This window comes from Asparagus officinalis, chromosome 10 (assembly GCF_001876935.1).
Source record: "Asparagus officinalis chromosome 10, Aspof.V1, whole genome shotgun sequence".
Taxonomy (NCBI): domain Eukaryota; kingdom Viridiplantae; phylum Streptophyta; class Magnoliopsida; order Asparagales; family Asparagaceae; genus Asparagus; species Asparagus officinalis.
In genome coordinates this window covers 6,219,988-6,287,881 of record NC_033803.1, presented here as the reverse complement: position 1 = coordinate 6,287,881, position 67,894 = coordinate 6,219,988, and the positions used below count along the sequence as shown (strand labels likewise).

Here is a 67,894-nt window from a genome sequence, read left to right as displayed (position 1 = left end):
TAGTGAGGAAAAGGTTTAGGGAAGTTTTGTGTGAACCTCCCAAAGTTCAGCGTGGTTTTGTAAGCCTGCCCTGAGCATTATGGCTGTTAGGCTTCTATAGTGAGAATAAGTTTAATAAAGTATTCTTAATATAATTTACTTTCTGATATTCACAGAATACGCAAATAACATTAAATTTTCTTAATGATACATTCTACAGCGGGGAAGTTCGAGTATATCCATCACTATACATACTATCTATTTGAAGGCAAATTCCTCTGAAAGATTATCGAATGTAAAATTTTCAAAATCTTATAATGACATATTAGCCATTCAGCGTGTTCTTTTTCTCTTTGTGACAGGAGTTTCAGTGCTTTTGCAATCATTGACTGACTAAAATTCTTCATATCAACTACCCCTTTCAGTTGGGATTTATTCCTCTCCAACTGCTAAATAGTGTCATATATGATTCACTTTTAAATAAACATAATACAGTTTATGAACTTATGTTAGTCATTTATGATCTGCATCAATTATTGGGTCTATTTGTACATAATTTTATCACCGTACTGTGTAGAAAGAGAGTAATATCACATTTATATATGACAAGTAATATTATATGTTATACACACATACTGTTGTTTGGGCATGCACTACTGGCTTGCTTGCTTATATGTGTGCATGGCTGCTTGCTGCTAAGTGCTAACTAGCTAGTTATGGATTTATTGTGGCAGGTTGGATTGGATGTTGTTGTTTAATCCTAACTGGGAGTGTTCCCATATCCTCTAATCCAAAGTAGACCTGAGCTGACCTTGTATGACATTTCTCCAACCTAAGCCCAGCCTGATAGAGCTGGACTAGGTTGAGTTTGTTTGAATATTTATCAGTATTGTTACATAGATATTTCTTCAATGGTTGATGAGTGCTAATATTTTCCAACTCGTTTATACTTTGAGAGTGACTGATGAGTGATGACAGTGAGTTTGTTGCGAAAAGGAGCCTGAAGTCTATAATGGGACAATAATTTGGAGTTTGACGTCAAGAATAGCAGTGATGTTTGTGAAAAGTGAAAACTGATAATAACTCGAGTTTAAAGAAGATAAAACAGATTGATGGTAAGGAAGAGAGATCTTTTAATTGTTAATTGGGACCATGATATAAGACTAGAGAAAAATGCAAAAGCATCCAGAACTATGGATATAGATACCTTCTACCTTCTCAATGCCTATGCATGTCACTTCTTGGTGTACAATATATTGATCTGGCTCTTTACGAAAAAGGATACAGTTATAACTTCAGATTGCATGAGTTCAGGATGCAATAAGAAAGGTTTGCTTTTAGTGACCTGGGCTGACCCCAGACTGCCAGACCCTTGTTCAAAAGCACATGGCGTGCTTCAACCAACATTTGTTTTAGGCGTAGTACACACCAAGCATGTATGTGCTATGTATTTATGATGTGCGTACAACCTACGTTCCTACTATTTCCAAGCATTTTGGCCTGTGATTTCGTTGACACAATTAGCTCCGATACCATTTGTTGAGGAATAACCGGCTTTTATACCAATTGTTGATAATCGGTGACCAACGCGCTAAAATATGTTCTTGTCAACTTCAATATTAAACCGGCAATGGGAAGAAATCTATATAATTTACGTTCTTACTATTTCCCAGCATTTGGATCTGTGATTTCGTTGACACAATTGGCTCTGGTACCATTTGTTGAGGAATAATCGGTTCTGATATCAATTGTTGATAATCGGTGACCGACGTGTTAATATATGTTCTTGTCAACTTCAATACTAAACCGGCAATGGGAATAAATATAAATAATTTAGGTAGTAAATAATATCAGGCTGTACATATTAGATTATATGCTGGAAATAGTTTACATTTCGCTTGTAGCTTCACTTTTATCCCTTACAGGCAGATAAGTCCTGCTTGTAACCTTGACCAGAGGAAAGGAAGAAACCATAAAAACGCTAAGGTTAATACCGCATTGGTCTTTTAATCTCAGTTGATCACAATTTTAATAGTTCTTTTTTAAGTTTTGATCTATGCTATTTAGTGGGAAACAAGTATATTTTTATGCCTTAAAAATGTGCTAGATGCTTGCTCTTTCATTTCTGCATTAAAGACGCAGCAGTTATGTTATATCTAGTATAATTTGTGCTGCTAGGTTTATGAGTGTGTATTTTCATTGTTATGGTCAAAACAATCTATACTAACTTTCTTTATCTTAATTTCCTCCAGGCGCTTGTGCGGTGTTCGAGCAGGAGAACAGCAGCCTCTGCATCAATGGAAAGGCCACCATTGTTTCACTCAAATTTTAAGGTTCCAAAGCTGAAGAACTCTCCTCCTCTAGTACTGTAATGTATAACCATCAGCTGTATTATTTGTTGTATCTATACGTCTTATTGTCTCATTATTGCTTACCGGTGCTAAGCTCTGTAATTTATGTATAATTAACTCACTAAATATCCTTTCAGCTAAAGGCGACACTGTCATTGTAGTGTATAAGCACGGCAACTATCTTCATACTGTCATTCTAGTGTATAGGCGCTGTATGTCATAAGCCACATTATGTACTTTTTTGTTACAAAATTATTTGGAATTTTATCAACAATTCCTTCCTCTTCCTTCCACTAAACAACTTACAGAAAACCTGTAAACAGAGTACTGATTGGCGCTGAGAGATCCTTTAATAGTTGTGAAGTTGGGTCTGGACAGCACAACTGTAGTCCTTTCTTTGTCTGGTTTTGTATACACAAGGGAAAAATAACCTGACTACTAATTTTATGACAATTTTATCTGTACAAAATGAGTTATGCACAAATGATTTTATTAGATTGGGAGTTGTTTGTCAAGTATATTCAAATAGCATCCTAGTTCTTGAGGTAAAACCAAACCATCGACATCTCCATCGCAAAAATGACTTTTACATGGAGTTTTATTTGTTTTCTTTGGTCGAAAACTGTTGGATCACTCAAAACGTTGTCAAATCGAGTTAGCTTGGTCAAAAGTTATTACACCACAATCTACTTCACTTTCCATATGGCAAATTTATGCTATATGTTAATATATGAAGTATTGAAGAAAAAACTAGCATGTAGCACCTGAAATAAGTCAACATTGAATCTCTTCACGTCCCTGCCACTACATTAAAGCTCCAGAGTTTTAGAGAGAGTTTAAGGGTGATAGTTCTATATATTCTAATATGGCCTTGTCTTTTTTCCAGAATGAAACCTGGACAAGTATAGCGTTCTAATATGGCCTTGCATGTTGAGTGTCTTTTTTTCAGAATGAAACCTGGACAAGTATAGCGATATTAATAATTTTTATAAAATTCACATTAAATTTGTGGCCAGAGAAATTTGAACCTGGGTTGCTCTCATGCCATCTTAAAGTCTCTACCGCTATACTAAAACTCCAAAGTTTTGGAGAGGATGAGGGGTATAATAGTTTTATACTCTAACAGAATCTATTAATGAACCGGGGTAGTTTGTAAGAGTTAATGGTATTTGTTATTAGATTACAATACTGCTATAGAAGCAAGTTATTGTGTAAAAATTGCCCAGAAATGCACACTTCTAGTGTTATATCCCCTTGGCATAGATTATAGCTAGTAGGCTGTATACTTGGATCCTTGGGGCACAGAGATTGTGAGGATGTCACACTCACTCCAGCTTTTTTACTGTTCACTTGATTTTATCTCTTTAGCGAATAGTTTTGTGATTAAGATGACAAAGTTATCTCATCTTTATTCCTATGCATCACATGAGTGTCACGTGAACGGGAGATAATTCTTTTTGGATATCAGGAGTCTCGCTGCTAAATTAAAAAAGCTTATAAGCCTAGGGATGTGTTTGGCAACTCCTCAAAATGATACCAGAAGTAAACCTGGTCCCATGTTGACAAAGTTTGTGTTTACGCGTGGTCCAGCATTGGCCTAGCTAGTTTTCATAAGGCCAAATTTGGCTCTTAAAAATTGGTTTTGTTCTGGACCATCTCACTCGGGACCAAAATATAACCGGTTCAGAAGAAATTATGGTTAAAACTAAGGGCATCTCCAACCATGCCCCATTTCCCGCGTCATTTTGGTGCAACGACACTATTCCTTCTCCAACCATGCCCTATTTCCTGCGCCATTTTGGTGAAAATGAACAGTGTGACACCATATTTGGCGTCGCACTGTTCATCGCTCTATTACTGTTCATCAAGTTATTTTTTACCGTATTTTATTTTCTGTTGTGTTCTTAAATGTAATATTTTGGTAATATCAATAATAAAAATAATAAAATAATATTTTATAATTTTATCCTAATAATATTAATTAATAAAATAATATTTTATTGTAATATTTTATAATATTTTACCCCAATAATATTTTATCCCAATAATATCTTAATTATTTGTTGAAATAGTTAAAAATATAGGGAATAAAAAATAATAATATAAAAGTAGATAAAAAGGAATATACTGAGAATATTCTTTTTTTTGTGCAAAAAATGGTGCAGTGGGTTGGAGATGAATTACTGTTTGATGTGACTTTTGTACCATTTTAGTATAAAATTTGCACCATTTTGGTGCGATGGGTTGGAGATGGTCTAATCATGGCCCGGTTTTAGGGTGGTTGTAGAACACAAACGTTTGTTTTCCATTTCCATGTGCTGACGACGCCCATGAAAACCATCCGTAGAGATCAGGAGAAATCCTACGGACCACTTCAGCACAAAGTATGACCCATTGTCCACATTAAACCCATCTCATTCCCTTAGTGTGCACTTATTAGTCTTGTTGAAACTTAATGTCCGTTCCCTTAACGTGCACTCATTATTTAGTTGAAAACTAGTGTCGGCTGTTTACATTTAACACACTCTCTCTCTCTCTCTCTCTCTCTCTCTCTCTCTTTGTACACATATTAACCTCTTTCATTGCTCTCTAGCCTACTAATTCTCTCTTAATTTCTCTCTCTAAAAAATGGCATATGGAAGAAGAGACCCCTCAATCTTTGATGCTTTCACCCTGTCTCCTCTCCCATACCCAGTCATCCTCATCCTCCTCATGGTCCTCCTCCTCCTCGGCATCTCGTGGTCCTTCAGCTACGAAGACCTCATCGAGAGCACCGAAGAGCAACTCAACTGGCTCCTCCTCGCCACTCCGATCGCCCTCCTCCTCTTGATCCGCTGGATTTCCTCGGTCGAGAGCTTCGACGGCGGGATCTTCGGGTTTTATCCCGGTGACCGGAGGAGGAGGGGTTATGCCTACGTAGGGGAGGCGTCGGAGGGGAGCTCGCCGTGGGGGGTGGCTGCGGTGGTGGTTTTGTTGTTGGTGTTGGTTTCTTTCCAGTCTAGCTTTCAAGATATGTGGAGGCCTTGATTGGTGATGTGTGTCTTCCTCTTGGCGAGAGGTTTTTGTGTGCATAGTGTTTACACAGTGAGAGCTGCTAATATTTACAGAGGAAAAATAGTGGTAATCTGTTTGCTAAATTTTGCTGTGTTAAGCGACAGACGATCAAGTCATGATTATCTTTTTAAGGTATTGTGTAAAGTTGTATATGATACTATTGTTGGATGTGAATTATAGAGAGTCTTTGTATGAAAGATGTGTGGAGAGAAAGAGAGAGAGAGAGAGAGTTTTGAGATTATTTAGAGAGGAAAGCATGTGGTGATCATGTTTAATGATGGTTTGATGCAAGAGAATAATTCTGATGGATTTTGAATTTTTGAATGATTAGCTTGTAAGAAAAGTTGAAGGGTTGGGAGTAGAGTAAAACGTACTCATTGGTCTTAGATGCAGGATTTATGTCTTTATCTAATTAAGTATTGCATAAATGATTGTTTACTTTGGATCAGTGCAAAACAGAGGGTTTTTTTAGAGATATTTCCACTGATTGAGTGGACTTATCTCATTGAATAATTATTGCAGGAGAGTTTTTAAAATATGGGTCATAGCCTACCTAAAATACAATATAGGAACTTTTTGTAAAGTGAAGTCTACTCGTTGAGCCTTGGATGCTGGGTGTGTGGCCCGTTCCATTAGTTTTCACATTATAACGAGCGGATGAATCATTAATGTGGAGATATAATTTTATTGTTCTCTCTATTGATCGGAAAAGTATTCATTTGACCTAGTTTATGACATTAAACGTGCAAGTATCCAATAGACCTAGTTTATGACGTTAGAGGTGCATGAAAGGGATGCCAACCATTAAATTTTTTCCTAAATCTTAAAGCAAAGACCTACAAGTAGGGGGTGCTAAATCGTATTCGTATCCGAGGAAATATCCGTAACCGTTTTCTAACATCCGTTAGGATGCGAATATGGTTACTCAAATCTATAACCGATAGGATATGGTTACAGATATGATATTGTAGTGAAATATCTATATCCGTATCCAAAATATCCGAATACATATTAGTCATACTCTTACGATAGTTTCGATTCTTAAATTATGGATTTGTGGTTAATTTTGATGATCAAGATGTCTAATCTTAGCTTTTTAGTAATAGTGAACATATTAACGATCTCTTTTGTATCACATTAATTATGTTTTTCTCAATACTATCTAGTTTTCTCATATCCGTTTTGTATTCGCATGCATATCCGCTTATATATCAGCATCTATATCCGTAACCTTATCCGATTTTAGCGGATATGGACATAACTTTTTCCTTACCGAGATATATCCGTATCCGTATCCGTATCCGAGAAGGGTAAGCGGATGTGGATATGGTAAGCATCATATCCGAACCGTATCCGGACCGAATGCACCCCTACCTACTACAAGCCAACCCCCAAAGCCTAATTCTTAAGCACAAGCACATGAATCAATTCCCGAAACACAAATGCTATGGCGTTCTGGCCCCGCCGAAGTTTGAATTCTTACTAATGGCGCGGGTTCCAATGGACGATATCTTTATGATGCACATTTAACGTGACGGATCCGAATCCACCGGATACTTTCCCGTGCTCATCCATTTAGAAAACCACCCCTGAATTCAACACAAGTGTTATTTATTTGATAACTTTTTTTTTTTCGTTGCGGTATCATATGCGGGATGAAGTCCTCACCCTTTAAAATTAGCAAATTTTTTAAGCAGTGGTGGTGCAGATGGATATTGACATGCCACTCATGTTCTCATAGAAAATTTTAGGAAGAAAGCTCGGAAGGTCACCCGTTAACTTATAATAATCTAAAACTCCATGATTAGTAACGCCTTTAATCGCGGCGACCTCAAAGCGCCTCAATCAATTATTATCTGAAAGACTCTTTAACACAAACATATTTTTCATGAAAATAGAGCAAGCGCGCAAGGGTTCAAATTTGACACGCAATTTCTAAGGTGACTCGTTTTGGAAAGCAACGTCTCTGAATTATTGCGGATTGCCACGTTGATCATTGATATCAATGGTTGAAAGTTAAGGGGCTGTTTGGTTCCTTTTTTTTGGTGGTAAAAGTGGGGAAAGCTGTCAAAAATATCAGCTTTTTGACAGCTTTCCCCCAAAATCACCCCTTAAAAAGGTGATTTTGGGGGAAAGCTGCCAAAAAGCTGACATTTTTGACAGTTTTCTCCTCTTTTACCACCCAAAAAAACCTATCCAAACAGCCCCTAAAGCTATCAATAGTGATCACATAGTTTCATGAGACGTAACTGTCGTCGGCCAAATTTTTCTCCAATTTTGTCACTTTTTTGGATTCGATAGTGACTAAATCTAGCTAGTTTAAATCCAACCCTGATAAAAACCCAAATAAACTACAATACGTGAAGAATTTTTGGAAGTGCGTGTTTCAAAATTTGGCCTTCTTATCGAGCAGGTCAGATTGGTCAAAAATATAGGCCAAACTCAATGCAAAATATGAACGAGATAACAAAGAAGAATAATGTATGCGTCTACACGATTATATATGTGAAAAAAATTTCTCCCTCAAAAAAACTTTATATATCCTGTCTCTAACCAAATAGAAAGCAAAGCTATAAATAACACAACACTTGTTATCCAAAAAAATGCTCTCATCTTATGGCTCGAGCATATTTGAATGATATAAACACAGTTCAACAGTATCAGATTGTAAACATAGTAACTTATATCGATGCATGATTCAGGATTCAATAGGTATGCAAATCAAGTAAAAATACAGTATCATTACGATGTAAGAAGTGATCCCGCTTATAGTAGAGGTGGTAGATGGGGATTTGTCTCCTTTGGATTCCCTTCATTTGTTTCCTCATGATAAGAATAGCTATGAACGCATAAAAGATGAATCAAACACAAAATATTGAACAGCTTTCTTTTCCTTACCTATAGAACACACAAATAAGAGAATAAAAGTGCAAAAAAGCTAAAACACACTCATTAACTTAAAAAAATAATCAAGGACCACTATCTTGATGACAAAGAATTTCATCAATTCGCTTGTCGATCCACTCAAGCCTCCGCTCGAGACTAAGCACACATCGATGCATAGTCTGAGCATCAACTTCAACAAGCTTAGCACAAGCCCGAAGCAATACATAGTAAGCAGCATGACAAACACAAACAAGCTTACCGTCTATTTTCTGCCTCCTATAGTGAATATACCCAATCTTTGGGTGAGCTTTAGGAGGAAGGTACTCAAATCCATTCTCTTCCATTTCGAGTTTTATCTTCTCTATAGTATGATCCAAAGGTTTAGTTGGATTATTCTTTGTTGTGATATCTTCATCCATTTGTGTCTCTGTGCCTGGGTTATTTTCCTCATGCTTCTCTATATTATGATTCAAAGGTTTTGTTGGATTATTCTCTATTGTGATATCTTCATCCATTTGTGTCTCTGTGCATGTGTTATTTTCCTCGTGTTTCTTGGGATGCCATGAACCGTTCGTTGATGCCCCGTGTCTTGGTCTCTTTGCCTCTTCACCATCGTCCTAAAATGGGATGCCATGAACCGTTCGTTGATGCCCCGTGTCTTGGTCTCTTTGCCTCTTCACCATCGTCCTAAAATAAGATTGGAGTACATAAAGATTAGTGACCAACTCGTACAGAGAAAGACTGGAATAAAAGACATGTTTAAAAATAGGGTTAATCGCACAGACTCCCTGCAAGATCGTTGTTTTGAACTTACTACCCATGTAGTTTCATTGTTGCAAATGGAACCCATCATTTAATTTTGTTGACTCTTTTACCCTGGGTCACATTACTATAAATATTGCCTTAATGTGACATTTAAGAGTCTATCTTCGGCTAAAAGAGTAAAAAAAAGATCTTTTTTTAGGTTTTTTTTTGGGTGGGGGCCAATGAAAACGCAGGAACAATAAGTTCAAAACAGTGATGTTACGGGGGTGACTGTACTATGCACCAAAAAGGATGATCATTCTCTCAATTATATATCATCTATTTTGAATCAGAAAAATATCCTATAGAGAGTCCTCTATAAAGAATCATGTCGGGAGGAGGGGGGTTTTGACGTGTCTTAGTTAGAAAATCCAGAACGCGCCCCAATAAAAACTAGAAGTTGGATGATCATTATTTTAAGGCTCATGCTGGTTGCTCTGTAGGTTTTTGTTCCTAATCTAACTTAACCAGATTAACCTAGACCTAATTAACCTCGGTTGTGTCTGTGCCAACCTTCTCCAGTCATGAAAGTGAATATAAGTTAATATCCACATACGAACAACCTTTAAACATTAGAATGTCCAAGACTGATCTCTATTGAAACAAAAATCTGTCTGTTACTTACAGTCAATTTTCTCACTATCAGAAGTAGATAGAATTAAAGCCTTGAATTTGGTTTTAACCTTTACTCTTGTATTTGTGTCTCATTTTTTCTTTACCCTACAGATTCATCTCAAGTGTGATACTGCACTACCCTCCATACTCTTCCTCCATATCGTGCCTTGTGCTTTTCCAAGACTTAACATAAAAATAAAAGGAAAGGATGGATCATACTAACAACAATAGACAGGAAATTACTACTTTTCGTAACTAATACAAATATAAACAAGCATAATAGAAGTCGGGTCCCTAAAACTTCCAGATAAGGGGTGTTCGTTCTCTTTTGACAAGCAAAATAGCACAGGCAACAATAACAACCATTTATTGTCAAGACAAGATTCTACTTTCAGTTTCTTTTGATTGAATCTTACTCGTCCTCCGCTACTCAAAAAAGATAAACTCCAGCCAAGTAAGCACACAAAAAGCGTGCAACAACTCATTTCTCTCATGAAAACAGCCTAACAAGGTAGAGGTTAAAAAATGGTGTCTGGGAGATAACTGCTAAATTACACCTAAAAATGAAGATCATGGGAAGTTTCTCAAAAACATTTGTCTTCTAGTAACTTTTGAACATTTATATTGTTTCTAACCATGGCTGAATTTTGGGTAGAGCCGTAACTCATATGCATAAATAAACTAGAAAATTTCATTGATATTCAACACTACCTAAAGGTTACAAACTTACAACTCAACATTTAACACTTTGTATATCTACACCAATAACTAAGTTATAGAAAATAATTGATAAACACTAAAACAAAACTAAGCAAAAACTAGTTACCACGAGTTGTGTTGATCTTATCATATGTGGTTTCAAGAATGCTAAATAACTCCTGACAACTGTAGTCCGAAGCTTGAACATGTAACAATTTCTTTTCGGGTTTCTGATCATCTGGAGGAGAATTTCTAACTTTAGAGTGACTCATCTCCCACATACCTTGGCCTTGTATATTATATAACAATCTCATGGCCACAATTAAAATTGACATTACACAAGCACGAGTTGGAAATCCTGAGACCTTACTCAACAACCACAAGTCCGCAGGGAGTGACCATTCATAAATACGACATGCATGAGGAAGAATCTTCTCTACCGGAAGGGAAAGCTCATTGAGATACCGATGAGCAATTGCATAGAAATTCACAGAAGGAAGGCGTAAACCAATAGCTTGAGCTATAGAAGCAGCTGTTGCTTCTAGTTGTTCTGCTCCAATAAATTGTATAGGTCTGAACAAAGCCCTTGAACTCAAGGGGCAAGGACTTGAAGGCTTTTCAAGGCGTCGATCCATTTCAGTGAAGGCAGCAAGAAAAGGGAGTTTTCCCTCTGACGCCCATTTCAAGATGTCCGTCGGTAGGATTGGCTCTCTTGCAATGTGGCAAACTAAAAAAGAAATAGCCAATGTAGAATACAAAGGCACCGTTCTTCGCAAAGAATGGAGCCATATAAATATGGCTCTCTGACCATATGCATTGTGGGGTTCTGATCTATACTTGGGTCGAATGCGCTTAAACTTTTTGGGTTTTTCTGCAGCCAAAGGACTAGGAATTTTAGTAAATCATATATAGATAAAGAAGCAGGCAAAGATGTTATTTACCATATAGTAAACAGTACGCAAAATCATACGAAATAATGGTTGACACATCAAAATTGTTTGCCAACAATACACTAAATGAGGAAATAATATAAGCTAACAAGTTGTTCAAGATTATAGTAAAGGCAGGTAATGAATTTCAGTTAAAATGAGCTCAACAACACCCATAACTTCTCCTGTATATGATATATCTAAAACAAGATGAGTAACAGAATATAGCACATACAATTGAATTACAGTCTATTTTTATGCTTAACATTATGATCTTATAGAACTGAGTATCAGAAATGATGAACGGAAACAAGAAACACTAATATTCATGTATCTCAATAAGGGCTTGTTTTGGCTGTGGATTGCATTTCCAAGGATATTCAAGCAAGTATTGGATTTTGAAAAGGTCATGGTCGAAACATTGTTCGGAGCTAGACATTAAAGAGGATTTGGATGAAAAACAAAACCCAACCAAGTTTTTGTTTGGTTGCACATGCATTTTGCAAGAGGATATCTAACTAAAATCATAAATCCGATTATACCCAGTGCAATTTTCGGGCACTAAACTTGACGCATTAATCCCACTCCCACGTGGTAACGCCACATCCCCGGCATGAAACATATATCAACTAAACAGTGTATTTGTCATTTTAAACTTATCGACCCCATTTCTAAATCTAAAGTTGCAAAAATCCTCAACAAGTGCCCTAACCTAACCATAACCCCTAACCCTCACCCTTTCCCCTAAGTTTTGCGATCACATTTTATAATTAGATGACATTCTTCAGTTTAAGCCATGCCTTTTTGCTAAAAATCAAGCAGCACAACATGAAATTGGATTGAACTAGCAGCAATCTTATGCTTCCAAATTCAATATTCAATCAACCCACAACCATCACATAACATAAAACAGTACTATCAATAATAAAAATGGCTTTTCTCAGCATTACCTTCTTCACCAACCCGAGTCAACCCGGCAGCCTCAGCCGTGACCTCCGACTCCTCAATCGCCTTCTCGGCCAATCATCCGCAAGCACCCTCCTCGCCGCCACATACCTTCAACCAAACGGGCCCCACATCCCAACAACAAAGCACTCACCCCAAACCTCTCCACCAAAACCTCGCACTGCCTCTGCACCATCACCTGCAACCCCTCACATACCTAAACCTTATCACATCCACGAGCTCCTCCTATCCGAAACAAACCCGACCCGAAATCCCTCGCGCCTCCGACAACCCATCATCCCCGACCCTGAAGCAATCCTCATTTTCTTGCTTTGCCGCCGGGCGCCCGCCAAGTGTTCGATCAATTCCTGCGAGAGGAGGGTGCGGGTGGCGTATGTTGTAGAGGGCGCCGTCGGCGAGGAGGTCCTCGTCGGCGGTCTGGGTGTGGATGAGGTCTTGGGACTGGGGACCCGCACTGGGTGCCAGTTAGTAGTAGCCGTCGTCGTCGGAGGTAGAAGTCGCGGCCGCCGCAGCCGTCGCAGTAGAGACTGCGGTTGGCGGAGGGGGAGCTGGGTCGGGCCGAGTGCTGGTTCCAGCCGCCGCGCCATCGTCGTTCCCGCTCCAAATGGTGTTATTGGGTGAGGGTCTTAACTGAGATTGAATCCGAATACTTTATTGGGTCGTGTTTGGGTTTGGTGGCGGATCGGAGGAGGACCAGGAGGAGAGCTTTTTCGGGCCCGCCGGCGGCGGGGGGTGGGATCCGAAGAGGGCCTTAGGAGATGAATTTTGGTATAAGAAGCAATAAGGTTGAAGGGAGAGAAAAGAAAAGGAAAAAGAAAGTAAAAGGAAAGGAAAAGAAAAAGAAAAGAAAATGATATCCCTTTTATTGTTTAGTTAGAAAGAATATTATAATGAAAGTTGAAGAAGATTCATAAGAAAGTCATTTTCTCTCATTTGGGTACATTTCTAAGAAAAAGAGGAAGAAAATTATCGCAACATAATTTTAAGTCATACTTTTTAGAATTAGGTTTTGATTTTAAATAATTTACAAAAAACAATTAAATTAAATTGCGATTCTGTTCTATCATATTTTCAAAAAGTTTATAAGTTACTGAACATGTTTGCACAATCTTAACTCAAGAAAATTGAGTCAAATTTACGACGACTCTAATTTGCATATAATCTTACATGGTTTTGAACTTGCTAGTTATTCAAAACGATACAGTTCAAACATTATTATCCTAAAACATGTCAACAAAGATGCTTCAATTAATTTTTCTCAAGCGCTCAATGGTGAAACAACTACAAGAGTTATGAAAGCAAAAAATTAAAAAAAAAACATTTAAAATTTTCATTTGCTGGACAAATATCAGCTTGGAGTTACACTTCATGCTATGTAGAGTCATGTAAAGGTAAAAATCCCAGATGAACTTGCTACATCAACTATATGAACACAGAATGATTCGAATGTGATTGATTCTGATTACATCTCTTCTTGTATCAAATTCTCATGCTTTCGACTTGCTCTGGGTACAAGTAAATTTTAGGTATACACATTGATTTTTCTTCTTCTTGTATATGTTTTTTATGTTTGTAGTGTATATGGTCACGACAGAACCAAAATAACATATGCAACAAAGTCAAGCGAATGACAATTATCTTAAATATCTCCGGCCTCGTCAAGAATAACTATATAAAGTATAAAACCTGAAACCAAAAATATATTGACAGTCTAAGCAACTTTCAATATAACAAAGCAAAATCTTGATCCAAACAAGAAAAATATGTACTCATCTAGCATCGAACTGAATAGATATAACAACAGGAAGAAGAATAAATGTTCCGGTGAAAACATAAAACACTAGAGCAATCAAAGCGAAGTTACCCAAAACTGAATACTGAAGACTGAACAAGTTCCAAATAATTTCCCTACCCAACTACCCAAAGAAGAAAGGATCCTCATAACAATTAGTCTTTGCTCCCAGCACAAAAACCACTTAAGCTCCAATCTCAGCCTTAGAAGCAGTAGCAGCAGCCTGTCCCCTGAGCCGCCCGGTCCTCCTCGCAGCAATGAGACCAACCTTCTGTCCAGGTGGAGCATCACGTCGAACCGTGGAGGCATGCCCAATATGCTGGTGGTTACCACCACCGTGGGGATGCTCGACTGGGTTCATGGCCACACCACGGACCTTTGGCCAGCAGTTCCTCTTGACGCGGAATTAACTTATGGTAGGCATTACCGGCCTTGAGAATTGCTCGGCAGCCACTCGGGACGATCGTTTTAGAACCCGAGGGGAGCTTGATCCTGTTAAGCATATAGGATCATAGTATTTATGACAGATAACTTTCAAGCATGAATAAAACTATAGAAACAACTCATCCCTGTAGAACTATACTAGCATGCTGTTTAGATAAATCGATTCAAGCCCTGGCAAACAAGCAAATGATTCATCTAAACTTTTCATATCCCAGCAGTCACCAGTCCTGAATATTTCAAAATTATGCACGTAACATACTTATTTAACAAATGCATGACCTATTTAACTGAATGCACCGATCGTGAAAAGCTTAAAATTATGCAAGAAATGTACCTTATATTTAACAAATGCATGACCTCTTAAGTCTGAACTAAATGCGCCAATCATAAAAAGCTCAAACTTACATTTAAAAAAAAAACGCACTTTTTTAACGAATGCACGATAGCAAGATGAACAGCTCAAAATAGCAACAGGGAAATCAGAGGCTTGTCAATAACCAATATACGTGTAGAAAAAGTAAAACACAAACCAAATAAGAGCAGAATTGCATATCAGCTCCAACATGAAAAGCAGGCTTAACAAACAATTAAAAAAAAATGTTACGTAGGTAGTCTGTGTACAATAAAAGCTAGAAACATACTCGCGAAACTGAGTTACAAAATGCCATTGATATAACCGTAGTGTCGTACCAACTTGAAAGTTTCTGAAAGAAATGCACAAAATGAAAAAGATAAAGGCTTGAGGGAAAATATCTAAAAAACCCCTAGTAAAACTGATCCCATCATGCTTTCAGAAAAGTTTAAAAGCTTAATTCAAAAAGAGATGATTACTTTGAGAATTTTGCAAATCATATCCTGGATCTTCTTGATAATTATATATAGAAGTCTCTAAGTTTTCCTTTACTGATAAACTATAAGTATCATGTGAAGTTATCATGAAATATGCCAAAAATTCATAACTTTCAGAGATCTTAAAACGAAATTCAATTTACGTGAGAATAACTATTATATTCAAAGAACCACAAACAAGCTCTTCTTGGTGAATAACTGATATCCATCTCCCATTACAAATCGGTATATTCATAGAGATTTTCATCAAAATATGCCTACTTTGGTGCAACTTTATTGCAGTTTTAGATAGGACAATGACTAGCAGACACAATAATCTAAGAACTAGTAAATAAAACCTATAGCAAGTACCAAAGTGATAGAGCATCTACCCAACAAAGGATGCCATCAACAAGATGGATTTGTTAACATAGAGAAATAAGACCAAGATGGCCATCAACAAAGAACTATTCTTGTTTTACAACGAGTAACGTGACAACATTGTGGGAAACAAAAGAAGGTCATACCAAACATTCGGCAAAACAAACAGCACATAGATAATAAATACAAGAATAATGCAAAGTCGAAAATTTAGGGCATTCCGTACATCATCTGACATTCCTAATGAGATATTACAATTTTCCAAGCACTTTTTCAATCAACAATTTCCATTGGTAAAAGCTATTAAAAAAAAGACGTGCAAGTAAATTTAAAACAGAGAATTGCTAATTTATTGAACATCCACAAAAGAGCCCACATTTGGATGTCAGGTAGTCCTAAAAAGTTAATTTTTCTGCTGTTCACTTATCCAGTATAATACGCACTCCACGATTCTAAACCTTAGAAGATCTTTAATATATCTACACTTAAAGTAAAAGGTCGGTAAGTCCTAAGAGCTTCCATTTTTATGTATGCTTGAAATTCCACAAGAACATATTTGCTCACCAAAATCTTTCACCAATTAAATTTTGTGCTGGAAATACGAATCCATAACAAATTGCCACCTAAAGTTAATTTTGTGCTGGAAACAATAAATTTGAACCTCGTTGCCTGAAAACAAACCAAGTAACTACTTCTCTCCCCAAAAATCTATGGTGCTTAAAATCAAGGTCATTTGTTCAACTGCAACTCAACTCTAATGAAAATGAATAATAGGATGATTTAAACGTCACGCCATACCTCAATCAATCACCAATACTCTTTACACGAACAATCTCCATTCCGAAAGTGATGAAATCTACTTCTATCTCTAACAATCACATCACGCTTGAAGAACTCAGACACCATCTTCATCAACGAATGACAGTCTTCACAAATCCTCAAATTTTTTACTATGCGCAGTTGAGAACCTGGTTTAGTCTTAATCAACCCAAAAGCAACAGCCAATTTCTCACTATGTTGAGAAAGGCATACCTCCTTGTCCTCCTCCTCTTCAATATCAAACAACATTTGTCCACTGAACGGCTGATGCTCTTTCATTCTCCTAATTCTTCGAAACTCGTCCAACATCAAATAAATCTTTTGAGAATCAGGATGTGAACTGTCTCCTGATACAAATTCATGCACGACTCCATCCAATTCGATTAAACTCGATCCCGGAGGTTTTCTGATCTTTTGATCCTTCATTGAGTTTCTGACCTCTTCGACAAGCTCCCATTTTTTATAAGAAGCATATACATTCGACAAGAACACATGAGCTCCAGCATGATGAGGATCTAATTCAAGCATTTCCTTTGCAACTTTTTCTCCCATATCAACATCCTTATGAACCCTGCATGCGACCAAAAGAGCGCCCCAGAGAGCCACGTCAGGCTTCAGAGGGATTCTCTGAATCAAACCTAGGGCTTCTTTTAATCTCCCCGCCCTTCCCAAAAGATCCACAATGCAACCATAATGCTCTATTGTTGGCTCAACGAGATAATCTATTTGCATCCGATCAAGCAGTTTGAGCCCCTCATTAACCAAGCCCGAATGGCTACAAGCGCTTAGAACGGCAGTGAGTGTAACAGAATCGGGATTGATTCCAATTGATTGCATCTCGTAGAATAGCCCCAATGCCTCTTTTCCAAGCCCATGAATGGCGAGCCCGCTGATCATCACGCTCCAAACCCTAACATCCCTCTCCTTCATTCCCCGAAACAACGAGCTCGCAATCTCAATCTCCCCACATTTTACATACATATTTACCAACGCAGTCGCCAAGTTCAAGCTCGTCCTCATTCGATTCCTATCAATATAAGCATGCATCCATCTCCCCACCTCCAACGCCCCAAGATGTGCACAAGCCGATACAACAGCCAACATCGTGATTTCATCACCCTTAACCTTTGATCGATCCTGCATTACCCTAAACACTCGAATCGCATCATTATACCTCTCGCATTCGATATACCCCTTAATAAGCGCATTCCAAGTAGTAACATCTCTCACAGGACATTTATCGAACAGCTTGCATGCGACATCTACAGACCCGCAAGAGGCATAGAAGTTAATGAGCGAAGTTTGAATATATTCATCAAAATCTTCGAAACCTCGACGGATGAGGGACCCGTGAAGCGAGAGGCCGACACATGGGTCCGGGAGAGAGGCGGAGGCTTTGAGGGCAAAAGGGTAAGTGTAGTTGTTTGGGGAGACGCCATTGCAGAGCATGAGCCGGAAGAGGGCAATGGCTTCTGTTGGGTTTTGGCAGTGAGCGTAGCCTCGGATTAAGGAGTTCCAAGTGAAAGTATTGGGCTGGGTTTGGACTTGGGAGAAGACGGAGCGAGCGTAGGGGAGGTTTGAGGGGTGAGAGGTGGCGATGTCGGCGATGAGCTTGCCGATGAGGAGAGGGTTGTGGATTCCTTGGGTTCGGATTAGGTTGGCGTGGGTTTGTTTGAGGGTTTTGATGTTGGATGAAGTAGAGAAGCTGAAGGACTGGAGGAGTTTTGAGCTTGAATTCTGGCGGGAGATAACGGTCGAGAGCGGTGCTCTCATCTCAGGGCTCGAGCAGTGATAGTGCATGATGGCATCCGTGATTTTGAATTGATACGCCAACTTATGCACGTGGTTTGCGCGTGCTATTTGAATTTCGTGGATGAAGAGAGAAGCGCATGAAAGTTACCATTAGAGTAAAAGAGAGACTAAACTGGTAATTAGCGAATGAGATTTTCATTGCAAGCTCGAGCATGAATGATATAAACACAGTTCAACAATATCAGATTGTAACTTATATCGATACATGATACGAGATTCAAGAGGTATGCTAATTAAGTAAAAATACAGTATGATTACGATGTAAGAAGTGACCCCGCTTATAGTAGAGGTGGTAGATGGGGATTTGTCTCCTTTGGATTCCCTTCATTTGTTTCCTCATGATAAGAATAGCTATTAACGCATAAAAGATGAATCAAACACAAAATATTGAACAACAACTTTCTTTTCCTTACCTATAGAACACACAAATAAGAGAATAAAAGTGCAAAAAAGCTAAAACACACTCGCAAACTTAACAAAATAATCAAGGACCACTATCTTGATGACAAAGAACTTCATCAATTCGCTTGTCGATCCACTCAAGCCTCCGCTCGAGACTAAGCACACATCGATGCATAGTCTGAGCATCAACTTCAACAAGCTTAGCACAAGCCCGAAGCAATACATAGTAATCAGCATGACAAACACAAACAAGCTTACCGTCTATTTTCTGCCTCCTATAGTGAATATACCCAATCTTTGGGTGAGCTTTAGGAGGAAGGTACTCAAATCCATTCTCTTCCATTTCGAGTTTTATCTTCTCTATAGTATGATCCAAAGGTTTAGTTGGATTATTCTTTGTTGTGATATCTTCATCCATTTGTGTCTTTGTGCCCGGGTTATTTTCCTCCTGCTTCTCTATATTATGATCCAAAGGTTTTGTTGGATTATTCTCTGTTATGATATCTTCATCCATTTGTGTCTCTGTGCATGTGTTATTTTCCTCGTGTTTCTTGGGATGCCATGAACCGTTCGTTGATGCCCCGTGTCTTGGTCTCTTTGCCTCTTCACCATCGTCCTAAAAGGGATGCCATGAACCGTTCGTTGATGCCCCGTGTCTTGGTCTCTTTGCCTCTTCACCATCGTCCTAAAAGAAGATAGGAGTACATAAAGATTAGTGACCAACTCGTACAGAGAAAGACTGGAATGAAAGAGACATGTTTAAAAATGGTTAATCGCACAGACTCCCTGCAGTATTGTTGTTTTGAACTCACTACCCATGTAGTTTCATTGTTTTACGGGGGTGACTGAACTATGCACCAAAAAGAATAATCATTCTCTCAATTATATATCATCTATTTTGAATCAAAAAAATATCCTATAGAGAGTCCTCTATAGAGAATCATGTCGGGAGGAAGGGGATTTTGAAGTGTCTTAGAAAATCCAGAACGCGCCCCAATAAAAACTAGAAGTTGGATGATCATTTATTTTAAGGCTCGTGCTGGGTGCTCTGTAGGTTTTTGTTCCTAATCTAACTTAACTAGATTAACCTAGACCTAATTAACCTCGGTTGTGTCTGTGCTAAACTTCTCCACTCATGAAAGTGAATTTAAGTTAATATCCACATATGAACAACCTTTGAACATTAGAATGTCCAAGACTGATCTCTATTGAAACAAAAATCTGTCTACTACTTACAGTCAATTTTCTCACTATCAGAAGTAGATAGAATTAAAGCCTTGAATTTGGTTTTAACCTTTACTCTTGTATTTGTGTCTCATTTTTTCTTTACCCTACAGATTCATCTCAAGTGTGATACTGCGCTACCCTCCATACTCTTCCTCCATATCGTGCCTTGTGCTTTTCCAAGACAACATAAAAATAAAAGGAAAGGATGGATCATACTAACAACAATAGACAGGAAATTACTACTTTTCGTAACTAATACAAATATAAACAAGCATAATAGAAGTCGGGTCCCTGAAACTTCCAGATAAGGGGTGTTCGTTCTCTTTTGACAAGCAAAATAGCACAGGCAATAATCACAACCGTTTATTGTCAAGACAAGATTCTACTTTCAGTTTCTTTTGATTGAATCTTACTCGTCCTCCGCTACTCAAAAAAGATAAACTCCAGCCAAGTAAGCACACAAAAAGCGTGCAACAACTCATTTCTCTCATGAAAACAGCCTAACAAGGTAGAGGTTAAAAAATGGTGTCTGGGAGATAACTGCTAAATTACACCTAAAAATGATGGTAGGACGACATACCTCCTCTTTCTCATACATATCCCATAATCTTTTAATTAACTTATCCTCCTCATAAGATTTTGTTGCACCAGCAAAAATAACATCCTTGCAGTGTTTGAGGTAAAAGGGCAAGTCTTGTAAATAATCTGTTGACAAAAGAAACAAAAGTGAGTCAGTTCTCATATAAAAGATCATGGGAAGTTTCTCAAAAACATTTGTCTTCTAGTAACTTTTGAACATTTATATTGTTTCTAACCATGGCTGAATTTTGGGTAGAGCCGTAACTCATATGCATAAATAAACTAGAAAATTTCATTGATATTCAACACTACCTAAAGGTTACAAACTTACAACTCAACATTTAACACTTTGTATATCTACACCAATAACTAAGTTATAGAAAATAATTGATAAACACTAAAACAAAACTAAGCAAAAACTAGTTACCACGAGTTGTGTTGATCTTATCATATGTGGTTTCAAGAATGCTAAATAACTCCTGACAACTGTAGTCCGAAGCTTGAACATGTAACAATTTCTTTTCGGGTTTCTGATCATCTGGAGGAGAATTTCTAACTTTAGAGTGACTCATCTCCCACATACCTTGGCCTTGTATATTATATAACAATCTCATGGCCACAATTAAAATTGACATTACACAAGCACGAGTCGGAAATCCCGAGACCTTACTCAACAACCACAAGTCCGCAGGGAGTGACCATTCATAAATACGACATGCATGAGGAAGAATCTTCTCTGCCGGAAGGGAAAGCTCATTGAGATACCGATGAGCAATTGCATAGAAATTCACAGAAGGAAGGCGTAAACACCGGAAGGGAAAGCTCATTGAGATACCGATGAGCAATTGCATAGAAATTCACAGAAGGAAGGCGTAAACCAATAGCTTGAGCTATAGAAGCAGCACCGATGAGCAATTGCATAGAAATTCACAGAAGGAAGGCGTAAACCAATAGCTTGAGCTATAGAAGCAGCCGTTGCTTCTAGTTGTTCTGCTCCAATAACTTGTATAGGTCTGAACAAAATAAGATTGGAGTACATAAAGATTAGTGACCAACTCGTACAGAGAAAGACTGGAATGAAAGAGACATGTTTAAAAATAGGGTTAATCGCACAGACTCCCTGCAGTATTGTTGTTTTCAACCAATGAAAACGCAGGAACAATAAGTTCAAAACAGTGATGTTACGGGGGTGACTGTACTATGCACCAAAAAGAATGATCATTCTCTCAATTATATATCATCTATTTTGAATCAAAAAAAATATCCTATAGAGAGTCGTCCTCTATAAAGAATCATGTCGGGAGGAAGGGGATTTTGACGTGTCTTAGAAAATCCAGAACGCGCCCCAATAAAAATTAGAAGTTGGATGATCATTTATTTTAAGGCTCGTGCTGGGTGCTCTGTGGGTTTTTGTTCCTAACAAGGTGTTCGTTCTCTTTTGACAAGCAAAATAGCACAGGCAGTAATAACAACCATTTATTGCCAAGACAGGATTCTACTTTCAGTTTCTTTTGATTGAATCTTACTCGTCCTCCGCTACCCAAAAAAGATAAACTCCAGCCAAGTAAGCACACAAAAAGCGTGCAACAACTCATTTCTCCCATGAAAACGGCCTAACAAGGTAGAGGTTAAAAAAATGGTGTCCGGGAGATTAACTGCTAAAATTACACCTAGAAATGATGGTAGGACGACATACCTCCTCTTTCTCATACATATCCCATAATATTTTAATTAACTTATCCTCCTCATAATATTTTGTTGCACCGACAAAAAATAACATCCTTGCAATGTTTGAGGTAAGAGGGCAAGTCTTGTAAATAATCTGTTGACAAAAGAAAAAAAAGTGAGTCGGTTCTCATATAACAAAAATTGATGTGACGATAAAGATGCAAATTGTTACTATGACATGACATACAATCTTACCTTGAAGCTTAATTGATACGAGTCATCGTGCGAGTACCTTTGATCGCGGAATTATCAAAGGTGGGTTGAGAAGAAGATGATAAAAACACAAGAATAATTCAGTATGTGGCGAAGGAAAATATCCTTTCTAGATTATGAGTATGAAAAGATTACAATCCCTCTCTCACAATCTCACTAGAATCGAGAACAAACTCTTAATTATCTCTAAACCCTAATCTCTCTTGATTAGAATCTCTCTTTGATTATATTTGCTTGATTAGAAACCCTAAACAACCCCTTTTATAGGTGTAACAACGTGGATGGCAAAGTGATAAATAACCAAGCCCAAACCCCACAGGAAAACGTGTAAACAAAAACCCCAAAAAACCAGGAAACCCTCGATAAGTCGACTCATGAAATGATGAGTTAACTGGTCAGAAACTTTTGACAAAACGGATGGGTTTCGTGAGTCGACTCATGACAGGCATGAGTCGACTCAACCTGATGAGTCGACTCAACCTGATGAGTCGACTCAACCTGATGAGTCGACTCAACCTGATGAGTCGACTCATGTACATGTATGAGTCGACTCACGGACTAAAAACTGGATGATTCGATTCTTCGACTCGCCGTCTCGTTCTACGCTTCAACCTGTATTCCACTGTATTGTTTTACCCCTTTATTCTCAAGTTACCATGAGAATCATCTATCCTCAAGCTCCCATAAGGATTGCTAAGTTCCAAAGAGAAGATACACCTGTATCATGAGTCCCCACCTTTAAGAACTTGAAGTCCCATTCAAGTTAAAACTTTAGCTGAGAAAACTCGTGAGCTCCTCCATCCTTTTCGCACCACTTGGCTTTGCTAGGAACCTGATATCAACGTACAACTGGAAACGACTTCTTCGTTCATCACCTCATCGTGCAACTCCTTTTCGATGCTAGCCTCTTCACTCGCGTCACCGTCACCAAGTTTGTCTCCTTCAGAAGAAACGCCAAACGAAATATGAACTTTTCACCATCATTGATGAATGTGTACTTCTGAGCTCGCCTTTCGTAGATCACGTATCTATCTCACAAGTACGGATTGCCCAGTATAACCTGACAAACATCCAATGGAACGACGTTGCACGTGACCTCATCAATATATGACTCGTGGAGCGCAAATCTAAAAGTGCATTGATCAACCACACTCAGTCCCGTCTCCTTCTGAATCCACCCTAATGGATAGGGTTTCGGATGTTTGACCGTCTTCCGTCCCAGCTTCTGAACTAAGGCATCGGATATCAAATTCTTCTTGCTGCCTGGATCAACTATGACATCAACCAAACTGGTCTTCACTTGCAACTTTAGAACAAAGAGCTGCTCTCTGGGATCTTCGTCTTCTTTCGTGGTCTGCTTCCCCGCCATAAGATTAAGATTGTTGTTGGGCTCTGTCATCCCAGGAACTTCCTTCGAACCCTGTGCTATCACGTATGTCTTTTTCACCTCTTTCTTCTTCAACCCCCTTGGCTTGAGATGAAGATACTTGTCCCAACATTGATCAGTGATATGTCATGTCTTCTCGCAATGACTACAAATCAGTTCTGTTTTTCCTGGATCACTCTTCTTCTCCTCCTTAGGTTTGGAACCACCAGACTTGCCTCCTGCTTGTTTTGCATCTCCCTTCGTCTCGTTGCTCTTCTTCTGTTTGCCCTCGATGGCAATATGTAAGGATCATAAAATTTTGATACTAGTTAAAATAATTTTTTTGTATTTTAAAATATTTAATTATGATTTTTAAAAGAGTATTTGTATTTTTCTCGAATTCCTATAATTTTCTATGATTTAAAAATCTGATTATATATTTATTTAAATGATTTTGGTATTTATAAATTTATTTTGTGCGGTAAAAATTTCTAGAATTAATTTGTTGTGTTGTCGGTACTATTACGTAATATTTTAAATAATATATTGTATTATTAATATTATTACAAATTATTTCATATAATACATGGTATTATTAATTACGTGTTTTTGGTATAATTTATTGTATTATTTCTATTGTTACATATTATCTATCGTATTAGCATAACTAGTACGTTTTACTGTGTACGTAATTGTCTCATAATTATTTAATTTTAAATTTAAGTAGAAATATTTTCATTATTAATTATTCTTGTTTAATTATACAATATGGGTATATTTTGACTATTTCGTATCAATTATTGTAATAGCACAACATGTACGTTTTTAATTATAGATAATTATTCTGTAATTAGATTACTTTTTAAATACCTGTAATTAGTTATTTTAATTATTTTTGTTTAAAAACCCTAATTTTACTTTACGGTCTCGCAGGCAAGATCCCGCTCTCCTTGTTTCGTAATTGAATATTTACATTATTATGAATCGTTTGCGTAGTTTAATTGTGATGTATTTATCTGTGTGGGATTGTTTGTTGAAGAATATTAATTATATCATGGTAATATGATAATGACATTTTCAGAAAAATTATAATGAATTAAAAGAATTTAGTTCGGCAAAAGAATTATTTTTAGATAATTATAATAATTTAAAAGAATTTATTTTGAAAAATAAATTAGTTTAGATTAATTGTTAAGCGAGTTAATTTAAAATGAATTAATTTAGAAAAAGATTATTTTCTGAATTATGTAGATGTTGTTTATGATTTATATTTCTTATTTTGATTATCTGATATGCTATGATATTATTGCACATGATTAGTTGCATTGATTGTTCCATATCGTGATTGAGAATTATTAGGAGTTTATGACTATAGTGACCTGTATGACACAGTTAGGATCTAGAATCTCGTGTGTAGTTGACCTGGAATTACGAGAATTGGGGTGAGAAGTCTTGGTCCATGTGAGCGATTGTGATGGTTGATGTATATTCCAGACTCGCGCCGGTGAAGTTTGTGTAGTCACCGGGGTGGGTCTGAGGAGATGAGATATTGCGATTGTTGATTATATTTCAGGCTCGCGCCGGTGAAGTTTGTGTAGTCACCGGGGTGGGTCCGAGGAGATGAGATATTGCGATTGTTGATTATTTTCCAGGCTCGCGCCGGTGAAGTTTGTGTAGTCACCGGGGTGGGTCTGAGGAGTTGAGATATTGTGATTGTGATTATTTTTCAGGCTCACGCCAGCGCCTTGTGTCGGCCTGGGGTGGGTCTGAGGTGCAGTGATATCGAGATTATTGATTATTTTCCAGGCTCGCGTCAGCGCCTTGTGTCGGCCTGGGGTGGGTCTGAGGAGCAGTGATATTGCGATTGTTGATTATTTAAGATGAGTGATGGGATAGTTAGTTACATGACCTCAATTCTTGGCTAAGTATGATTCTTGTGAGATATAGGCTGGTTGTGTTTCTTTTCATACATAGATCGGGATTAATATTTAATTATCTATAATTTGAGACATATGGTATATACATGAGGGTTTCCTTGTTTGGATTATTTCGCTCGACGTACTACGTCTCTTGTTGTAGATTTTTAAGTATTAATTCCATCTAGTGTATGCCCTTGTGACTTGGATGATTAGTCTGATCGCTAGCTGCATGACCTCGTTACCTCATCGATTTTGGATGCTTTATGTTATTATGATTTAGTAGTGTTTTCATGTTGATTTGTGGATTTCAGTTGTACGTTCTTTTGTTGTTTCGGTTATTGTATCGTTTTTCGCATTGGATTTCGTTCGTTCTATTTTCTTTGTGGGGTCGGGTCTTGCCGTGTGCCATACACTGTTTTCTCTAGTGTACGTCGGACTTAGGGGAAGAACAGGTCCAGCTGGGAGATCGCCAGGAGCCAGGGGATTCTCAGCAGGAGTGCCTTGCAGACGGAGTAGAAGGAGTCGAAGCCTATTCTTTGATGGTTCCAGTTTACCCTTGTAGTTTCTTCTTTTTTCATTGATCGATGTATTTTGGTATCTCTTCTGTATTCATTTGTTCAGATTTGTATAAGGGCATGTTTGACCCGAATATTATGTCTCGGATGTTATTCATTGTGATATGTATTATTTTATTCTGTGTTGTTCATTATATTCTTACTGATTATGATCAGGGACCTGTGCTTTTGCATTGTATTATTTCCAGACGCTTAGCGTATTAGGTTGAGGAGAAATGTTTTTATTTACTCTCCTTGATCTAATACGTCGCGGGCTTGTTCACGTTCCGATTCCCGGGTATTTTGGCGTCGCGGGCTTGTTCACGTTCCGATTCCCGGGTATTTTGGGAAGCGGGGCGTGACAGGTTTTTTTGGTGCCAATGCAGGTCACGGTCCCGATCACGGTCCCGAGTTTCCACTAGTGAGAATATAATGGATAATTTAGATGCATATCATATTTCATCCGTAAGACTATAGCTAGCCCTTATCCTATCATCTCGATAGATTACGTCTTAGTCCCTACCTAATCTCTTTTGACTCCGGATCTTCCTGTTGTTTCTTGTCTCTTAACTTTTCACTGTTTCTTGTTTCTTGTCTCGTCTTCTAATGGATATCTATCCATATCTGTCCTTGGGTTCTTTTAATTCCGAGGACGGAATTTGTTTTAAAGGGGGTAGAATGTAAGGATCATGAAATTTTGATACTACTTAAAATAATTTTTTAGTATTTTAAAATATTTAATTATGATTTTTAAAAGAGTATTTGTATTTTTCTCGAATTCTTATAATTTTCTATAATTTAAAAATCTGATTATATATTTATTTAAATGATTTTGGTATTTATAAATTTATTTTGTGCGGTAAAAATTTCTAGAATTAATTTGTTGTGTTGTCGGTACTATTACGTAATATTTTAAATAATATATTGTATTATTAATATTATTACAAATTATTTCATATAATACATGGTATTATTAATTACGTGTTTTTGGTATAATTTATTGTATTATTTCTATTGTTACATATTATCTATCGTATTAGCATAACTAGTACGTTTTACTGTGTACGTAATTGTCTCATAATTATTTAATTTTAAATTTAAGTAGAAATATTTTTATTATTAATTATTCTTGTTTAATTATACAATATGGGTATATTTTGACTATTTCGTATCGATTGTTGTAATAGCACAACATGTACGTTTTTAATTATAGATAATTATTCTGTCTCCGCCCTCCTTCTCCCTGAGATCAGATCTGCCATCGTCATCCACTCGCGACCCGTCGACCCGTCATCGCTGCCCTCCGTTCCCAACACCACGGCCCGCACCACCTCCCCGCGGTCAGCCCCCGTTGACCACTAATCCTCCTCTCAGATCTGAACCACCGCCGCTCCCCGCTGCTCCGTTCACGCCCACGAACCCGAGGCAAGATCCCGCTTGCTCAGAACTATTTTTCTGTAAAATATGAATTATAATTACCTGTGTGGATTGTTGATGAAGAATATTAAAATATATTAGAGTAATATGATAAATAGCATTTGTAGAATAATTATAATGAATTAAAAGAATTTAGTTCGGCAAAAGAATCATTTTTAGATAATTATAATAATTTAAAAGAATTAAAAAAAAATAGTTTAGATTAATTGTTAAGCGAGTTAATTAAAAATGAATTAATTTAGAAAAAGATTATTTTCTGAATTATGTAGATGTTGTTTATGATTTATATTTCTTATTTTGATTATCTGATATGCTATGATATTATTGTACATGATTAGTTGCATTGATTGTTCCATGTCGTGATTGAGAATTATTAGGAGTTTATGACTATAGTGACCTGTATGACACAGTTAGGATCTAGAATCTTTATTAGGAGTTTATGACTATAGTGACCTGTATGACACAGTTAGGATCTAGAATCTCGTGTGTAGTTGACTTGGAATTACGAGAATTGGGGTGTCTAGAATCTCGTGTGTAGTTGACTTGGAATTACGAGAATTGGGGTGAGAAGTCTTGGTCCATGTGAGCGATTGTGATGGTTGATGTATATTCTAGGCTCACGCCGGTGAAGTTTGTGTAGTCATCGGGGTGGGTCTGAGGAGATGAGATATTGCGATTGTTGATTATATTCCAGGCTCGCGCCGGTAAAGTTTGTATAGTCACCGGGGTGGGTCTGAAGAGATGAGATATTGCGATTGTTGATTATTTTCTAGGCTCACGCCGGTGAAGTTTGTGTAGTCACCGGGGTGGGTCTGAGGAGTTGAGATATTGTGATTGTGATTATTTTCCAGGCTCGCGCCAGCGCCTTGTGTCGGCCTGGGATGGGTCTGAGGTGCAGTGATATCGAGATTATTGATTATTTTCCAGGCTCACGCTAGCGCCTTGTGTCGGCCTGGGGTGGGTCTGAGGAGCAGTGATATTGCGATTGTTGATTATTTGAGATGAGTGATGGGATAGTTAGTTACATGACCTCGATTCTTGGCTAAGTATGATTCTTATGAGATATAGGCTGGTTGTGTTTCTTTTCATACATAGATCGGGATTAATATTTAATTATCTATAATTTGAGACATATGGTATATACATGAGGGTTTCCTTGTTTGGATTATTTCGCTCGACGTACTACGTCTCTTGTTGTAGATTTTTAAGTATTAATTCCATCTAGTGTATGCCCTTGTGACTTGGATGATTAGTCTGATCGCTAGCTGCATGACCTCGTTACCTCATCGATTTTGGATGCTTTATGTTATTATGATTTAGTAGTGTTTTCATGTTGATTTGTGGATTTCAGTTGTACGTTCTTTTGTTGTTTCGGTTATTGTATCGTTTTTCGCATTGGATTTCGTTCGTTCTATTTTCTTTGTGGGGTCGGGTCTTGCCGTGTGCCATACACCTGTTTTCTCTGGTATACGTCAGACTTAGGGGAAGAACAGGTCCAGCTGGGAGATCGCCAGGAGCCAGGGGATTCTCAGCAGGAGTGCCTTGCACACGGAGTAGAAGGAGTCGAAACCTATTCTTTGATGGTTCCAGTTTACCCTTGTAGTTTCTTCTTTTTTCATTGATCGATGTATTTTGGTATCTCTTCTGTATTCATTTGTTCAGATTTGTATAAGGGCATGTTTGACCCGAATATTATGTCTCGGATGTTATTCATTGTGATATGTATTATTTTATTCTGTGTTGTTCATTATATTCTTACTGATTATGATCGGGGACCTGTGCTTTTGCATTGTATTATTTCCAGACGCTTAGCGTATTAGGTTAAGGAGAAATGTTTTTATTTACTCTCCTTGATCTAATACGTCGCGGGCTTGTTCACGTTCTGATTTCCGGGTATTTTGGGAAGCGGGACGTGACACAATAGCCTTCACGCTCGCCTCTGCAATCGTCTCGACCGTGAACAGCTTCATCCCCTTCCAGATGTAATCGCTCAAACCCGCTATGTACTTCATAAAAACAGAGTACTCCTTCATAATGTTAAGGACCATCACCTGTTATTGAAACTCTATAGTGTACTCTTGAACGGTTTGATTGACTCTTTGGCGTAAGCCGTACCACTTGTACCAACGCTCCTCAAGAAATCCCACCGGGTAGAATTACTTCCTCAGTAGCTCCTTGAACTTCTTCCACGATACCGCCTTCTTCTCCTGCTTACAGTAGGATTTCCACCACGTCAACGCGTGCCCCGAAAGCTTCAAAGTCGTGAACACAATCTTCTTCTTGGATGAATATCCATAGAGGGTAAAATACGTCTCCATCCGCTCGATCCAATCATCAAGCCTCTCGATATTGACACTCCCATCATAAACATGAATCTCTACCTTGAAGTCTATCTTCAAATTCTGGTAAGAATCCTTACCCCCTTGATGCAGAACAGTTTTGATAATCATGGCCTCCCTATTAGAATCAGATTCCTCGCCTTCTCGATCGGACTCCATAAGTTTCTTCTTGCCTTTCAAAGAAGATTCCTCCTTTTTGTCTTTTTCTTGGAAGATATTGATGAGCTGTGTGAGAGTCGAACTCATTGTCTCCATCTGTTTCTCCAATGCATCCAGCCTCACTGAACTATCTCCTTCAGTCATCTTCTTCTTTCTTAATTTCTGGACTCTTTCCAATGAAATAAGGATCTCGCCTAGCTTCTTATATTGTGATCGAGTCAGGACCATACACAGGATGCCTCCTTTATAGGATCTGATTACTCTGGTACCAACTTGATACGAGTCTCCGTGCGAGTACCTTTGATCACGGAATTATTAAAAGTGGGTTGAGAAGAGGATGACGGAAACATAAGAATAATTCAGTATGTGGCGAAGGAAAATATCCTCTCTAGATTATGAGTATGAAAAAATTACAATCCCTCTCTCACAATCTCACTAGAATCGAGAACAAACTCTCAAATCTCTCTAAACCCTAATCTCTCTTGATTAGAATCTCTCTTTGATTACATCTGTTTGATTAGAAACCCTAAACAACCCCTTTTATAGGTGTAACATAGATGACAAAGTAGTAAATAACCAAGCCCAAACCCTACAGACAAAAAAACGTGTAAACAGAAACCCAAACAAACCAAGAAACCCTCGATGAGTCGACTCATGTGCATATATGAGTCAACTCATGACACATGGGTCGACTCATGAAATGATGAGTTGGCTGGTCAGAAACTTTTGACAAAACGACTGGGTTTCACGAGTTGACTCATGACAGGCATGAGTCAACTCAACCTGATGAGTCGACTCATGTACATGTATAAATCGACTCACAGGCTAAAAACCGGATGCTTAGATTCTTCGACTTGTCATCTCGTTTCACGCTTCAACCTGTGTTCCACTGTGTTGTTTTACCTCTCGATTCTCAATTTACCATGAGAATCATCTATCCTCAAGCTCCCATGAGGATCGCTAAGTTCCGAAGAGAAGATACAACTTAGGATAAGTAGGATTTTTAATAGGTTATCGTTTTTTGAGGTTTATCGGCGAGTTATCGGCGATAAAGGTACTTATCGGCCGATAAGTAGGCTCTAAATATCGGCTTTATCGGCCGATAAGTAGGATTTTGGAGCTTTTACTTTCTTTTGGATTTGCTCTTTGAATGTTTACAAATTATGAACTATTTGTTGCTTTTGGAACTTGGTTGATTGGTGATTAGCTTATGTTTGTTTATGGATATTGATAATGGCTCATAACTACTAAATATCAACTTAGTAAGTTAGTTTATGAATCTCATGATTAAACAATAATTATGTAGATGCGTAGATGGTTCTTCATTCTTGATGTTATCTTATTATTTGCTAGTTTATTATTCCATTTTGACTAACATTATATTATTTTTCAAGCTTATGTTTGTTTATTATTTGCTAGTATATTACTCCGATAAATACTACTTATCCCCGATATATCCCCGATTTTCGCTATCCGATAAGAATTTTGACCGTCCGATAAATCCCCGATAACCGACATTTAAAACCTTGATCATAAATAAACTAGAAAATTTTCATTGATATTCAACACTACCTAAAAGTTACAAACTTACAACTCAACATTTAACACTTTGGATATCTACACCAATAATTAAGTTATAGAAAATAATTGATAAACACTAAAACAAAACTGAGCAGAAACTAGTTACCACGAGTTGTGTTGATCTTATCATATGTGGCTTCAAGAATGCTAAATAACTCCTGACAACTGTAGTCCGAAGCTTGAACATGTAACAATTTCCTTTCGGGTTTCTGATCATTTGGAGGAGAATTTCTAACTTTAGAGTGACTCATCTCCCACATACCTTGGCCTTGTATATTGTATAACAATCTCATGGCCACAATTAAAATTGACATTGCACAAGCACGAGTTGGAAATCCCGAGACCTTACTCAACAACCACAAGTCTGCAAGGAGTGACCATTCATAAATACGACATGCATGAGGAAGAATCTTCTCTACCGAAAGGGAAAGCTCCTAGAGATATCGATGAGAAATTGCATAGAAATTCACAGAAGGAAGGCGTAAACCAATAGCTTGAGCTATAGAAGCAGCTGTTGCTTCTAGTTGTTCTGCTCCAATAACTTGTATAGGTCTGAACAAAGCCCTTAAACTCAAGGGGCAAGGACTTGAAGGCTTTTCAAGGCGTCGATTCATTTCAATGAAGGCAGCAAGAAAAGGGAGTTTTCCCTCTGACGCCCATTTCAAGATGTCCGTCGGTAGGATTGGCTCTCTTGCAATGTGGCAAACTAAAAAAGAAATAGCCAACGTAGAATACAAAGGCATCGTTCTTCACAAAGAATGGAGCCATATAATTATGGCTCTCTGACCATATGCATTGTGGGGTTCTGATCTATACTTTGGTTGAATGCGCTTAAACTTTTTGGGTTTTTCTGCAACCAAAGGACTAGGAATTTTAGTAAATCATATATAGATAAAGAAGCATGCAAAGATGTTATTTACTATATAGTAAACAGTATGCAAAATCATACGAAATAATGGTAGATACATTAAAATTGTTTGCCAACAATGCACTAAATGAGGAAATAATATAAGCTAACAAGTTGTTCAAGATTATAGTAAAGGCAGGTAATGAATTTCAGTTAAAATGAGCTCAACACCACCCATAACTTCTCATGTATATGATATATCTAAAACAAGATGAGTAACATAATATAGTGCATACAATTGAATTACAGTCCATTTTTATGCTTAACCTTATGATCTTATAGAACTTAGTATCAGAAATGATGAACGGAAACAATAAACACTAATATTCATGTATCTCAATAAGGGCTTGTTTTGGTTGTGGATTGGCATTTCCAAGGATTTTCAAGCAAGTATTGGACTTTGAAAAGGTCATGGTCGAAATATTATTCAGAGCTAGACATTAAAGAGGATTTTGATGAAAAACAAAATCCAACTAAGTTTTTGTTTGGTTGAACATGCATTTTGCAAGAGGATATCTAACTAAAATCATAAATCCGATTATACCCAGTGCAATTTTCGGGCATTAAACTTGACGCATTAATCCCACTCCCACGTGGTAACGCCACATCCCCAGCATGAAACATATATCAACTAAACAGTGTATTTGTCATTTTAAACTTATCAACCCCATTTCTAAATCTAAAGTTGCAAAAATCCTCAACAAGTGCTCTAACCTAACCATAACCCCTAACCCTCACCCTTTCCCCTAAGTTTCGCGATCACATTTTATAATTAGATGACATTCTTCAGTTTAAGCCATACCTTTTTACTAAAAATCAAGCAGCACAACATGAAATTGGATTGAACTAGCAGCAATCTTATGCTTCCAAATTCAATATTCAATCAACCTACAACCATCACATAACATCAAACAATACTATCAATAATAAAAATGGCCTTTCTCAGCATTACCTTCTTCACCAACCCGAGTCAACCCCGCAGCCTCAACCATGACCTCTGACTCCTCAATCGCCTTCTTCGGCTAATCATCCGCAAGCACCCTCCTCTCCGCCACATACCTCAACAAAATGGGCCCCACAATCCCAACATCATAAGCACTCACCCCAAACCTCTCCACCAAAACCTCGCACTGCCTCTGCACCATCACCTGCAACCCCTCCACATACCTAAACCTTATCACATCCATGAGCTCCTCCCTATCTGAAACCAAACCTGACCCGAAACCCCTCGACTCCGACAACCCATCATCCCCGACCCCGAAGAAATCCTCATTTTCTTGCTTTGCCGCCGGGCGCCTGCCAAGTGTTCGATCCAATTCTTGCGAGAGGAGGGTGCGGGTGTGGCGTATGTTGTAGAGGGTGCCGTCAGCGAGGAGGTTCTCGTCAGCAGTCTGGGTGTGGATGAGGTCTTGGGACTGGGACCCGCATTGGGTGCAGTAGTAGCCGTCGTCGTCGAGATAGAAGTCGCGAGTGCTAGTTCCAGCCGTCGTCGTCGTCGTCATCGTCCATGGTTATTGGGTGAGGGTCTTAACTGAGATTGAATCCGAATACTTTATTGGGTCGTGTTTGGGTTTGGTGGCGGATCAGAGGAGTGTTAGGACCCTAGAAGAGGTGAATATGGTAAATGCTAATCTAATTCAATTTTATACTCATTAAAAACTTATTAATTAATTACTCTTACAAATAAGATATTCAATGAGATATAAGCAAGTATATGAAATTAAACCAAGAACAATATAAACATGAAACTATATGTAAATGAGATAGTGCAAAAAATCAAACACACGGTATGATCACGGAGTTCGGTCCTTCCGACCTACGTCTCCGCTCCCAACTCCCAGGGAGAAATCCACTATCACAACCGGGTTTTCGACGTTCACCCGAAAATATTTACACCTCACAATATCAGTTTTCAACGCTCACCAATCAACGTTTATAATCACTCACAATGTAACCACACAAACTACCACCTCAAGTGTTGGTTCTCACGTATCGCCTCCTTTAAGTGCTCGGCTTTACTACCTCTCACTAGGATTTACTATCAACGTCACTCCTCTTGGTATCGACTACGTCCTCACCACACACTCATCTCAGTGTAAATGTGTAATACAAAGTGATCTCACAATGAAAGCTCAAAGACAAATAGTTTGTTCTCTAACAAGATGAGAACTCAATTAAGCACACTCTTAAAGATACAACCCACAACCCAAATGTATACAATATTTGATAATACTAAAAGCTCAAGGGGGGTGTGTGTGTAATCAATGAGAAAAGTGAAATACAAACTCAATAAGTAATCCAGCTTAATGAAATTTATAATCAAACAAATATATAAATAAAGCTAGAGATGAGTTCAACATAAACTTCTCTGAAAATCAAGAGGGAGAGAGATGAGATTGAAGTCCAAACACCAAAGAAATGATCTCCTCCTCTTGTGAAAGAAAATCAAGAGGGAGAGAGATGAGATTGAAGTCCAAACACCAAAGAAATGATCTCCTCCTCTTGTGAAAGTTTCTTCACAAAAACTCTTGTAAAACACACTCAAAAACAAACTTAAACACACTTAAAACATTTGTAAACTTGTTTAAAACTTTCCTTAAGTAGTTATAAGTGTTGAGGGTTGAAGGGTATTTATAGTTACTCAAAACAATAGGCCAAAACCCAAGAAAAATATAAAAATCCAAAATCTAAAAAAACTAGCTGTTATTGCAATGGTACACTGTTCGGTCAACCATGAACAGTGCACTGGTCGACCAGCACTGTTCACAGAACATGCACAAACCTCAAAATGTGTATCTAGCTATGTAAAATCAATTAAAAAATAGTAAATCAACTCTAAAAATCATAAAATTTCGATGGAAGTTTCTAAACATGTATATAAACATGTTAGTGAAAGAATTTCTTAAATATCACTCCCCATTTGTGAGAAATAATTATTTGAACATAGATATTATATTTTCTGAAAAACTACTGAAAACTTGTTTTTGTAAATTCAGTTGAAAACAACAAAACAACTCCAACATTAGTAAAAATTGGAAAAATGTTTTTATATATGAAGATAAACATGTAAACGAAGAAATTTTTCAAATTGCATTTCCCAATTGTGAAAACTCATCTGTTTTGCCAAAACATGCACGGACATGAACTTATTAAAACTTGATTTTGACAAAACAAGTTCAAAGAAGTTTGAAACTTCTTTTAAATGGATTTATAGACTTTATAAAAGATGTAAACTAGTTATATTAAGTCAATAATCCGAAAACATATTATTATCTCAAATGGATGTATAATAGTCAATAAATCAAGAAAACGTGTACGTGCACCATTATTATTATCTCAAATGGATGTATAATAGTCAATAAATCAAGAAAACGTGTACGTGCACCATTTGAGCTTAAAGCATAAGCAGAAAACGTGTACGTGCACCATTTGAGCTTAAAGCATAAGCACACAAAGCATAAACCTAAACTAATATACCAAGCAGTAATCTTCAATAAGCTCTTCTTGGTGAACTTGCGGATGAAGCTTGAACTTGGATCTTCAACTTGAATTGTAAGGCTTCATACAGATATTCCGCCAACCTCCATTTGATATGATTATTGTGACGCAATCTATCCAACCTCCAACACATTGTTTGTCTAGAATAAATAAGAAAACACAAACACTAGACAAACAATATTAGTCATAAATTATTTGTTAAAACATCATCAAAATAAAAGGGCCAACAAGGAGGACCAGGAGGAGAGCTTTTTCGGGTCCTATTATCTCAAATGGATGTATAATAGTCAATAAATCAAGAAAACGTGTACGTGCACCATTTGAGCTTAAAGCATAAGCACACAAAGCATAAACCTAAACTAATATACCAAGCAGTAATCTTCAATAAGCTCTTCTTGGTGAACTTGCGGATGAAGCTTGAACTTGGATCTTCAACTTGAATTGTAAGGCTTCATACAGATATTCCGCCAACCTCCATTTGATATGATTATTGTGACGCAATCTATCCAACCTCCAACACATTGTTTGTCTAGAATAAATAAGAAAACACAAACACTAGACAAACAATATTAGTCATAAATTATTTGTTAAAACATCATCAAAATAAAAGGGCCAACAAGGAGGACCAGGAGGAGAGCTTTTTCGGGTCCGCCGGTGACGGCGGCGGCGCCGGGGGGGATCCGAAGAGGGCCTTAGGAGATGAATTTAGGGAAATAAACAAGAATTGGACCCCCCCCCACCACACACACACACACAATTTTTTATGGGTTAATTGCTAATACACCGTGGACTATAACTCAATTGTGGAAAGACCGCCATTATAGTTCTGTTTTGTGCGAAATAGGGGTGGGGCATTGGGAATTGAGATCCTCTCCTCATGAATCTCTCCTAATATTTCCTCATAAGGCAATCCTGACCTTTCGTTTCATGATCGACGACCAAGATCTCTCCTACCTCTCCCAACCTCTCACTCTAAAAAAGTTTATCTTGGCCGTCGACCATGAAATGAAAAGCTAGGATGACTTATGAGGAAATATTAGGAAAGATTCATAAGGAGAGGATCCGGATTCGGGCATTGGCCAGATCGGCCCATCAACCAAGCTCAACCTGATCTGGACCAAATATTATCGGGTGTGATCTGATCCAGGCTCCACCCCGACGACATGCCAGACGAGTTCGAGGTAGGCCCAGTACCAATGTGCTTGGTCCGACCCACTTTCGTTTAGCCCGTCACCCGTGTTGGTCAGATCGGTGGACTAACAACTATCATAACTCCACATTTTATAAAATGTACATATAAAATAAATAAATAAAACAAAGTTAAGAAGAGAAAGAATATAGAGTATGAAAGATCCCATAGTTTAAGTATATGTTTGAAATATGAGACGTTAACGGATGGTACAATAAACATCATCCATCTTAGCATTTAGAGTTTTAAAAAATTAAAAAGTAAATTAAACATGATTAGATAAATATTAATACAAGAAATATAATCAAATAACAGTAATTAAAAAAAGAAAAAGAAATGACAAACTCATAGGTCGACCTGCGACTCAAACCGGCATGGGTCAGGTTGGACCTGACCCGGACCTATGCGAGTCGTGGACCGGTCTTCGTTCACGCCCACACCGGGGCCACCATCCCTGAGCAAACTCACACTGACCCAGTTGGCCCTAGTCCCTAATAGAAACTCAAGAGGGCGAGGTCACATGTCAGGCTCAACCCAACTGATCCTACCTCTATGTGAATAGACTATTTACCGATGTGAGAATGGAACCTTATCCCCACCAACCCCCTCCCCCCAGGATTGAGATCCTCTACTCATCAATAATAGCTCCTAACATTTGCTAATGCATCTCCATCTTTTATTTTGTGGATAAGCACAAAATAAAATATGGTTCCACAAAATGAAAGGTGGAGATGTATTAGCAAATATTAGAAGACACTATTGATGAGTAGATCTGTAGATGATCCAAATCCCAAAACCCACACCCCTCCCCTAAAGGGGCTTTATCAACGTTTTTATGAATTCAGAAAATCAACTAGGAAGTAGCATAGAGGTATGCTTTGCCACAAAAAGAACTATGGAGGATCTATCTGCAACTAGGAAGTAGCATAGAGGTTCTATTCACAATCAATTGAACTGAGAGAATAATCAAAACTTGAATAATATTTAACTTCGACACCTCAGACTTTTACCAAAAAAAAACCTGAGAGTTAGGAAAACTTGAAAGTTGATAACCCGAACTTAAATATTTTGCTAATTTTTTTTGAAATTTGGGATGAAAGTTAAAACTTTTGTTAAAACTTGTGGTATCAAAGCTGAAGTTTGCTCAACTTTTGGGATATTTCTGGAGAAAAAAATATTTTGTGTACCAAAGTTAAAAATAAGATAAACTGTAAGGTATGCTTTGGCAAAAAAGCTTTAATTAAAAATGTTGTAAACTTCTAGTATTTAGCCGCAACTTCTCTTTCTTTCATATATGGGTTTTTAGGTATTAGTCCTTCATCAAATCTTCAACAATTTCATATTACTCCCTCAAATCCTAATAATTGCTCATTATTCCCTTAAATCCTAAAGTATCTTGCAATTTGGTCCCTAAATAACCAAAATACTATTTATTTATGATTGTTATTTTCACTTGATATTCTAAAGTTTTATGTCTTTTTGACTTTAATATCCCAAAATTTTTGACACTTTGACACCTAAAAAACTATACAATTATAACTTGATACCTAAAAGTTATATCCTTGAAACATCGTTACCCCAAAGTTTTGTTTTTTCATTTTGATACCCTATACTATAAGGTATCAAAGTTGAAAAACGTGTGAACATTAAGGTATCAAAATTAAAAATATGGAATCTTTTAGGTATACAATTTGAAAAATGTGTGAACTTTGGGCTATCAAAGTGCCAAAAATAAAACTTTAGGATATCAAAATTAAATATATATATAAACTTGGGTGTGCCAAAATGTCAAAAAACGTTGGGATTTTGAAAGTAAATTGCAAATAACATTTTAAAAAAAAATTAGCTGAGGGTATTTAGCCGTAGGATTGAGGGACTAATGTGCAATTGCAGATTTGAGAAACTAATATGGCATTATTGAAGATTTGAGGGAGTAACATCTAAATAAAACCCTTTTCACATTTTATTTCTTTCTCAATCGATCCCGCGTGATTCCCTTCTGCGTCTCCTGTTCTTACCCCCCGCTGACACGCGTAGAAGAAGAGAGAGAAAGATTAATATTTTATTTATTTATTTATTTCTCAGGTATCTCTTCTGCTCTCTCTGGATCTGATTCTGTTTTTGTTTTTATAATCTCTAATTCTTTTCCCCTCTTCTTAGATCTTCTCTTCCCTTTGATTTCTGTTCTTGAAGTTACAGATCTGGCGAGGTTTCAACAATCTCTCATCACCTAGTTCAAGTTCTTGATGATCTATTGAATTTTTAATTTTTTTTTAAATTAATTTCAGGAAGCCATAGTTTGCATTTCCCCCTTAAACATTATTAATGTCAATTGCAGATACGAAACCTAAGCAGCTTCTATGGCCACCAAAGAAGCAGCTTCGACTGATGTCGTCGATGGGATGAAGGTGGTTTTTTTTTAATTATTTTATCTCGTTGTTATTGGTTAGTGTACTGTCATTTGCGTTTTCGAACCCAAAATAAAATAGCTTCATGATGATAATAATAATAATAAAATCATTTATTTGCTATCTAAATTGATGTATAGTCTTGTGAATCCAGGAAACAACTCTTAGAAATCTGTTTTCCTTTTGGAAGGTACAGTAGATATAGCAAGATGACCCATCTTCTCTTGCCATTTTTAAATGAGAATGTAGGATAACGATCAGCATCTCGGAAGTTAATATGTGTGGTATGCGGAGATTTCACAATGTTTGTTGGAAAAATTTCTACCTTATTATTAGGGTTGCCATTTGGACCTGTTCATAGATAATTCAAAAAGTTTGCAATCATATTGGGAAAAAGGTTAATATGTGCGGGTATGTGGAGAAATCACAATGTTTGTTGGAAAATTTTCTACCTTAATATTAAATTTGGACCTGTTCATAGATAATTTAAAAAAATTGCAATCATATTGGGAAAAAGGTTAAGATGAATTTGTAAATTACCAGCGGACAAGAAAAAGATGAAAGCTTCCGCGTAATGGTGCCCTCCTCCAGTCACCTATCAAAAAACATGACATGACCTATCAAAAAACATGACATGATCCGTGGTCTGAGCACCAGCTAGGACACAACATGTGAGTGTATACATAAACATTATTTCCCCCCTATATTAATTTGGTACCTTATTAAATCTGATGGAAAATTCTGAATACTTCGATGTATGATTCAATATCTGTTTGATGTTACTTTGTAATATACGTTTTGGATATCATAGGTAGCTCGATATTGGTCTGCATAAGAGCAAAAATGTCATCCATGGTTCTTTTCTCACCAATTATTGCTCAATAGTGTGTGGCCACTGGCCTCAAGTGTTTAGGATTCTAGTATATCATGAATTAACAACAATGATGATTTTGTTTGTTGCAGGATCTTACTGGGAGTTTTCCAGGGGACAAGAAAATTACAGTGGTCTTTGTCTTAGGTAAAAGTTCTTTTTTCCCTGTGCCTCTTTAACATTAGTTAATCTATCTCTTTAATGGTACTTTAGCATCTTTTCAGTATGAGTTTGGTTATTAATTTCAAATTCACCTCACCCTGGTCCTTATGAATTTTATTTTTATCTCATTGAATAGTGTGTCTGTAATTCAAGTCCTTTAATTTGATTAGTTGGTGCATATTCTAATTAAACTATGAGTTCTTGGACTGAACGCTTAATAAAAAGCTGTGTTTTAGAACATTGACTTCAAGAGTAAATGAATTGGGTTTGAGGGGGCATGACCATTGTTTTAAATATCGGTCGATAATCGATATTATCGGCCGAGTTATCGGATTTGGGAGCTCTCCGCTAGGATAAATTGGATTTTTAATCGGTTATCGTTTTTCTAGGTTTATCGGTGATTTATCGGCGTTATCGGCACTTATCGGCCGATAAGTAAGACTTTTTATCGGGATTATCGGCCCATTTTGACTAACATTATATTTTTTTAAGGCTATGATGCAAGTTTCGCTTTCTACAATTGGTTAATGATTCTAAACATGATGATTTACATTTTGGTATGTTTATATTTTATTAAGCATGATTAGATTACATTTTTTTAATTGTTATATTATATATACACATCATCCAGTATATCACTCCGATAAATACTACTTATCCCCGATATATCCCCGATTTCCGCTATCCGATAAGGATTTTGGCCGTTCGATAAATCCCCGATAACCGATATTTAAAACCTTGGGCATGACTGACTTTGGAAATTAGTTTTTTCCTCTTCTCATTTTAGTTTTGATTGGAGATGAATGATTTTTTAACACTTTAGTTTTGATTGGAGATGAATGACTATTTGAGGAGGAAGGGCTTAGATATAGGGTTTTGTAAATGGCACGAAAACATATAATAGTGGGCTTCAGACCCTGGCAACCCACACGCCAGAACAACCCCAACTCACAATTAGGGATCCTCAAAATACTGATGCTTTTCGTAAATTCTTGACGAGAAGGACTAACTTAGTTAACCCTTCACGAGAGGTTAAAAATAAATAAATTCCATTTGGATTTGATGGTCAAGATGAAAGAGTAAGTTTTTTGGATTTGGCATATAAAAAAAGGGTTAAGGAGCCTAGTTGCCATGAAATATCCTAAAATATATTCTTTTTTAAAGTTTTAATTTTTATTTCGAGATGGAGTAACTCTTAATACTCCTCTTTAGGCGGATTTGTTAACCCCTCTAAATGAGGGGTTAACTAACTTTAACCTTTGTAAAGGGCTTGTTAACCCTTTGACCAAATTAACCCATTTGGATTGTTAAAGAGGGGTTAGACCCCCTTAACCCTTCCCTTAATCCCTTGCCAAATGGGCTGATTATTTATAGAAGTGCATCAAACGTGCTAACTGATAAAATAAAATAAATAGCTTGACATAGAAAACCAAATATTTAACTAAACTATTCTCAAAGATAAAATCAATCTAACTGAAAAGGAAAATGTATAATAAAATCCTAATGAATTTATCTAATACTAAGTTCCTAACTGCATCAAATCAAATCTTCCAAGCTATTCTGCATCAATAGTTCATTAAATACTTTTTCCTTCATTCATAAGTTAGTTTCGTAAAACACTTTAAAAGGCTATACTTCTCGGCCAGAAGATTAAGCGTTAGGATAGAAGATTAAGCTTTCTTTTCCATGGTGAATCTAAGAAGTATTAAGACTTCTCTGAGGACTATTAGGATGGAAGATTAAGAGTTGTGGGCAACACAAATGACTATTACTTCCCCTCCAAATGTGATTTTGCTCCATCCGTGCAGGTTTAGGCATGTACCTCATTTACTTTGTCTCCTTATTTGTAGTTTTGCCACTCGATTCTGTTGTCACTTGTCAGTTATCATCGTCACAGTATTTTCCCATCAAAATGCTGTGGAGCAGAAGGCTTAATTTCATTCTCAAGTGCATATAGACATATTGCTAACATATAATTTTATCTTTATCTAGAGTCAGAAATGTGTTACAACTTGATGCACATATTACAGCTTATTCTTCTAATATTTTTAGTTTGTTTTGTTTTTTATTTGCCTACGTTCTATGTTTGTAGTAGGCCTACGTCTACTGGTAAACTCATCTTTGTTCCCCTGCAGAAAAAGGCCAATTTTCTTTTCTAGGCAAGATAACCTAGCCTTCTTAACCTAGCCTTCTTCCTTCTGATGATAACTTTTGGTTTATTTGTATCTTATGTACAGGTGGGCCTGGCAGCGGAAAGGGAACACAGTGTGCCAATATTGTTCAACACTTTGGATTCACCCATCTCAGTGCTGGTGATCTTCTGCGTGCAGAAATCAAGTCTGGCTCTGAAAATGGGTATTGAACTGTATTCATCTTTTTCTTTCCTTTTCCATTACGAGAATGATGTACAATCCCTATCAGCACCATATGGTTTATAATATTTTCATGTATGATGATTGATTGCTCAGCGTCTTTCTTCTCTCTGGACGTTGTTTTTCTTATTATCAATATTCACATTTTTCACTGGTTTTAGACCAACCGATCCTAATTGAATAAATTCATTTTGTCTATCACCATTCTGCTTTTTCAGAACTATGATCCAGAATATGATAAAAGAGGGGAAGATTGTTCCTTCTGAGGTCACAATCAAACTTTTACAGCGGGCTATGCTAGAAAGCGGGAATGACAAATTTCTTGTTGATGGATTTCCTCGGAATGAAGAAAATCGTGCTGCATTTGAAAGTGTTGTAAGCCAGCAAAACATTAATATTTTCTGTACAGTTTAAACTATAGGAGCTCATTTTTTTGCTTGTACAGAATTTTCTCAGTGTTTGAATATTGTTTTTTTTCTCAATATGTGCAGACGAACATTGAGCCTGAATTTGTATTATTCTTTGATTGCTCAGAGGAAGAGATGGAGCGACGTCTTTTAAATCGAAACCAGGTATTAATTTTTCTTGCCGGAATGTCCTGTCCTTATATGAATTATTCAAATATAAGTTAAGTTTGATATTTTTGTAGGGAAGAGACGATGATAATATTGATACCATAAGAAAGAGGTTTAACGTTTTTCTGGAATCCAGTTTACCTGTAATTGAGTATTACAATTCAAAGGGAAAGGTCCGGAAGGTAAATTGCATTCCTACAAAACTCCTCCAAAAGTACTAGCATCTAATAGATTATTCTCTATAAAATATCAAGCGCACACATCTTATGACGGAACAACATTATTATATTAATATATTATTTTCTCAAAAATATCAAGTGCACACATCTTTTGATGGAGCAGTATTATTAAATTGTTAATATAATATCAAACAACAGTTACTAGAAACTTTCATTTTCTTTTCTGCAGTTTTATGTCATTTGTTCTCATCATTAGTTGATTAAAAGATGCCTGAAGAAATTTGAAAGCATTATTTTCAAATCATGCATATCGTGCTTGATTTGGAAGTAGAATTTTAATTCGAAATCATGACGATTAAATCATGCATATTGTGCCTGAGGAAATGTGAAAACATAACTATTAATCATGCATATTGTGCTTGATTTGGATGTAGTTTAATTCGACTATGATTTTGCGGTTAGAATTTAAGCAGTGTGCTTCCTTTTATGTACTTGTGCAGTTAGTGATTGATTATTCTTCTTAGATTGATGCAGCAAAGCCGATTGACGAGATCTTTGAAGTCGTAAAGGGCATTTTTGCCCCATATAGCACTGTAAGTAAACTTGATACTCTTTGTCTTTCCTCCAATATGTAAAAGAAATGCTAATGTTTCTGTTGTTAGGCAAGCACCTTCAGCAATTCAAAAATCATTACAATAATGGGGATTGGGCCTTTGATATGCCTCATAAAGCGGTGGTTTCTTGAACTATGAGTTTTAGGATTATTTGGATGCATGATCTTGTTTTAGCTTTATCATGTCGAGCTTTAACTTACATAATGGACAATCAAGCTTATTTTATTTTTCTGAAAAACAACATGTTATTTTAGAATCACACACATTCATGTAGATACTTCTCATGCCATTTTTTGATCACATGGTGCTCTATTTTGACAGGCTAATTAGCACTCTGAGGAGGATAAGTCAATATATTATTTTCTAAGGTAACGTTTTCTTGGATCTGTTAATTGTTGCTTTGAAGAACGTACTTTGTACATAATCTGTATTGTTATGTACACCTTCTACACTCTCCTCTTGATGACTATCTCACAAGACTTCACAGTTTGCCATACTTTTTCAGGCTGTTATAGCGAACTTAGGACACAACGTTTCAACACCTGAACCAAGGGACTTGATATATTTTTTTCTTAAGACAATATTTGGCCCAATATCTGCAGAATTTTTTCGATTGCTAGGTGCAGCCGTGCAGGGTAGTATTATCATTCTGAAATTTAATCAACACAAAGATAACGTTAAGGTAGTTTCCAGGAGATTACTTCTTTTGGGGGATAGAATTCAAAGGAGGTTACTTTCTTTTCTCTGCTCAAATTGCATGGGTTTCCGCATATTTGTAGAGGCTTCAAATGGATTTGTTCCTGCAGTTGTCGTAACCATGCACATTCTTATTTTCAAATAACATTGAAAATTCCAACATAATTAGCTTTAAATATCTGCCAACTGGGGGCGTTCTTGATGTTTTTAGGATTGTTCTTTGCAGGCACTTATTTGGAGCTTAGCCAGCTTGTGTTTCTGATATAGATCGGCGTATTATTGTTGTTATACATTGATATTGATATATCTGTAATAGAAGAAAGGAGCATGTACACCTTTAACTATTCTAAGATATTGAAAATATTGATATTGTATTGACTTTTATAGACTGATGATTTGTTATTCTTTATGGAAAGAGATTGTTATTGCCCTGATAAGCTCAAGAGCAACAGCTTCTATTTTCTATGAAATGGTATCTGGGCATTAATTATTGTTATTTTTTTTTTCATCTGTGTGCATTTAGATATTATCGTTTTACTGGGTAAAGTGGGTAGCAATACCTGGAAATTATAGTTCATACGCTTACCTCAACTCCGAAGAACAAGTTCTTAGTGAGCGTGGTTTAAAAACAAGTTCTAAAAACTAGTTTTAAGTTTGGCAACACCCAGGTCATATTTGAAGTGGGGTTTTTAAACTATTTTCTTTTTGACCCAGGTCATAGTTAAGTAAAAATTTAGTTCAGACCCAACATTATTTTGGAATTGCCAACAAACACAGCCCAAGAAAATTAAAATTAAAAATAAAATGTAAAATTATTCTAAGTTCCCGATCCAAACGTCATGTTTGTAGTAAGCAGCATCTTTCTCACTTCCGCCCAGGGAGGAAGCTAGAACTTCCTATCCCTACGAAAAATTGCTTTCTTATTCCCACCCAACCCGGACAAATATTACTTTTTGGGGTTTTTCGCCCTTCGGTTATTTCTAAATTTATTTAAATACATCTGGAAAATGGTAGATTATAAGCTACTTTGAGATGTTTTACCGTGAAAAATAAGCCAAGATGACAGTAAAAAGGCATCTGAGCTTATTTTTTTGGTGGATTACAAACAATAAACTCTTATCATGTAAAAACTATATATACCCATTTCATAATCACTCACTTATCAAACACTTATTATTAAAAAAAATAGATTATTAATCAACTAAGCTTTACCATCAAGCGCAGATTATAACCCAAATTCTCCGAACATGCTCTAATTATCAATGTTTGACCCCCCACTAATCCATCTTCCTCTAAAATCAGCGCCCGGCCGTTTTTATCCTCGCAAAGTCCCCCGAATCAGGGCCATTTTCGTAAAAACACAGAAACAAGCTACGGTCTAAATTACGAGCACCGGCTCGTCGAGGTCGCGTTCGCTAGTGAGAGAGAGGTCTTCGATGGAGTTCATGGAGGAAGAATCCCGCCCTCGATTCCTGTTCCAATCTCGCCCTTCGTCTTCAACCTCCAGCCCCCAGAGAACCCCAGCTCAGAAACCCAGCGCCCTCCGCGTCCTCTCGTGCTTCTCCCTCTCCCTCCTCCTCCTCTTCATCCTCTTCATCTCCTCCTCTCTCCAATCCTCCCAAACCCTTACCTTCCTCCTCCTCTGGATCTCCCTCTCCCTCCTCGTCGCCCCCTTCGCCCCCTCTTCCGTCACCGGCGGCGACGCACAGTCGGCTGCCGGCACGCCCCTCCACCCTCCGCCGCCGACGCAGACAGACGGCCGCGCTCCCGCCCCCTCTCGCCGCTCTCGATCTCGCCGGCCTTATAGCTCTAACCCTAACCCTAACCCTAATCCGTTACCTAAACCTGAAGATCCGACCAGCAATGTGACGAGATCTGGTAAAGTTGAGGCCTTTGAGGAGGAGGAGGAGGAGGAGGAGGAGGAGTTGGAGTGGACTGATGAAGATCTACAGATTCTAAAGAAGCAGATCTTGAAGCATCCGGTCGGTGAACCCAGGAGATGGGAGAAGATTTCAGAGGCTTTTGGGAGGAGGCATGGTTTGGAGAGTGTTATAAAGATGGGGAAATCGATGGCGGAGAGGAAACCCGAGGAGAAGGACTCGTTTGCTAAGTTCTTGAAGCAGAGGAAGCCACTGGATAAGAGAGTTGAAGGTGTTGACGCTGAGGTTAAGGAGGGTGGGAAGTGGAGCTCAGGGGAGGACATTGCGCTGTTGAATGCGTTGAAGGCGTTCCCGAAGGAGGTTGCGATGAGGTGGGAGAAGGTGGCGGCGGCCGTGCCGGGGAGGTCCAAGGCGGAGTGCGTGAAGAGGGTGGCGGAGCTCAAGAAGGATTTTAGAAGCTCGAAGGCAGCATAATCATAGAGGATTTTTTTATGGGTAAGAGATTTTACTACATAGTTGTTAAGATTCGGGATTATTACAAGTATACAAAATTTTGACACTTTAAGAGTTTATCATTTTATGAATGTTGATGACTAAGGGTATATACGTGGATATGTTATGCTAGGCACATTGGTAGGAACCAATTTGGTAAAATTTATGTATCAGTGTCTTGATATTGTATCAAGTCAAATTTCATGTCAGAATCTAGTTTTTGCACAAATAAAGTGAAGATGCATTATTCAGTACTAGTGAGCTGGTGTGTTGTTTGATTTATGATTGTTAAGGTTTTTGATTTGGGATTCTTACAAGTATATAATTTGTATACCCTTTAATTCTTGTAAGGCAAGTGAGATCTTGCCATTGTAAGAATGCAGATCGTTAGTGGTAAACATATATAATTATATATAATGGTAGCCATTTTGGTAGGAACCATTTTGATAATTGTATGCAAGGCTGTGGAAATAATTATGTTTTTAAACAATTCCTTATTGTCGTATCAAGTCATATTTCATGTCAGACTCTAGTTTTTGCACATATGAGTGCAGATGCATCATGCATTATTCACTAATTGGAACTCTTAAAGAAACAGGAAGTGTATACTAGTTGGATTGGATACTGTTTGATACGTGATTGTTGAGGTATTTGACCTAGCATTATTACAACTTACACGTACATAATTTATACCCTTTAATTTTGTAGAATTATGGGGAGTTTGTCACTGTACCAATGGTGATGATTAAGGATACAAATTGATCTACGATGCTAGCCATTTTGATGGGAACCAACCTGGAAATTTTAGTTTAGAGGTTATGGAGATAATTATGTTGTTCAAATTATTGCCTTACTGTTGTATAAAGTCAAATTTCATGTCAGATTCTAGTTATTGCATATATAGAGTGAAGGTGCATTATTTGCTAATCTAAATGCTGAATACAAGAAGGTGTATTAGTGAGATTGGATACTGTTTGATATGGGTTGTTGAGGTTTTTGATTTGGGATTCCTATAAGTACACAAATTGGTCTATGATGTTAGTCATTTTGGAAAGTACTGTTGTGTATTAAGACCCCTCCAAATGCATCAGGTCCAGCCGGGAACCCATATTGAATCCAAGCCGGACTGAGGCTAGGGTTTTACCCGTCTACGGCTATATATGCGCTTGTGTAGGGTTCATGAAGAGGCTTTTCTAGACATCTAGAGATCATATAGCCTTCATCTCCTTCTTTCATCCTGTTTTTTGCTTAGAGCTAATAGTGAGGTGATTATATGAGGATCTCTCGCCTGTGCAAGTGTGGTTATCCTCCGACCTTTGTCTAGAAGAACTTTGGATTATGCAGCTGCAAGGCAGAGATGATCTGCATAAAGTATATCTAAACTTAGTTATTTCGATTGTAGATCTCATGCACATGATCCATTGCTGCTCCCATACTCTGTGCTCTCTTTTGTTTGATCTCATCTACTACATGAGGTGAATGATTTAATGACTATTAATATCCTTTAGTGCATGTTTTATATGAACAAATCTGGAATATTTTTGTGGAGGTTGTGGAGATAACTACACTGTTCAAATGATTGCCTTGATGTGTATGTTGCTATCTGTGTCAAGTCAAATTTGACGTCTTATTATTGTCATTGTACATATGAATGAAGACACATTATTCATTTTGCTGAAAACAGGAAGTGGTGTCACTAAAATCATCACATTTTTTATGTAAGTTGGTGAATTTTTTTTAATGTTGTCAGGGGACAAACTTTCAAAATTTGTCGACTTGCTAGTAACGATTAGTCATAGCATGCCCAATAAAAATGAAAATTTTGTAAGTCTACTACCATCGATGATATGAGTCAATTGATAGCTACATATGGAGAAGGTAATGAAATGTGGATATTTTCTGTTCATCATGGTCAGAAATAAATCACGGTATCACAAAGAATGATCTCAAGAAAAACATTAAATTGATCACCATTGTCTAACCCTTTTCACATGTCCCTGTGCACCATGAGCCAGCAGCAACCAGTTAGTTTCTTGATACATGACGTCTAATTTTTTTGTCAAAACTAGCAACTCCGACATCTATTCTCTCTTGAGAGGTTAAGATTACCAGATTGGATCCTTTTCCAATGCAAACAATAAGATCGTAGTTTGAAATCCAACTGCAACATTTATCACCTCTTGAGAAGTTTACATAAAGTGGACTGTATTATCTTCCAACCTACATAAAAGTCCATAAGTACTTGATGTTAAATTTGAAAGCAAATTAAGGTAATGACCAAGAAATTTCTAACATACCGAACTGTTGTAATTATGGAGTACATGTGGGGATGTTTAGCTAAAGTTAGTATTCCTAAACTTAAAGGAAAGAAAATTGAACCTAAAACTGTAGATGCTATCTTTATTGGATATGCTCTAGATAGCAATGCAAATAAGTTCTTAGTAATTAATTCAGAGATTAATAAAATATCTAATAATACAATAATTGAAGCTAGAGATGCTACATATCTTGAGGAAATTTTTCCTTATAAAAACAAAATATTCTAAACAAATAATTGACCAATCTACTAATGTAGAACCTAGAAAAATTTTGGAACCAAGAAGAAATAAAAGAATTAGAACTAAAAAAAACTGAGAAGAATATTTTATGTATTCAGTAGAAGAGGATTCTACATCTTATGATGAGGCTATGACTTCTAGTGAGTAGTGATTCACTATTTTGGAAGGAGGCTATAACTAGTGAAAATGTGAAATGAAATCAATTATTGAAAATCAAGTCTGGTTACTAACAGATTTACCTCCTGGACATAAACCTGTAGGATGTAAGTGGATATTTAAAAAGAAACTCAGATTTGATGGTAGTGTTGAAAAATACAAAGCTAGATTAGTAGCTAAGGGATATACTCAAAAGAAAGGAATATATTTCTTTAACATATATGTCCTTGTTAGCAGGATAATTACTATAAGACGTCTACTAGCGTTAGTTTCTATTCGCGATCTAATTTTTCACCAAATGGATGTAAAAATGGCATTTTTATACGGCGAGCTAGAAGATGAAATTTATATTAATCAACTTGATGGTTTTGTAATTAAGGGATAAGAAAATAAAGTGTGCACATTAATTAAATCTTTGTATGGACTTAAACAAGCTCCTAAACAGTGGCATAAGAAATTTAATTGAGTAATTTTAGATTTTGATATTTCTATTAATGAATCGGATAAGTGTATTTATTTTAAGAGTTTGTTTGGCAACTCACCCACTAATTTGGATAAGTCCGCAAACTTGGATAAGAGTCTAAATTGTGTTTGGTAAAAACTTGTACAAGCTTGGACTAGTTTTTTTAAATTAAAAAAAAAAGGCCCTTATCTAGATTATCTTTGAACCACCCTTAACTTGGTCCAATTCTAGCCCGATCAAGATCTTAACCGGATTAGTGTCAAGTTGTCAAACACGTTCTTAAGGACATGATCATGTGATTTTATGTTTGTATGTTGATGATATTCTTTAGAACTTCTCTAGATGTAATAGATGATGTCAAAAATTACCTATCAAATAAATTTGTTAAGAAAGATTTAGGAACAATTGATATGATTTTAGGAATGAAAATTTCTAAAAGTGACAAAGGTATATCTTTATCTTTGCAGTGCTCAATTAAAAAAATACTTAGAAAATGTAACTATTATGAGTGCAAACCTGTACCTACTCCTTATGACTAGCATTTCTCTATACAAAAATGTAGGAGACCTTATCTCACAACATAAATATGCTCAACAAATAGGATTACTTATGTATATAACAAATAGGAGCATATCTGACATTTCGTATGCAGTAAATAGATTAAGTAGATATACTTATAATCCTAGCATTGAGCATTAGCATGCTCTAGATAGAGTATTTAAATACCTAAGAGGCACCTTAGAGTCATGTTTACTATACAGTAGTTTTCCTGATGTAGTCGAAGGTTATAGTGATACCAACTGGGTAACTAATTTTCAAGATGTTAAATCTACATCATGCTTTGTGTTCATGCTAGGAGAGTTGTCATTTGCATGGGGCTCTAATAAACAAACTATAATTGCTAACAGAATCTGGATCGATAGCACTTGACACTGCATGTTTTGAAGCTGAATGGCTTATAGATTTACTTTCTGGTATTTCTATGTTCCTAAACCTACTCCTGCTATTTCAATTCAATATGATTGCTAAGCTGTTATTGAATTGCTTAAGCAGAAAACTACAAATTTAAAATTAAACAAACATCTGTAGATAAAATATGAAGCAATAAGGAGACTCTTAAAATTTTTATGTCACTTTATAGACTTTGTTCATTTTGAACATAATTTGATAGATCATTTGACAAAAGGTCTCCAATATTCAGTCAAAGGTGTGGGATTAAGCCCAAATAGATAGAAACATACATATTATAGTTATAAGGGTGACACGCTAACCCACGACTGAATAGAGTAAAGTTAATTTCTAATAAAAGAGCCTAGCTCAAGGTCTCAAATTCACTCGGTTTCCTCCAAATGCAACAAATGCTACAAGTGTAGGTTCAAGGCGGAAGCTATCTATAGACTATACCAATGAATAGAATTTATGCCCATACATATTATAGTTTTTTTATTCGTTTATCCTTTTTGGTTAAGTTTGATATTTGCTTTGAGGGGGGATTGTTGGATAAGTAATGACCAAATCAAATATTACAACTAACAAACTAACAATAATAATATAAGGCTATCTCTACTCGTCAGGGATGTGAAAAGCGTGATGTAAAACCTTAAGGGCTTGTTTGGATTGAGGGGAATGAGGGTGAAGGGAAGTTAGGGGAACCATTCACCTCCATTCACCTTGTTTGGGAACACTTAGGAGGTGAAGTTAATTCACCTCCATTCACCTTGGTTCACCCCCTAATAGTATAAAAATTGTTACCCCCCAAATTGGGGTGTAACCAAGGGGAATGAAATTCCCTTCCCTTTCCTTCCTTTCCATTCCCTTCCCTTCACTCAGTTTCCCTTAACTTCCCTTCACCCCGTACGAATCCAAACAGGCCCTAAATATGTCTTTTTGTTATTTCTAAATGGGTCCATTTTTGGCTTATAACAAGGACCCTAAAAGAGTGATAAAAAAAAAACACATAAACCAATGCTCTTTCTTCCTCTCTTTCTTCTTCCTCTCTCAAATATATTTGTTATAGTTTCTGGGCAGTTTATCCTAGGGTTTAAGTTCCCTGACGTGGCCATGCACGCGCTACGGCTCCGGTAGATAAAGAAACAATACGGCTAAGGAGGATCTCGTCTTGGCTGATCACACAAGGTCGGAAGATATCTCTTTAGAGTAGTAGTTCGCCACACAATGTTTTACCGGCACATTTCACAAATCCCTCCAAGAAGTATGGCCCATTATGAAATTAGCTCCCAAAAGTTTGGAGATGTCATTTTACCTCTCGAAACTTTTTAGATAACCCCCAAAAAGTTTTGAGGATTATCTGAAGGTATATTCATGAAATGCAAAAGTTTTGGGGGTTAAGTGACAATGCCAAACTTTTTTGGGGACTCCTCAAAATGGGCGAAACTTTTTTGGGTAAATTAAATTTACCCAATATTTTACCGTCATGTGATGCTAAATGGCAATGCTAAAGCTATTGAATATTGAAACCCCTTTTTTTATTTTTGCAGTAATTGAGTAGTTCTATTACATTTGCTTCTGGAACAGAATGTTTCCTCTTGATCTAGTTGTCCATATCTGTTTCGTCTCTAGTTCGCATCTATCCTGGGGAAGACAAAATGTGTGGACAATTTTATAACTCATATTATTAAGTGAAAATGGATTATGAACCGAGGAAGCCTTCGCATGTTATGGGCTTTAGGAGCATAAATTTTCTTTTCGAGGCCCATTACAGTAACTTGGACGTGGCTCCTTTCTTCTGGTCGAAGTGTATAAGACCCATAAATTATGTTGACGGACAAATTTTCAAAACCAACCTATTTGGACTTTTATTCCCAAAAAAAGACCCGTTTCACATTTATTTAGAGAAACCGACCTGGTTTCAGCCTCAGCGCTGAAACCAGGTCGGTTTTTGAAAAAAACTCTCCGAAACTTCACGGGAGTTGAACTCCCGTGAAGTTTTTTGAACTACGAAACTTCACGGGAGTTCAACTCCCGTGAAGTTTCGGAGAGTTTTTTTCAAAAACCGACCTGGTTTCAGCACTGAGGCTGAAACCAGGTCGGTTTTTGCAATTATTTTTGAATGGGGTCGTTTTTTGGGAATAAAAGTCCAAATAGGTTGGTTTAGAAAATTTGTCCTTATGTTGACCTTTTTCTATAGATTCTTGAAATTTGATGGTCGTTGCCGATATGTTCTTTTCTATACTTCATTGATGGATTGATTATAACAACGCGAAAATTTTAGCTTGTGGATAAAAATGGTTCTTTAATGCTATAAGTTAATTTCTATATTTAACTTTAGGAAGATTTGTTTGTTATTTTCTGCTGGTGAAGATACGTCAAATTTAAGGTTTTTCACGCCGGCTATTTGTTAGTAGAACCGTCTTGTCTGAACGAACGTTAGCCAAGATTTTTTTGCAGTAATTGAGTTTTTTTTTTTCATTTTATGAATTCCATAACCTTTGTTTGATTCAAAATAAATATTGGGATATCGAATACCTAAATAATAAAAAAAACTAATATATTATAGCATTTGTGAAATTCCCTCTTTGAGAGCGGATAGGCTAGATCTCTCCCAAATAATTAAAAACTAATATATTATGCTACAATTTGAGTTTGAAACAGACAAAATATTATAAATTATAGTATTACATATCCTAAAGTATTGATAAAACAAACAACATTTTAGAAATCTCATGTTAAAAAGAATTTGGATCCTCTCCACTATAAAAAAAAGTAGTGGAGAGACCACTATATTTAATCTCAATCGTTGATTACTTAGTAGGCGGTTATGATACAATATAAATCTAACACTCACCATATCCCCGTGTATTGCATTCATTCCTAATTTACACTAAGGGCTGTTCGTTTGCCTAAAAAAAGAGGGAAATCAAAGAAAATGAAACCTATTTCTAAGAAAAATAGGTTTTTGAATTGTTTGGTTGGCTAAAAAAAGAAGGAAATCAAAGAAATGAAGATGAGATGAGATGAGTTGTCACATTATTATTGGATGATGTGAGTGATTTTTTAAGAAAACTAGTTTTGATGTTGTTTGGTTGGCCAAAAAAATAAGGAAATGAATTATAAAAAACATATTTCCTGTAGTTTGTTGTTTTCTTTTGTTTGGTTCATTCTTAAAAATAAGAAATGAAATGAGATGAGATGAGTTGTCATTGTATTATTGGGTGGTATGACCCACACTTAAGAAAAGTGTTTTCACAACTTTTTGGGATGAAAACAAAGAAATGAAATGTTAATGAGATGAGGTGAATTGTTATAATATTTTATTGGATGATATGAGTGATTTGAAATGATGAGAAGAGATGAGTTGAGTGATGTTTGGATGAAAATAATATTTTATTAGATGTGATGGATGAGTTGTTAGATGAAAATAATATTTTATTAGATGTGATGGATGAGTTGTTAGATAAAAATAATATTTTATTAGATGTGATGGATGAGTGGTTAGATAAAAATAATATTTTATTAAATGATGTGAATGAGTTGTTGGATGAAAATAATATTTTATTGGATGTTGTGGGTGAGTTTTAGGGATGAAAATGGAAGAAATAGTACTTTTTGAGATTTTCACCTTTTCCATTTCCATTTCTTGATTTTTAGGAAATAAACGAACAGACCCTAAAAGAAAAAATCATAACCACCAACTAGATAATCAATGGTTGTGATTATGTAGTGGTTTATCCACTACTTTTTAGATAGTGGAGAGGATCAGAACGCTGTTAAAAAACCTATAGATTTTAAATCTCATAGTGAAATCCATATCCTAAAATTATAGGATTTGAAACAAACGCCCCCTCATTGTATCTGTTGTTTGCATAAAAAGGCCTCAGGGTTATTTTCAGATACATCCCTCATATTGCAAGGGTGTTTGCTGCTTGTTATCCATGTTTTTCTATTAGGCCTCGTTTGGTAGGCGGGAATGGGGTGGAATGGAATGGCATTCTCACTTCCCATTCCTTCATACCAAACAAACCAACTTTTTAGATGTTGGAATGACCATTCCCAGGGAATGACCATTCTCACTTTTTGTGGGAATGGGCATTCCAAGTGAGAATATAGGGAATGGTCATTCCCATTCAAGAGAGAATCAAATCAGTTATTTATTTTTTAATTATACCCCTATTAATCAACTGATTTCCACATTAGTAATTCTGACATCCTTTTCATATGCAATATGCATCAACTGTGGATATCATTCTTTATATTTTTTTTGGACCTATGAAAGATGCGATAATCTTTTATTTATTTTTCTTTAATTTTTTAAGACTAAGAAATAGTGAGTATTGTTTAAAAAATATAAATAGAACATACACTTGAGAGATAACATGCGCAATAGTATAACATGCACAGAAATTAGTATAACATATGCATAAATAAAATTGTTTAGTTATTATCATTAATGTTTATTTTTATCTTATTAAAAATATATGTTGTTGTAAGGACATTATTAGAAAATGCGATTCCATTCTCACTTGTGGACAAGTGATACCAAACATGGGAATGAGAACGGGATTTTCATTCTAGCCTCATTCTACAAAAGTACCCAAACATGAGAATGAGAATGACCATTCCATTCCCACATACAATCCATTCCATTCCTTCTTTCATTCCATTCTCACTTATGTCCATTCTCGCGTACCAAACGAGGCGTTAGCGTTTAGACTCTTTAATGTTCAACCGGAGTCATCTCTCTTTTATCTCCGCCAATTGTCTAGGTGCTACGCGACGTCATTGTGTTATAAATGGATCTGGATCCTCTCCACTACAAAAAAGTAGTGGAGAGATCACTGCTTTTAATCTCAATCGTTGATTATTTAGTAGGCGGTTATGATACAATCTAAATCTAACACTTACCATACCCCCGTGTATTGCACTCATTCCTAATTTACACTAAAAGAAAAAATCACAACCATTAATTAGATAATCAATGGCCGTGATTATGTAGTGGTCCCTCCACTGTTTTTTTTTTGTAGTGGAGAGGATCCGAATCCGTTATAAATAGACTTTTGACATGTTAACGTGTGTAAATTTCGGTCATATATACTACTATCTTGTACAGTACATGTACATATAATGAAGAGATATATAACCTCATTTGCGCGATGGGAGGTCTAAGCACTGATAAAAAGATTTTGCCAGAACCCAGAAATACCTATAATTAGGCTGTGCTCAATTTGTAAGCATACAGGCTTCCCTTTGTCGGAGGTTTAAAATATTTACTTCCGAATGACCAGTTTGGCAAAGGGTTAAGCAAGACGAGTTAAAGAGAATGATTAATGTACTTAACCCATTCGATAATCTGAGGCCTCGTTTGCCAAAGGGTTAACGTAGAGGGGTTAAAGAGAATGATTAATGTACTTAGCTCATTCGATAATCTGAAGGACTAAATTATTAACCCGTTAAATAAATTTTATTTTAGCCTTTGTGATCAATTTTAGTGTTTGGGAATAACAATGATTTTGACTATTTTCTTTATAATTAGAAGGGTTAACTCTTAATCCTTCTAAATAGGAGTATTAGTAAACCCCTAGCTCATTTTGAGGGGTTAACTCATTTTAATCCCTCTAGAAGGGTTAGCTTGACCATTCTATATTTTTTATGTTAATTTGGCAAATTATGGAGGGTTAACTTCATCTAACGTTTGTATAGATTTTTTGTGTTTAGCGGGTTAAGAATGGTGGTTAAACAGGGGTTAAATCTTCTTAACCCCTCACTTAACCATTTGCCAAACGGTACCAAGAGAACAATGCGATCAGATACAATACCTCGTTTTTTGTTCTCTACCATCTTGGTCATTAGGGAGGGGAGGGGGGCATGTTTGCTATATCCACTTCCAAACAGTAATTTTGGGAGTGAGTTGCCGAAAATGCCCTTTTGATGTTGAGGGTGTTTCTGGAATGGACTTGGCTTGTTTTGGTTTGGAAGAAGGGCAATTTAGTCCTCATACACCCCCAAAGTTACTGTTTAGAAGTGTGAATAGTTGGAGGGGGGGGGGGGGGGTAATTTTCTTTTTTCTCCCAAATATTGCAGCTTAAAATGATTACTTATACCCGCAGTCTCAGAACCAAGTTGCCTAATTGCAGCACTGGCACATGCTGATACTATTCTCAGGGAGGCGTTTTCGTAAACGACTTGTAAAGCAATGAGGTGCAAGAAGCACCCGTACGAGCTCGGCGACGGCGTCTGCGCCTCTGCCTTCGGCAGCGCCCTCCTCGGCCCTGCAGACAGCTTCCCGTGACGGTGGTCGCCGGAGATCAGCCACAACCCAGTCGTCCTCCCCGCTCCCTCGTCCGGCGCCGGCCCTCCCCCCTCTTGCCTCCGCCCCGGCGCCGCGCTTCTTCGGCACTCCTCAGATGGGCCCACCTGGAACGCGAGCTACAGCTTCTGCAAGGAGAAGAACGGCAGGCGTGCATCTCTCTCTTCTCTCGCCTCGGGACCTCCAGACCACGTGACCCCGACCGCGAGATCGAGCTCCTTGGATCCCCGGCCTCTTCGCGAGAGCAGTCGTCGGCCGCCGAAGCCCGAGCCCCTTCAAGAACGGGAAATGTCGCCGGAGAGGTTCGATGACGACGAATTACGACGACTGTCTCGAGCGAGTCGTCGCCAGGCTGCGCGCGGCCGGAGCGACACCTGTCCGCAATTTCCCGCAGTCGAGGCCCGACCCGGGGTTGTCGCTGGGCTCGCGGTGATGCTTGAGCCCGATGCTGAGCCGGAGCTCGAAGCCGGCGGCGGGTTGGCGGATCTCCGGCGCCATCTTTAACGTGTGGGGATTGAGTGGGGCCCGTAAGCACAGGAGACACGTGCCGGTTGGGGAGGCGTCGCTTGTGCCCGGTAGATCGAGGAAGTTGGCGGACTACGGTCTTGTTAGATGACGCTTTTGCCCTCGGCTTTTTGTGTTGAGGGGTCTAATTGGGATTTTATAGGTGAGATTTTGTTAATTTGGGGCAATAAAAGATGTATTCTTCTTTTTTTTTTCCCCTTTATTAAATGGTGTATAGGAAAAAATATAGAGGGGATGGGTGGAATCAAGTGATGGATAATTTTATTTTAGCCCTTTTTCCCCTTAATTGTTTTGGTAAAACGGAACAAATATGTTGTTTTTAATAAATTATATAATGCGTTTCATACAATTTTTTAAATTTTGTTAAAATTACCATCTGCTGATAGCAAAAGAACTTTTGAAAAGAAATTCTGAATTGTGTAGTCATGGTGCTAAAGTGCTAATTTTAGAGAACTTTAGGATTAAGTGAAGTCAATTTACAATTGAGGGTACTTATGTTGATCAATATTGAATAAAAGGTATTAAAGTGTAATTTATGATTTATCCCAGTGGAAATGAGGATTTATTATGTGCTCATAGATCATTCTCTCCTCATCTTCAACTTGTTGTATAATAAACAACTGAAATTTTACTCAATCACTATGCGTAGAAGATTTTAAACTCATGTTTCCAGAAAGAAAAATAGATTATGAACTATGAGCTAAGTTGGTATCATTTTTTTATGGGTTTTGTTAATTAATATTTTAAAAACTCATGAATAAATTGCATGAGCTAAATGCTTTGCATATATTATTATTTTACTAGTCTTGTTGTTTAGAAAAGTTGTATTTTCTTGAGAATATTTATATGTTCTTGAGAAATATGTTCTTGAGAAAATATATATTAATTAGGAAAAAAATTCGAAAATAATATGTATGAAAAAGTTTATGCAAAATAATATTATTAATCCAAAGAAATAATATTATTTTTCCAAAATATTCTTCGTAAAATATAATAATTTTCCAAATGTTTTTTTTTTAAATTGTGTTGTGGAATATACTATTTTATACAATAAATATTATTTTTTTTCCAGAAAAGGTTCCATATATTTAAAAAAGTTTCTAAAAAAATATTTTTTAGAGAATATTATTCTTCATATATATTATTTTTGGAATTTTATTTTTCAAAAAATATATTTTTTCTCGAGAAAATATGACTTTTCTTAAAAAAAATACTTTTTAAACACCAAGATTAGTATTCTTTCTTAAAAAAATCAAGAATAGTAAAAGTAATGATATATATATGCAAACCATTAAAACTTGTTAACAAAAGTTTTTAAATAATCTTTTATGTCCATGCAGAACGCGTTCTTTATAGTTTTATTTCTTATAGGGCTGGTTGGAACTTGATATATTCAAAGTTTTTAATTTAATTATATGAAATTAGTGAGAATGTACGATGTATGTAGATACGTATGTGCCGCGCGAGGTGAATAATCAATTTTTTTTTCCTAAAACATATGACTCTAATTTTGGAATTTAGATTAAGCGTTATTAATTCCTTCGCCAGCTACTGTGCTGCCCTTCTGTAAACCCCCAAAGAACAGTCCTTTAATAGTTCGAAAAACTATTTTCCGTCACAGCCCTCTACCGATGAGTAAACAATTGCAACTCATTTCAAAATTTAGTACTTATAAATTCTTGTGTGATGTACTTTGGGGTGCATTCGGTCTAGAAATGGCTCAGATATGATGCTTACGATATTCATATCCGCTTACCCTTTTCAGATACGGATACAGATATATCTCGGTAAAGGTAAATCATAACCATATCCGCTAAAATCGGATACGGTGACGGATATACATGCGGAAATATAAGCGGACATGCATGCGGATACAAAACGGATATGAGAAAACTAGATAGTATTGAGAAAAACATAGTTCATGTGATACAGAAGAGTTCATTAATATATTTGTTATAAGTAAAAAGTTAAGATTAGACATATTTATCATCAAAATTAACCACAAATCCATAATCTAAGAATCAAAACTATCGTAAGATTATGACTAATACGTATTCGGATATTTCGTATACGGATACAGATATTTCACTATGAAACCATATTCGTAATCATATCCTATCGGTTATAGATTTGAGTAACCATATGTAGAAGAACGCACCTCGTGAGGGGTTTGTTGAATGAAATAAGGGTTTCTTTGGGGTAATTAAGAGAGAGTTTTGAGTGGTGATTTTAGATTAAAATCACCTACTATTTGTTTGAGAGATCTCAAGTTTGAGATCATCTCTCTTATTTGTAATTTCTTGTTATTAATAAGAAATTAATTGTGCCGCTCCTTTAGACGTAGGCAAGATTGCCGAACCACGTAAAAATTGGTGTTTGTGTTTGTGCCATTATTTTGCTTGTGTTTGTTCTTCTTTTTCGACGTTTGTATTTGGTCCTCGGGGCAAATCCCAACAAGTGGTATCAGAGCACTGTTAGATCTACAACATAAACTTGAGATCTAAAATCATATAGCCATGATTAATTCAAAGAGATCAACAAGTAATCAAAAGGGCGGAAGCTTATACCTGAATCCATGGATGAAATCTTGATTTGGGTTTTTGATGATCTTCTAACCTTAGGGTTCCTCTAAAACCGAATTTCTCTAGCTAGATGGGGGTGTAGAGAATTAGAGAATGTAACCCTAGGTTAGGGACCATAACCCCTTATTTATAGATGTTGTACTTTTGTAATTTAGCCCCTCAATAAATTACAATTACAACCTGGTATCTGCACATATAACCCCATGACTTATTTAAATACCAAATTAACCCAACTTAATTGATCACTTTAGTGGGTTATCCTGAAAGATAGCAATACACATTGTTTAATCATATGTGCCCACAAATAGATTTATTAGATTAAATCCAACAATCTCCCACTTGGGCACCATATGATTCCTTAAACTGTGTATAACCTTATGAGCTCAAAAATTGCTATCACTGAAATGATATTTCCGAACAATCTCGTCCATTGACTATATCAATATAGGATCAAAGCGGCCTTCGTCACATTTATCGTGACTCGACCCATCAATGGTCACATATATCAATACAATCAAATGACATAGATCAATCATGGATGTGCAGCATGAAAATTACATGCAATGTGATCAGTACATGTCTATTTTCAACTGGTCCTCCTTAGTGAGGTCAAAACCAAACATAATGTAACAGAGTGTCTTAACTGAATACTTTATTCTGATCAGACAATACAACCAAACATAAAGCACCACAAATACAAACTCCCACTAAAACATAATATCCTCAAATAATACCACACCCATATGAGCAGTATGCTCATGAAAGACCTTAGGTGGCAATCCCTTAGTAAGAGGATCAGCTATCATGGAGTTTGTCCCAATGTGCTCTATGGATATCTGTCCACTCTGTACCCTTTCTTTCACAACCAGGAACTTAATGTCAATATGTTTTGACTTAGTTGAGCTCCTGTTGTTATTGGAATACATTACTGCAGATTTATTGTCACAATATAGCCTTAGTGGTCTTTCAACATTTTCCAAAATGCGCAGTCCCGTGACAAAATTTCGCAGCCATATTCCCTGATTGGATGCCTCATAGCAAGCTACAAATTCTGCTGCCATAGTGGAGGAAGCTACTAGTGTTTGTTTGACACTTTTCCATGATATAGCTCCTCCTGCTAACATATAAATGTAGCCTGATGTAGACTTCCTGCTATCTTGGCATCCAGCAAAATCAGAGTCCGAATACCCAATGACCTCTAATTTCTCTGATTTTCTGTATGTGAGCATGTAATCTTTTGTTTTCTGAAGATACCTCATAACCCTTTTGACTGCTATCCAATGATCCATACCAGGGTTGCTTAAGTATCTGCCTAACATCCCAACAATGTACGCAATATCCGGACGCGTACATACCTGAGCATACATTAGACTTCCTACAGCCGAAGCATAAGGAATCTTCTGCATTTCCTGAATTTCAAGGTTACCTTTAGGGCACTGATTGAGACTAAACTTGTCTCCTTTAGCAACAGGGGTGTCACCTGGTCTGCAATCTTGCATGCCAAACCTTTTAAGTACCTTATCGATATAGCTCTTTTGTGATAATCCAAGAATACCCCGAGAGCGATCTCGATGTATCTGGATCCCTAATATAAAAGAGGCGTCCCCAAGATCTTTCATCTCAAAATTCTTTGATAGAAATCTCTTGGTTTCGTGCAACATGCCTATATCATTAGTGGCAAGCAAGATGTCATCCACATACAGAACCAGAAAAATATACTTACTCCCACTGAACTTGTGATATACACAGTCATCAACAATGTTCATCTCAAAACCGAACGAGATAACTATTTGTTGAAACTTATGATACCATTGACGAGGAGCTTGCTTGAGTCCATAGATGGATTTCCTTAATTTGCAGACCATATTCTTTGGGTCTCCCGACACAAAGTTTTCTGGTTGCACCATATAGATCATCTCATCAATGTCTCCATTGAGAAATGCAGTCTTAACATCCATCTGATGTAACTCAAGATCATAATGAGCAACAAGTGCCATGATTATTCTGAAAGAGTCTTTCGATGAAACCGGAGAGAAAGTCTCTGTATAATCAATGCCTTCCTTTTGAGTATAGCCTTTAGCCACAAGACGTGCCTTATACCTCTCCACATTACCGTTTGCATCCCGCTTGGTTTTAAAAATCCATTTACAACCAATTGGTTTTGCACCTTCTGGTAATGGGACAAGTTCCCAAACCTTATTGTCTTGCATAGACTTGTACTCTTCATTCATGGCATCAATCCACTGTTGAGAGTTAGAACTTTTCATGGCCTGAGAGAAGTTGATTGGATCATCTTCTAACATTCCACTACTTTCCTCATGTTCTTGGAGAAATACAATATAATCATCCGGAATAGCATTTCTCCTTTCTCTCGTGGATCTCCTTAATGGCACTGGTTCTTGAGGTTGTTGAGTTTGTTCTTCTGGAACAGGGAGTTGTTCAACATTATCATCTTGAGGTTCCGGATTTACTTCTTGAGCAACAACAGGTATAGGAACCTGAATATTGTCAAAAGTAACTGTATGGATTGGATCTGAAGCCAATTCCTCCTCAAAACTAATGTCTCTAACCTTATTTCTCCCCCCAAACTCAACATCCTCAAAGAATGTTGCTGTTCCCGTCTCAAAAATGTTCCTTATAGTGGGATCATAAAACTTAAAGCCCCTAGAGCGTTCAGAGTATCCAATAAAGTAGCTGCTAACTGTTTTGGAGTCCAATTTCTTTTCATTTGGCCTATAAGGCCTTGCCTCAGCTGGACATCCCCAAATATGTAAATGCTTTAAACTGGGCTTTCGACCAGTCCAAAGCTCATAAGGTGTTTTAGCAACTGCTTTACTTGGTACTCTATTCAGAATGTAAGCTGCTGTCTTAAGTGCTTCTCCCCAGAGTGACTCTGGTAAAGAAGAATGAGCAATCATACTTCTTACCATATCCTTAAGAGTCCTGTTTCGTCTTTCAGCTACACCATTCATGCTAGGTGAACCCGGCATGGTGTACTGTGGGACGATACCGTATTCCTCTAGGTATCTAGCAAATGGTCCTGGACGTTGTTCACCTGAACCATCATATCTACCGTAGTACTCACCACCACGATCAGATCTGACGGTTTTAATTCTTCTGTTGAGTTGATTCTCAACTTCAGCTTTATAGGCTTTGAACATGTCCAGAGACTCAGATTTTTCATGAATAAGATATAGGTGCCCATAACGTGAGTAATCGTCTATGAATGATATAAAATATTGTTGACCATTCCAGGATTCCGTAGGGAATGGCCCACAAATATCCGTATGTATCAATTCTAAGACATCCGAAGATCTGTTGGCACCTAATCTTTTCACTTTGGTCTGTTTTCCCTTGATACATTCAACACATACGTCGAAGTCCGAAAAATCAAGGGAATCCAAAATGCCATCAGACACAAGACGCTCAATTCTACCTTTTGAGATATGACCTAAGCGCTTATGCCATAATGTCGCCGAATTTTCCTTATTTAATTTACGCTTAGTACCACGTGATTCCACATGCAAGGATTCATTGTAAGAAGCAATTGTATCAAGCAAATATAGGTTGTCATAAATACTCAAGTAACCGGTTCCCACAACATTTGAATTAAAAGATAAACTGAATTGACTGTTTCCAAATGAACAAGAATAACCTGATTTGTCCAATACAGAAACAGAAACCAAATTCCGTCTAAAAGACGGTACTACAAAAGTATCTTTTAAATCCAAATAATAACCAGTTCCTAACAACAACCTAAAGTGCCCAATTGCTTCCACATCTACCGATTGTCCGTCGCCCACAAAGATGTGTCTTTCAACATCACTTGGCTTTCGGTAGCTCAGGCAACCCTGCATAGAAACACTTATGTGAGTAGTAGCACCAGAGTCTAACCACCAAGTGTTTCTAGGTACTGAAGCTAAATTAACCTCAGAACAGACCAAAGCAAGGAACGTACCCTTATTATCACGCCAGGCGTGATATTTTGTACAGTCCTTCTTTACATGTCCAGGCTTCTTACAGAAGAAACAACCCTGATTATCCTTATGTTGTTTCTTCTCAACTGGACCCTTAGCAGCTTCCTTATCATTCTTCCTTTTCTTGCCCTTATCCTTAGAGGCATAGGCCAAATGAGCACTTTCTGTCTTATCTTGCTTCAACCTGTCTTCTTCTTGCACACAGTATGAAATGAGCTCATTTAGAGTCCATTTCTCCTTTTGACAGTTATAACTGACCTTAAATTGGTTAAACTGTGCAGGAAGAGACAACAAAACCAGATGCACTAATAACTCGTCACAAAGATCGAGTTTAAGTGCCTTAAGCTTTGAAGCAATATGAGACATTTCCATAATGTACTCCCTGATATTTCCTTTGCCCTTATACTTCATTGAAATCAAGCGAGCTAAAAGCGTGCTTGTTTCTACCTTATCGTTTTTCGCAAAACGCTTCTCAATTTCGGCAAGGAAATCTTTAGCCTTAGTAATCCCTTCGGATTCTATGCCCCTGAAGGCTTCCGGAACGCCGCGCTTAATGATCATAAGACTCATGCGATTTGAACGCTCCCACTTCTCATGCTCCTTCTTTGCATCAGGAGTGCTATCCGCATTGAGAGGTTGGGGTTGTTCAGTTCTTAATGCATAGTCAAGATCCATGCAGCCAAGAACAATTAATATGTTCTCTTTCCAAACCTTGAAGTTTGTCCCATTTAGCATGGGAATTGAGTTGATGTTAGCAGAAATTGTTGCAGCAGATGCATTAGCTGAAATAAAACAAAAGAATGCTCACATCAATAACCATAATCAATAAAATTCAAATAATGACAATCCCCATCCAAGATACCGGCACAACATTAATATCAAGTCTTTGGACAGTAATATTAACTTGTAAGTGATACCTTGTTGCAATGATCAAACATTGACAATAACTCATGTCAAATAATGAAACTATCTTTGGATCGATTCATTATTCACATGTAAACCTTATAATTGTCACACGCTTATCATCGCAGATGTGTATACAGTCTAAATAAATATTAACCTTCCTTTGGGCCGATTAAATATTTACACGAAAGCATACACACAAACATCTCACATTCCTCATGAACAATCTACACAAGAGAGGTTACTTTGGCAACTTCTTGTTTCAATTAATCAATTGGAGTGAGAGACAACCTTAATACCTTAGTGTCATAATATTTGAATTAAATAATTGATTAAAAACCGAATTAGATTTAAATTAAAAAATTTAAATCAACTGAATTTCCAAAAACTTAATTGGGGTCTCACAGCTTAATTAGGGCCCATAACTTAATTGAATAAATTAAGTATACCAAAGTGGACCCATGAAAAGCCGAGGCTTAACCATAATGAACACGAAGTTCCCTTAACTTCGAACGCGAGGTTCGACTGTATTGAGTACGAGACTCACTTAAGCACGAACGCGAGGTTCGTCTGAAAATGAACGAACGCGAGGTTCGTTTGATAAAAGAACGCGAGGTTCAACTTGGGAACGAACGCGAGGTTCGTTAAAAAAAATGAACGAGAGGTTCAACTGAAGTACGAACGCGAGGTTCGTCTGAAGTACGAACGCGAGGTTCGTCTGAAGTTCGAACGCGAGGCTCGAGAAGTAAGAAAACGCGAGGTTCGTCTGAAGTACGAACGCGAGGTTCGTCTGAAGTACGAACGCGAGGTTCGTCTGAAGTACGAACGCGAGGTTCGTCTGAAGTACGAACGCGAGGTTCGTCTGAAGTACGAACGCGAGGTTCGTCTGAAGTACGAACGCGAGGTTCGTCTGAAGTACGAACGCGAGGTTCGTCTGAAGTACGAACGCGAGGTTCGTCTGAAGAACGAACGCGAGGTTCGTTAAAAAAATTGAGCTTGACGCTCACCTGAGTTGAACGCGAGGTTCACCTTAGAACGAACGCGAGGTTCGTTAAAATTGAGCTTGACGCTCACCTGAGTTGAACGCGAGGTTCACCTTAGAACGAACGCGAGGTTCGTTAAAATTGAGCTTGACGCTCACCTGAGTTGAACGCGAGGTTCACCTTAGAACGAACGCGAGGTTCGTTAAAATTGAGCTTGACGCCACCTGAGTTGAACGCGAGGTTCACCTTGGGAACGAACGCGAGGTTCGTTGAAATTGAGCTTGACGCTCACCTGAGTTGAACGCGAGGTTCACCTTAGAACGAACGCGAGGTTCGTTGAGCGCGAAGCTCGGTTAAAATTGAACGAACGCGAGGTTCGTTTGAGGTAACCACCTCCTTAATTTTCGCCATGAACCCTTAGGGTTTCAAATTGAAACCGCCGCCGACAAACCCAAAAACCTTTGATTTTTATTTTCAAAACAGATCCAGAATTGGAAAAAATTGAAGGAAAAATCAAAGAAAAATCCAAAAAATTCCCAAAAGTTACTGTTCACCGGCGATTTTTCAGTTACTGTTCATCAAAAAAAAATACTTCACTGCTCATCCGAAAAAATTTTCGTTACTGTTCATCCGAGAACATTACTGTTCATCCGAACCCAAAAATTGAATCTTTAACCAGAGATTTAAGATCAAAAACCCAATAAAACTTAAATCCCTAAGAATTAATCAAGGTGGCTCTGATACCACTTGTTAGATCTACAACATAAACTTGAGATC

The 67,894-nt window shown here is 37.1% G+C and overlaps 8 protein-coding genes across 12 annotated transcripts in view; 4 read left to right on the top strand and 4 right to left on the bottom strand.

Annotated features, from left to right (window-relative positions):
- The window catches only part of LOC109826127 (centromere-associated protein E), a 5,671-nt gene extending 3,048 nt beyond the window's left edge, over positions 1 to 2,623 (top strand). The window contains exon 5 of the mRNA XM_020393104.1: positions 2,232 to 2,623. Coding sequence (XP_020248693.1) covers positions 2,232 to 2,351 — 120 coding nt within the window. The 3' untranslated portion in view covers positions 2,352 to 2,623. The remainder of the gene's footprint in view (positions 1 to 2,231) is intronic.
- Positions 4,643 to 5,700, top strand: LOC109825580. The gene has a single exon (XM_020392438.1). The coding sequence runs from the start codon at positions 4,959 to 4,961 to the stop codon at positions 5,355 to 5,357; it is 399 nt and encodes a 132-aa protein (XP_020248027.1). The 5' UTR covers positions 4,643 to 4,958; the 3' UTR covers positions 5,358 to 5,700.
- On the bottom strand, positions 7,944 to 8,893 carry LOC109825447. Its single transcript, XM_020392301.1, has 2 exons — positions 8,530 to 8,893; positions 7,944 to 8,223 (listed from the first exon to the last, which is right to left on the bottom strand). Exons 1-2 carry the CDS (start codon positions 8,783 to 8,785, stop codon positions 8,090 to 8,092), a joined length of 390 nt encoding a protein of 129 aa, XP_020247890.1. The 5' UTR covers positions 8,786 to 8,893; the 3' UTR covers positions 7,944 to 8,089.
- LOC109826395 (TATA box-binding protein-associated factor RNA polymerase I subunit B-like) lies at positions 10,314 to 12,870 on the bottom strand. The gene is given in 4 exon segments (XM_020393427.1): positions 10,314 to 11,273; positions 12,322 to 12,466; positions 12,469 to 12,485; positions 12,569 to 12,870. Coding segments are annotated over 4 exon segments (1,230 nt in total). The 3' UTR covers positions 10,314 to 10,507.
- LOC109824945 (pentatricopeptide repeat-containing protein At5g66520-like) lies at positions 14,514 to 19,110 on the bottom strand. The gene is made up of 3 exons (XM_020391580.1): positions 19,020 to 19,110; positions 16,527 to 18,710; positions 14,514 to 14,567 (listed from the first exon to the last, which is right to left on the bottom strand). Exon 2 carries the CDS (start codon positions 18,345 to 18,347, stop codon positions 16,536 to 16,538), a length of 1,812 nt encoding a protein of 603 aa, XP_020247169.1. The 5' UTR covers positions 18,348 to 18,710; positions 19,020 to 19,110; the 3' UTR covers positions 14,514 to 14,567; positions 16,527 to 16,535.
- On the bottom strand, positions 18,714 to 34,233 carry LOC109826393 (TATA box-binding protein-associated factor RNA polymerase I subunit B-like). The gene is given in 9 exon segments (XM_020393426.1): positions 18,714 to 19,352; positions 19,422 to 19,446; positions 20,569 to 20,693; positions 20,995 to 21,389; positions 21,473 to 21,687; positions 22,264 to 22,389; positions 22,508 to 22,527; positions 31,970 to 32,727; positions 33,794 to 34,233. Coding segments are annotated over 9 exon segments (2,337 nt in total). The 5' UTR covers positions 33,958 to 34,233; the 3' UTR covers positions 18,714 to 18,843.
- LOC109825774 (UMP-CMP kinase 4-like) lies at positions 39,442 to 45,771 on the top strand. Of its 5 annotated transcripts, none has more exons than XM_020392665.1 (12): positions 39,442 to 39,542; positions 39,618 to 39,666; positions 39,796 to 39,865; positions 40,829 to 40,883; positions 43,136 to 43,253; positions 43,489 to 43,645; positions 43,762 to 43,842; positions 43,920 to 44,027; positions 44,549 to 44,617; positions 44,701 to 44,757; positions 44,960 to 45,006; positions 45,561 to 45,771. In XM_020392665.1, the coding sequence occupies exons 3-11, from the start codon at positions 39,818 to 39,820 to the stop codon at positions 44,966 to 44,968; spliced, it is 702 nt and encodes a 233-aa protein (XP_020248254.1). In that variant the 5' UTR covers positions 39,442 to 39,542; positions 39,618 to 39,666; positions 39,796 to 39,817; the 3' UTR covers positions 44,969 to 45,006; positions 45,561 to 45,771. The 5 variants fall into 5 exon arrangements, with proteins under 5 accessions (XP_020248254.1, XP_020248250.1, XP_020248253.1 ...); XM_020392661.1 differs by having other exon boundaries at positions 44,687 to 44,757; XM_020392664.1 differs by lacking the exon at positions 39,618 to 39,666 and having other exon boundaries at positions 39,443 to 39,542; positions 44,687 to 44,757.
- Positions 46,637 to 47,963, top strand: LOC109826263 (uncharacterized protein F54F2.9). Its single transcript, XM_020393269.1, has one exon. The coding sequence runs from the start codon at positions 46,771 to 46,773 to the stop codon at positions 47,686 to 47,688; it is 918 nt and encodes a 305-aa protein (XP_020248858.1). The 5' UTR covers positions 46,637 to 46,770; the 3' UTR covers positions 47,689 to 47,963.

Excerpts from the sequence above, each read along its gene's own strand:
- LOC109825580 (XM_020392438.1), top strand. The coding sequence starts at position 4,959 with ATGGCATATGGAAGAAGAGACCCCTCAATCTTTGATGCTTTCACCCTG.
- LOC109825447 (XM_020392301.1), bottom strand. The coding sequence starts at position 8,785 with ATGGATGAAGATATCACAATAGAGAATAATCCAACAAAACCTTTGAAT. Across the intron at positions 8,224-8,529 it reads TAGGAGGCAGAAAATAGACG|CTATTCTTATCATGAGGAAA; the intron begins GTAAGCTTGTTT and ends ATGCGTTCATAG.
- LOC109824945 (XM_020391580.1), bottom strand. The coding sequence starts at position 18,347 with ATGCACTATCACTGCTCGAGCCCTGAGATGAGAGCACCGCTCTCGACC.
- LOC109825774 (XM_020392661.1), top strand. The coding sequence starts at position 39,818 with ATGGCCACCAAAGAAGCAGCTTCGACTGATGTCGTCGATGGGATGAAG. Across the intron at positions 40,884-43,135 it reads TACAGTGGTCTTTGTCTTAG|GTGGGCCTGGCAGCGGAAAG; the intron begins GTAAAAGTTCTT and ends TCTTATGTACAG. Across the intron at positions 44,028-44,548 it reads CAAAGGGAAAGGTCCGGAAG|ATTGATGCAGCAAAGCCGAT; the intron begins GTAAATTGCATT and ends TATTCTTCTTAG.
- LOC109826263 (XM_020393269.1), top strand. The coding sequence starts at position 46,771 with ATGGAGTTCATGGAGGAAGAATCCCGCCCTCGATTCCTGTTCCAATCT.